This window comes from Camelina sativa, chromosome 18 (genome assembly GCF_030686135.1).
Source record: "Camelina sativa cultivar CO46 ecotype springtype chromosome 18, ASM3068613v1".
Taxonomy (NCBI): Eukaryota; Viridiplantae; Streptophyta; class Magnoliopsida; order Brassicales; family Brassicaceae; genus Camelina; species Camelina sativa.
Genome location: NC_141897.1, coordinates 5,579,417 through 5,648,032, shown reverse-complemented (window position 1 = coordinate 5,648,032; position 68,616 = coordinate 5,579,417). Strand labels below are relative to the sequence as shown.

The window sequence follows — 68,616 nt, the reverse complement described above, 5'->3', positions numbered from 1 at the left end:
CATTTGTCCCGCACATACTGCAATTCAATTATACCGCACTTTTAAATCGTTTGTCCCATACAACTTAATTCACTGTTACTATTCGGACCTTTAATTATTTACTATGGTAGTGATTGGAGTCTATAAAAAAGCGGTTATCCATTAGTGTTTTTCAAAAACAAATCAGAGTCACCAATCAAGTATTTTAAAATAAATTGGCATTTTAACAAAAAAAAACCTTCTACTTAAATCTAAATCAGCCAATCAAAAAAAAACGTAGAAGCCAGTTTCATTAAAGTCAGCATATGAAAGGAGGATAGATCACATGATACTGGTGAGCTGTCGAGTAAGGACGATCTTTATAAACCTGCATAAAAAAATTTTAAAAAAAAACTTGCGGATTTTGAGCCAGATTTCACACAAGACCGCGTTTCAATATAAAGACAGTGAGTGTGAATGGTTAGCACAGACACAATGGTTTTTCCGAACTTTTATTACCATTCAGGTCTTGCCCTCACTAAAGTGGACTAAAAAAACAAAGTTAAAATTTTGAAAAAACAATAGTAGATAGAAAAATATAAGGACCACATTTGGAAACAGTCCATGCATACAAGAGAAGTGGACGAGTCCACATAAAAGTGGTCTGCTTTTGAAAAACCACTCAAATATTTTTCTTTTCTTTTAATTTTTTACATATATATATTTTCTCTTTGTAATATTGAGAAACCAACCTGATTTTACCATCTACTCTTATTTTCTCCTACACAATCACTACAAACTTAAAAATACACGAAAAAATCTCTCAACATTTTTATTACTTGTTCAACTTGTTTAATATTAAAAAAAATCTAGCATAAATCAAGATAAACATCTATTCAAATCATGTAAAATTATCTTATATATTCACTTTTTGATTAATTGTTTTTTTGTTTCATTATAGTGATGTCTTCTATGAGAAAGAATACAAACAATGGATCTTAACATTCTACACAATCACAGGTAAATGTTTATAAAAAATATTTTTTATATAATTTTCAGAAAACATAAAGCTTGTTAGCTTATTTTATGATATATAAAGGCTTTACACTATTTAAATATAAAATTTTACCAATGAGTTGCATATGGTAAATATTTATGTATCAATAGTTTATAGTTTAGAATTCAAAAATTAACTAATGTTTCAAAAAATATTTTAATAAATATAACTAACATGGATTAAGAAATTTTCACTTTTTATCAACAATATGACATATCTAGATTCAATAATACAATAAAAAGATATGTATTTTTGGAAATTTAAATGAGTTAATTGTTATGAATTTTCATCTTTAATTAGTTTACAATTTCAGAAATTATATTATTGGTAACATAATATTAAATAGTTGATGCATATTTCTAACAATATTTTAAGTTAATGTAGCTCAAATGAAAAAAATAGAGTAAATTATTGTGAATTATTTGGAAATTTAAATGAGGTACTTATTGTGAATTTTCATCTTTAATTAGTTTACGATTTTTTAAATTAAATTATTAGAAACATAATGTTAAATAACTGATGCATATTTATAATAATATTTTTAAGTTATTGTAGCTAAAATGAAAAACTAGAGTTACAACTTTTCTAAATTATAACATATCTAATATTAAAAATCAACAAGTAGAAGTTTAGAACTAATGATATATATATATATATATATATATATATATATGTGAAAATTGTAATTGAACGTCGGTGGTCTCGTGATGAAGAAAAAACACTTCTTAACCTATAAGATGAAGCATTAGGAATGAATCAATATAGGTTTGAAGATCGTGGCCAACTGAGTAGAGCATTTATAGTTCGTAAGTTCAACAAAATCTATGGTGAAAATTTAGTGTGGGACAAGATGTTGGATCGGTTATTCGAGACATGACACAACAAAAGCTTGGGTTTTATACCGTTTGAATATCATAGGATCGCTATTAGAGGCAGAGGCACAAGAATTACTTTAATCAATGTAGCAAACATGGAATCGAGGTTTCACTATAATGTCTATTGTGAAGGATAGATGTCTTAATCAACAACATAAGCAATAGGCTATATGATCCATCTCTTGCAGGAATCTATCATAATACAAACATTGGACAAAACTTTTTATGGAAATTTGTTTTATTTATGTAAATCGTTATTGGAACAAAGTAGCTCATACTTTAGCTCAATATTGATTTTCTAATAGGGAAGCTTACATTCTAGCTTTTATATTGATTGTCTAAATCTGCCATTTTGTATTGGGCTGTATATGGGCTTCGACAAGAGTATCTTGGTCGGCAAGTATAGTTTAGGGTCTACTCAATATTGTGTCATGTATATAAACATTGTAACACACACATATTCTCTTAGTTCTACATGGTATCAGAGCAAAATCCTGAAACCTAAATCTTTTGTGTCTCAATTTTTCGATCAGTTGATCTTTCTTTTCTCTTTCGTTTATACTTGGTTTGATCAGTTGATCTCTCTCTCTCTTTTGTCTTCTTGTTTCATCAGTTGATCGGTTTTTTTTTAGTTTCTGGTTGTTTTCTTTTCTCTATACAAGTTATGGCTACACAAGGAACACAATCTCTCTCGACATCTGGCGTTCTCGCCACCCTCGGTTCGATAGAAGGCGACAACACGACGATGTCTTCGTACTCTATGTCTTCCACAGACAACCCTGGTGCTATGATCTCCGCGGTTACTTTAACCGGAGACAACTACAATGAATGGGCTTTCGAGATGCTCAATGCTCTTCGTGCGAAGAAGAAGAGTGGATTTATTGATGGTTCCTTGAAGAGACCAGGGGCTGATAGCTCCGACTTGGAATCATGGACTTCTGTGAACTCCATGGTTATTGGTTGGTTGCGTACATCGATCGCACCCCGTGTGCGTTCTACCGTTTTGTTTCATACCAGTGCTCGAGATCTTTGGGAGACCTTGAGGAAACGATTCTCAGTTGGGAATAAAGTTTGGGTGAATCACCTTCGTTCTCAGATTGCTCTTTGTCGACAAGAGGGTCAGTCCGTTATTGAATATTATGGGAAGCTTGTAGCTTTATGGGATGATTTGTATACTTACAAGCCTCTACCCGTGTGTACTTGTGATGGTTGTTCTTGTGGTGTTTATGCAACTATTGCCACAGAGAGAGAAGAAGAAAAGGTGAATCAATTTTTCATGGATCTTGATGAATCCAGGTTTGCGAATGTGATACATTCGATTGTTGATGCGGATCCTTCCCCAGCCTTGGATCAAGCTTATTCGCGTGTTATACGTGAAGAACAGAGGCTTTTGGCGGCTAAGACTCGGGAGCAGCAGCAGGACGCTGTTGGGTTCGTTTCTCTTTGTGATGTTGGTTCTGGTTCGCTTACTGGTGATCAGCGTGGGGAGTCCTCTGTTCGCGATCGTCACTTGCTCTGTTCTCACTGTGGTCGGACCGGCCATGAGAAGTCGTTTTTCTGGCAATTGGTCGGATATCCTAAGTGGTTTACGGAACGAAATGCTCGGAACAGTGGTTGAGGATCTGGTACTGGTCGAGGTCGCGGTAGAGGAGTTGGTCGCGGTCGTGGTCAAGTTGTCTCTGCTTACACAACAAGTCCCAACGTTTCCATCTCCGATTTTTCTCCTGAACAATGGAAAGCTCTTTCCTTGGTTGCTCTTAAAAAAATGAAAAGCAATCCAATTAAACTTTTTGGTAAGATCCCTGGAGATGTTATTATTGATACCGGTGCTTCCCACCACATGACGGGCAATATATCTCTTCTTACTGATCCGGTTGATACACCATCTTGTTCGGTTGGGTTTGCGGATGGTAGTATTACGTTTTCAAAGCGTAAAGGCATCTTACATCTTACAAATCGTGTATCTTTGCTAGATGTTCTTTACGTTCCAAATTTGAATTGTTCCTTGATGTCGGCGTCGCAGATTCTTAAACAAATGAAGAATTTTTTTGCACTATTTACCGACACTCTTTGTATTTTACAGGACCGTTTCACAAGGACTCTGATTGGAGCCGAGAAAGAACGTAATGGGGTCTACTATTTAACGGATGTGGCTACGGCCAATGTAACTCATGCGGCAGCTTCAGTTGATCCGACTTTGTGGCATAGGCGGTTGGGACATCCTGTGTTTTCTGTACTTTCTTCTTTACCCGCTTTGTCTGGTGTTTTGCAATCTGCTAGTCCTAGTCATTTTGACGTTTGTTTCCGGGCTAAGCAAACTAGAGATGTTTTCTATGAAAGTTCAAATAAAACAACGGAATGTTTTGAGTTAGTTCACGTTGATGTTTGGGGTCCATATCGTGTTGCATCTTCTTGTGGCGCTGTTTATTTTTTGACAATTGTTGATGATTTCTCTCGATCCGTTTGAACACATCTCCTGTTGGAAAAATCTGAAGTTAGATGTATTATGGAAAAATTTTGTGCCTACTCCGAGCGACAATTCAATAAGCAAGTCAAAACAGTGTGCAGTGATAATGGCACTGAATTTATGTGTTTGACGAAGTTCTTTGAGAGTGAAGGGATCCTTCATCAAACCTCTTGCGTTGGCACACCTCAACAAAATGGTCGGGTTGAACGTAAGCACTGTCACATTCTTAATGTGGCTCGTTCCTTGTTATTTAAAGCTGGTTTGCCGGTCTCGTTTTGGGGAGAATCTATTCTCACTACTGCTTATGTTATCAACCGCACCCCCTCTAAGTTACATAAGGGTCAGTCTCCTTATGAAGTTTTGACCAGTTCTAAACCAGATTACGATCAGATGCGGGTGTTCGGTTCCTCTTGCTATGTGCATTTACGAGCTCGTGACAAGGATAAATTTGGGCCGCGAAGTCGACATTGTGTATTTGTTGGTTATCCCTTTGGTAAGAAAGGGTGGTGTGTGTATGACCTTACGACCCATGAGTTCTTGGTCTCTCGTGATGTTTTTTTCCACGAGACGGAGTTTCCCATGTTCCACAATACCGACCATCCTTCACCTACATCAGGACATGTCGTTTATGAATATGATGATTGGGATTTACAACCGGGTTTTTTAGACAGGGGGAGTAGTTCCATCATTCTTGTTATTTCTGCTCCGGTAACGCAAGAAATTAGTGATGATTCTTCTCCCTCATTCACCAAACCTAGTATGGTTTCTCCTACGCTTCTGCATGACGTTGTATCTTCCGAAATCTGTGTCCCACAAGATACCGCAGTGACTTTTGTTCCCGATCACGCGGTCGTGCTCTCTCCAAATCAGGACACGGTTGTTCCTGATGTTTCTTCCAATGATGTTGATGCTGCTGGTTCTACTAGTGAGACTCTCTCTCTCTCTTGATGAGGAAGGTGACTTAGGAAAAGGCAAACGACAAAAGTTCCCTAATACTCGATTTACTGGCTATGTCACTTATAGTGCTTGTGTTGCCAAAGACCCCCATCATGCTAACATCGCTCCAATTACTTTCGAGTCCTCGTCTACGGGTCAAGGTAACGAGAAATATCCTCTCACTCATTACATCGCTGATGATTTATTTTCTCCTACACATCATGCGTTTCTAGCAGCTGTGACTACAGGCATAGAACCGACATGTTTGAAAGATGCTGTGAAAGATGATAGATGGAACGGTGCCATGACTCATGAGGTAGATGCCCAAGAAGAAGCTAAGACTTGGAGTATTGTTGATTTACCACCCGGGAAGACAGCTCTTGGAAATAAATGGGTGTACAAGATTAACTATAACGCTGATGGATCTATTGAGAGGTATAAAGCTCGGTGGTTGTACTTGGAAATAGACAGGTTGCCGGCAAAGATTTTGAGGAAACATTTTCTCTTGTAGTAAATATGTCTATTGTTCGTTGTTTAATGCAAATTATCTCATCCAAAGGATGGAGGTTCATCAGATGAACGTCAATAATGCGTTCCTTCACGGTGATCTTGAAGAAGAAGTTTACATGCAGTTGCCCATGGGTTTTTGTCATACGCATCCAACTAAGGTCTGTCGTCTACATAAATCTTTGTATGGTTTAAAACATGCTCCTAGGTGCTGGTTTGCCAAGCTAAGAACGGCATTCCTCAAATATGGTTTTGAAGAGTCCTATGCAGGTTATTCCTTGTTTACCTTGACACGCGGTGCTGTTGAGTTGTGTGTCCTAGTTTATGTTGATGATCTCATCGTTTGTGGTAACAACTTACCATCTTTGACAGAGTTTAAAGATTACTTGGGTCAGTGTTTTCCCATAAAGGATCTTGGGAAGCTTAAATATTTTCTCGTAGTCCGGACGGCATATTTTTATCTCAAAGGAAGTATGCACAGGATCTTGTTGCTGAATCCGGGCGCTTGGGAACGAACCAATCTAAAATTCCTATGGTGCAGAATCATCAGTTAAGCTTTGATGCGAGTCTGTTGCTTCCGGACCCTGCTCGCTATCGACGTCTTGTTGGTCGCCTTATTTACTTGAAGGTAACGCGACCTGAGCTCACATACCCTATTCACATCTTGTCTCAGTTTATGAAGACTCCACGAGAAGCTCACTCGGATGCTGCCTTGCAAGTGGTTCGTTATCTCAAAGGGTCGGCTGGCCATGGCATTTTACTCCGTTCTGATACGGAGCTGATTCTCACGGCATATTGTGTTGATGATTGGGGAACATGTCCTTTAACTTGTTGTTCTCTCAGTGCATATTTCATGTTCCTTGGTGGTTGTCCTATCTCTTGGAAAAATCAGAAACAAAAGGCAGTTTCTCGGTCTTCGGCGGAGGCTGAATATCGCTCCATGGCGAATGCTTTGAAGGAAATTGTTTGGTTGCGCGGTTTGCTTAAAGATCTTGGTTTTCCTCAATAGGTTCCGACGCGGCTGTTTTGTGATAATCAAGCGGCATTACACATTGCCGCGAATCCCGTTTTCCACGAACGCACCAAACACATAGATAGGGACTGTCATTTTGTTCGTGACGCTATACAAGACGGCGTAATTTCAACAGCGCATGTTTGTTCTGAAGATCAATTAGCTGATATTTTGACCAAAGCTCTTGGTTTTCAACAGTTCAGTCTTCTAATGTCTAAATTGGCATGGTGTCTCTCCCTGCTCCATCTTGAAGGGGAGTATTGGGCTGTATATGGGCTTCGACAAGAGTATCTTGATTGGCAAGTATAATTTAGAGTTTACTCAATATTGTGTCATGTATATAAACATTGTACGCCGTTCATGAATAACACACATATTCTCTAAGTTCTACATTTTGAAATAGAAACTATGTGCACAATGATTTTCCAAATTAATATAAATTATTTAACGAAAATATATATATATATATATATATATATATATATATATATATAAGTTTATCACAAGGTTGAGTTTCCGATCAACGAGTCATTAATTAATGTGGTCATAAAAAATTTGTTTGGTCCACAAATATAAATATATAAAATAGAAATAATTAAAAATTGTAACTTGTGTATAGGCTACACGGTATGGTATATAGCACAGAGAAAACTTATATGTAGATAAGAAATATTTATTAAAAAGGAGATTGATACTTTGCCTTAAAAACCAAAAAAAAACAAATGTGAATCGTCAACAAAAAGCCCTCATATCACACAAAATCTTATTATATAAAGTTGAGTTTTGAAAGTTAACCATTAACAAGATTTTGACATGTGTCAAGTTATCAATCTTAGATTTTGACATGTAAAAAGTTAATATTTAATAGAAAGAATTTGATTACAAAAAGCAGTACATCACCAAAATATAATTATTTTTTGTCAAAGGTCATGAGAGAACTTCGTAATGGGTGACATTCCTGGAAGTGATTGTCGGAACTGTGCGAGTGAAGACAAAAAGCAGGAAAATATCATTTGTTGATTTGTAAGGTCGGTAAACAAGTTTTTAAAACCTCCCAAACGTAACAAATCGGCCATCAAATATGGGTGGGTCCACGAGCCAGGAATAGATGTAGGGCCCACTTAGAAAGGTGGGACCATTGATTGAGAGTGGACAGGGGCTCACTAAGCAAGGCGGCAGTTAAGGCGTTATAGAGAAAGATGCTACATCATGGTGTGTCAAAGACACTTCCACAAATACATGGAGAAATTTAACATTAGTTACTATCAAAAAAAATTGTGACGTTAGAAAAACGTTTTTACTTTCATTGGTTGTCGGAGCAAGCCATTTTGAGATAGCAAAAAGACGTGAACATTTTCTCTCCACACAGTAGGAGGACAGAGCCGAGGTTCTCTCTATGGTAGAGAAGATTGGACATAAGATTTTCTACCCAAGGGAGGAAGGTCGAGGAGGTTGGACGCAAAGTTGTTTCCCCAAGGGAGAAAGTTGGAACCAAGGCTCTCTCCATGGTGGAGGAGGTTGGACGCAAGGTTCTCTCCATAGGGGATGAGGGCGGAGCCGAGGTTTTTTCCATGGCGGTCATACATTATTGTGATGATACATCATTGATTAGTATATTATATAATATATAAACATACTAAGCTAACTATTTTACTTTCACTTTGGTATAGTTACTATCACAAATACATTGGGAAATTTAACATTAGTTACTATCAAAAGATTTTGTGACGCTAGAAAAAGGTTTTTAATTTCATTTGTTGTCGGAGCAAGCTATTTTGAGAAACAAAAATATGTGAACATGTTCTCTCCACATAGGAAGAGGGCAGAGACGAGGCTCTCTCTATGGTAGAGAAGGTTGGACACAAGGTTATCTGCGCAAGAGAGGAATGTGGAGGAGGTTGGACGCAAGGTTATCTCCTCTTGAGGGAAGGGGAATCTAAAGTTCTCTCCATGGTGGAGGAGGTTGGACACAAGGTTCTCTCCATTAGGGATGAGGGCAGAGCCGAGGTTTTATCCATGGTGGTCATACATTATTGTGATGATACATCATTGATAACTATATTATGTAATATATTTTTTATTGAAAATGTTTTTTGAGTCAACAATTTAGTAATTAAAAACTATGCAGAAGTGAAAGTAAAATAGTTGGCTTAATGTGTTTATATAGACAATATCTAGGTGGTGATAAAGTATACATTTGTAACATAGAGTATATTTAGGTGTAAAAAATACACTTTTAATAGTAACATACATAAAAGATTTGTAAATATATATAAATCAGTGTATTATAACAAAAATAAAATTTATAAATAACATACAACATATTTTAATATATTTTATTAAATTTAATTTAATTTATAAAACTTTAAATCCGGACATCGAATGGGTCTAGATTTATAAAACCCACTGATGATGCTTCATCTTCTTTGTATAGGCCGGGAACGCACTACCTTGTCACATGTATAAGGACACTACCCCATACGACGTTGCTCGCACTTTCATGTGTATATTTTTTCTTCTTTTAAATAGATGTGACAGTGCAATTATTCGTTAGTGGAATATGTTTGCTGAGTTTCTTGTGTTCGAAATTAATCAAACACACGATTCTCTTGTAGAACTTGGGTTGAACTAACTTCCCCAAGACGTAAGCCCGAGATCTAACGGTGAAGTTAAGCCTCATAGGTACTGGAGCAGGAGGCGCTGGTGGTTCGATGATCACGATGGGTCCTTTCTTCCTCTTGGGTTTTGTTGGAATTGGTGCAGGAGGTGATGGTGGGACTAAGGTTGAGCCACTTCCATAGAGAGGAGTTTTGTCTCCAAGTACATTCACCACCACTGTTCTTTGGCTTTTTCTTGACTGATAAAATTTTTTAATCTACAAAAATAAACAAGAATAAAGGTCAAAATTGGAGGTAGGTAATCAAAACTTTATACTATTGTAAGACCAAACGGTAAGAACATGTTTATGTAAAATAAAGCAAGAATGAACTTAGTCCCAACCACATTAGATCATACTTTTCAATACTTTTAAACACATACCAACAAAAACATTTTTATTATACTAAAAATATGTACATTTTTAAATATTTTTATCAAAAGCCAAACCGAAATGATCCAAGCAAAATCCGATTTTTGTCGGTTATACATATTTTAAACGCACAAATAAAACTACCTAATAGTGCACACCTGATCAACCCCATGTGACAATCATCGCCACCGACAACATTGATCTAAGACAAACCAAAAACTCGACCGACCCAAAACTTTTCACAAACCAAACCAAAAACAAGTTCGGTTATACATTTTTAAAAACCAAAAAAAAAGAACAAAGAGCATCTGGTGATAGCAACAAGACCAACATTGATGAACATGTATTAAACAAACACATTTTAAAGGAGTTTTTAGATTTTGAACTTACAGTGCCAGAACCAATAGTGATCTGAGAGAAACTAAGATCAATAGGAGAAGACGTGACATGAACACCAAAGAAAGTACCAGTGTTACGGTACAACATTCTCAGCGTCGCGTTCATCGTGATCATATCAGTTCCTATACCTCCAGCATCTTGTCCAGCTTGAACCTTAAGTTGCTCGAACGTTATACTCTGCAAAATTCAATTCCACAAACTTAAACACCACTCTAGATCTGAACATATCCGATCTGATCTCGATCTACTAAGTCAACTGTAGATCTTTAACTAACCTTAACAGAGATCTTAGGTTTCTGAGGTTTAGCAGCAGCATAAAGAATCAAAGAGAAGAAAGCAAAGAGCAAAGAGAACCCAACAATGAAGGCTAAGACATAGCATCGACGAGGCAAAGCTTCTTGTTGTCTGTCTCCATCATCAAGAAGACCTTCTTCTTCAATCCTAGCAAACTGTTTTTCTCCAGCGTGACCCTTGCGTTTAGAGCCGTTGATCTTGGAGAAGCGGCTCGATGAAGAGTGAGAATGCGGTGGAGATCCCATCGGGCTGGTGAGTACAGGTGTTGAGTGGAATGATGTTGCTGTCTTCTCTCCATCGTGAGAGTCACGTGACGGAGATTGGACGAAGTAGGCTGGACGACGGGGAGATCTAGTCGGAGATGAAGCCGAGAGGCTTGTCACCTCCGAGTCGGTCTTGGCGTGCATCTTGAGATTCAAATGGAAGATGAAGAAGCAGAAGAAGATGAGAAGGCTTTGTTATGTGATGATGATGTGTGTGTATTTATATATTGAATGATTAGTAAATAATGAGTGGATTCTAGGGCCAAATTGCCCACTGGTTTGTAAATTATTGTAACACCGGGTTAGAGCATCATGGTCGTATATTATTTTGTCATAATCAAAATTTGAGTAACTTATAGCAAAATATTTGAATTAAGCAAATTTTTCACTGTAGGAGTAGTATATATATCAATTCCAAAACTCATAAGCATAGTTTTTCTATTGGCGTTAGCTAAATCAACTTCTGAGTGAGACAAGTTCATTGGTTTCCGCCAAAAGCAATGCAACTCAACAAAACTTTTACCAACCATATCTTTTAGTGCAGTCAAGATAGTGACAAAGACAAAACTATTTATTATGTGTTGTTCATCTATAATTATGATTCCTCGTAAATTTCAAATGTTTAGTTCAACATTTTCCAACATTTTTAATATATATATATATATATATATATATATATATATATATATTAATATATACAAATATAACTAAGCATACATCGTAACCTCTGATATGAAACCAGTGTGATCAGAAAAAAACAAAGAAGCAAAAATTACTTTGTAGATAAAAGAAAAACATTACACCAGGCTAGCCACCAATTGTTGTTATCTCTATCAACTAATCTGCATTTTCTTCAAGACAGTTCATCATCATCATCATCATCACATACTTGGAGGAGGTAGTTTCCAGAAGTTCCATGTGTTGAAATCCTCCTGTTTTATTAAACTTAAATAAGAATCTGCTGCAGTGTAAACATCTTTTGATGAAGTAAACAAACTAAAGCTCGACATATATCTATACCGGTTCTGAAGAGGTCGTAGCTGGGAACATTCCGTTGACAAGAGCATGAAGATTCGTGTATGATCTTGTATCAATCCTACGATTCACAGCTACTTCTCCCTGCAATTCTCACAAGCAAGGTTACAATTTGCTAAAAAGGCCAAACTTTGCGTTTGCAAACACATGAGCTCTTTTGCATTTTGGAAGAACAAATGCAAACTTACTATAACTTATGGTTTCCTTTGAAAAAACAAAAACCTAGTATAACATGCAAACACAGATGCAAACACAAACAAACAGTTGAGTCCTTGCAGCCTAAGAGCATAGTTTGTTCCACCATATGCTGCTAAATCATCTTCATATTTTTGCTAATGTATGTCCCATTTTAAGAATATGTACCTTCGGGTTAATAATGAAGATCTTCCCACGGGGGATTCCAACTTTAAGGTAGCTAATCTCATCCGTGTCTCTGTTTCCAAAACCAGCATAGAATGGGTTGTGTTCAGGAGGAAACAAGCCCCTTATTTCCTGTAAATTTTGTAAAACAGCGTTACACGTATTTGAGAGTGCATGAGAGTTCAACAGATATAGAAACCGAATAGAACAAACCTCTAGGCAAGCAATCTTGAATTCATGAGGTGCTCTTCTAATTACTGGAGAGAAAAAAAGAAGTTCAAGAGTAAGAAGGAAGTCATATAAGATCAAAAAATCATGAGCATATGTTGCAGAGGAAACGCATTACCTTCCCGAAACAACGAAGGGAAGAGACCGTCAGGAGAGATGACAACAGGCCCATCCGGCAATGCTTTTCCGTCCTGGTAATTTGCTTACTAAGATTAACAAGAGTACCGTAGATTTTTCGATTTCTAGAACAGTTGGAATGCATCGTGTTTAGTTACCTGCTTGAGATTAATTAGAAATTGTCTTGTAACTGAGGCTTGTGAAATCGCACGTGCACTTAAAAATATCAACTGATAGCCATTTTCCTGTAGAAATGTAAGGAGAGAAAATGAATCTTTGCCTTTGTACGTTGCTTGTAATCATTTTTTAAAGATAATTACAAGTAAAGCACAGATAACAGACCTTTACAGCCGAAAACAAATGTGTAACACCTGTTTGTGACCAATCTATACCAACCAAAGGCATAAACTGGCCTAAGACATCCGATCTACGACAAACAAAAGGAAAAATATCAGAGAAAATATGGAAATTTGCAAACATAATAGAAAAACTATAGGTGTCTTTACCTTGTGATGGTACCATCTACATCTGAAACAACTATGCGAGCATTCCATTTCCATAAGTAAATCCTTGCGTCTACCTGTTAATTTATAGAGTTTTGAACACCGTAAATAATCTTCTCCGTTAATATGACAAACATATCGTACTAAAGGAAAAGAATGACCTGTTGGGTACCCACAATATTGGTGGAGAACGTAAAAGTCACGGTATTCATTCCTTCTTTCAGATCTAGCGAAGCCAATTGCTCAGAAGTTGGAGTTAGTGCCCTAACCGTCTTTATCACTGGTATTGGTGACGACTTCTCTTGTTTCTCCTCAGTTACAGCTGCGTCCCCGGAAGAAGAAGCCTCAGTATCGTTTCTTGATCTTCTGAGAGAGAAAGGCCAAATCTTCCAGCTTCCACTGTCCTGAGCTAAGCCATCACCAGGTTTCTCATTCTGGTCAACAGCTATCATGCCCTTGGGTTCAAATACTTGTGCAGTCCCAAATGAAACCACTCCTAAGATAATAGGAGCTGCGGCATCCCATGGAAAATAGCAGCCACCAATCTTCACAATCAGCTTATCATTTTCCAAAATCGATGGGCCCAAAGAAGCAAACTTTTCTATATCCAGTTTCTCGGAATTGAAGGCCTGGGAAGCCGCTTCTGCTCCCATTCCTTCACTTAACAAGTGCTTGCACAGAGAGAGCTCGACTGAGAGTGGAGATGACAAAGTTAGACGTTAGCATTATAATTCATAACAATCAAACAATTTCATCAGAGTGAAAAATAAGACGGTTAACAAGTTATATTTTCTTACCTACTTGAGGATTAGCAATAACATGTTTGAACGCCTTTAAGTTTGGGCCACCCTCAGCAACTTTTTCTGCATCTAAACCCCCAGAGCTCGACTCATTTTCTCCTAAATCTAACTTTGATGTTTTAAAACATGGGTCATATGACTGGCTCACAGGCTGAGAAGCACAATCTCCCATATCATCGTTGTTGTCAAGCCGCATAATCGGTAATGATCCTACCAACCGCTCCATCTCATCTGTAGCGATATCCTTTTTTCTCTCTATGTTAATCGGCTCTGACAAGCCTTTTGAGTTCTCCACGCCATTTTCCGGACCAATTTTATTTTCCACATAACTTTCTTTCCCATCAACTTTTACAGTATCCGGCAAACTTGACCCTCCAGAACTACTCCGACCAGGTTTACATTCGTCGAGATCGCTAAAGGAAAACTGTTCATCCTCTCTCTCTGTTTGCAGGATGCTTTCTCCACTTGTTGACTGAGACTTTTTCAAATTTCCTACAGAAAAAGGCTTATCTTCCACGGTGCTTTTATTTTCATCTTGAACGGGGGAGCCAGTGCTGCTTCCTTCTTGAGAAGTGCCAATGCTCTGCAAATCCGCTTGGTCAGCTGAACCCAGTGTGACATTTTCCACAGATTCAGGAGCACCTAATAGTTCTTGCTTAGAATCCAGATCGCATCCAGTAACAGAATCCTAGTGGAGATACAATTTATACAATACATGAGCCTCATGCATTATCTTAATTAACTTCCAAAAGCTATTCTTCTAGCATTGCAAAGAAATGAGATTAATTAAAAGTAGTAGCTAACCTGTGCAAGCGTCTCGGTTCTTGGTTCGACAAAGATATCTACGTTTCCACTCCCTTCACTAGTAATAGAGAACACCATACTCGATGATTCACATAAACCATTTTCAACAACAACTGCACTTGTTGACGCATTCTCTTCACAATAATCTTCAACATTAGTGCTTTCACGAAAATTCTGCTCTTTCTCATCAAGAAACCGCAATGTAGGAGATGCAACAAGAGGAGTCTCCAATATCGAATCGCTATCAACTAAAATTTCCGAGTTACCCTCATTTATTCCATCCACAACACAAGATTTGCCACTAGTACCAGTCTCACCATTGCCTTTTCCATCCAAAGAATCAGAAGATTTACCTTTGAAAGACTTACGCGTATCGATATTAGTAGACCACTTAACCTCCAACAGATCAGCAGCGATCTCAGCTCTCTCCATGGAAGTAACACCACTATCTTGACTAACAGATCTCCCACCAAACACAAACCCCAAAATCCAGGCTTGCCAACAATCTTGGCATTACCACTACGAGGACTAGCAGAATCATAGTTACAACTCTTAGACTTCAAAGGAATCTTACGCTTATCAACAACAACATCATCACTACTCTTGGACGTCGTCTCAGCCTCATCACCAGAAGACAAAGTATAAACCTCACCACTCTCAGATTCACCAACAACATCTTCAACTTCTCTAAGGAAATAAGCTTGACCTGTATGAGCCAAATACATATTGAAACCTGAATCAACACCATTGACATCGATCTTGATCAAATTCCTCCTATTCTTCAAAACCCCTTGAAATTTCCCGAATCGGACATACCAAGGAGACGATTTGAACGTCCCATCAGGTTGTTCGACGACGATAATGTCGATCGCACCACCAAATGGATGAAACGGACCTGAAACCGTACCTACGCCACGGTAGATGTAGCTTCCGATCCTACCGACGGCATTCATTCGACAAACCCAGATCGAGAAGTCAACGGAATACACGATCTTGAACACAAATTTGGAAACTTTTATGATACGGATCGATCAATCATGCTGTAAAAATCAAAACTTTGAACAGAGAAGAGAAGAGAAGAAAGAGAATGGGTTTCTTTTTTTTTAAGGAAGAAGCAAAAAAGGTATATTCTTCTGTAAGAAAGATGGAGAGGAGAGACAGACCAACAACAACAAGATTGATCATTCATTCATTAATTCTTGCCGCCGGACATTATTTGTTTCGGTGGGGTTCCTTTCGTAGTGATCCAATTCGACACCCTTCTTCTTCTTCCTAAGTCAATTTTATTATTAAGAAACAAAACATTGTTGACCCAAAAGAAAAATACAGTTGTTATTACAATAGTTAATGTTGAGATTATGTGACAATGTATTTAGCCAAAATTTGATATATTTAAATTAGTACAATCTATAAACATTGGATTTTGGGGGGAGTTTTGATTTTGAATCATCTAAAATGAGTATCCAAATTTTTTATTAAGTTGAGTAAAAAGATTTAAGACATGCTTTTTTTATTAATTTTTTTTTATGCTAAATTTATCAGGTTCTAGTAGCATTTGATTTTGATACATAAGTTGAGAAGCTGTAAGACTATTTTATTCTAATAGGTTAGATAGAAAGAGGAGATCTATGCATGCATTCCAAATTTCCAATAGCTTTTGCTATTTTTTTCTTCTAGCGAAATTTAGCATATTTAGAACCAAGGTTCTCTTAACTAGTTGACAATTTTGTGTTGGTTTCGGCTGTCACATTCTGACAGTTGGATCGTCAATCGTTAGACTTAACTTAAAAACATACTATCCAAGTTACTTTGTAATCTTAATCTAATTTATGTAATGAACACAGCAAAAAAATGCATCAAATAGTACATCACGAACAGAAAATAACATCAATTTAATTTAGCAATGGACCAAAGGTAATAAAATGAGTAATTAATTTGTATCTCCATGGGCTTTGACTTGACATGATCAACTAGCCATGGGTTTTAACTCAATATTGGCTAGTATAAGTGTCTTTGAGCTTCCACAGAAATCTCCAGCCATTCTTGTTGATTCAAAACTATCTTTTAGCCAACTTGACATTAGTGATGGTTAATGTAAATCTGAAAGGTTGATTACAGCCTACAAATATATTGCTATGCTTTGAAGTCGAATGTATGTTCTTCCTAGTCGGAGCAATTGGTAATTTGGATTTGAACATACTTTGGATTACGGTTTACCTTAGTCATTGGGAGTCTTTTGTATTTTATATTACACTAGGTTCGGACCCGCACGTACGTGCGAAGTTATTTTTTGCATGATTTAAAAAAAAAATATAATTGTCAAGTGATCAAACCCGTCTAATATGTCTGATTGCAACGTTTAAATTTTTTTGACCCGAAAAAAACCCAATTTCCCGTAATTCACATTAGTAAATAGTATGTCCGCATATGTTCTGCTTGAATTCTTTGGTCATTAGATCCTAATATATCTCAGCTATTGGTATAATATTATTACTTGTTTTCATTTTTATTGGACTGTATTTTATAAATTTTAAGATTCTGTAAAAACACTATAACTACATATATATATATATAATGTTTAACTACATAGTTATCCAAATTAAAGTATATATTCATTTCATTTCAGTTGGTGATCATATGTTCTTTTGGGCAAATATAGTTATTGTTTTTAGCAAAAGAATAAGTATTGAGCCAGTTTCAAATGATTTTCGATTTTTTCACCATTAGAGCTTTATAAAATTATTAGAAAGGTAACATATATATATTTTTTACATCTCATAATATAGTTATATTATTATATTACAATACATAGTGAAATTAATTTGATTTTGAAAATATGTAGGGGGTAATATTTATCAATTTTTAAATAATATTTACCAATTTTAGAATTTATAGGAGCAAAATATTGTGGATATAAATAAATTGAATAGCACTGGCTGTTGAAAAAAAAAAAAATATATATATATATAGCAGTGACAATTTTATATAATTTTATAGAATACTAAAAGTGAATAATAAATTGGCTACGGAGCTCTCTGGCGACGACACGTCAGCTTTTTCTCGATAATGCTTCTCTTTTAATATATAGGAGATTATCTAGGTGGGCTCAACCCATTGAAAATATCAATCGGTGGCCATCCAAACTTGTCATAATTACATAGAACATATAATAGAAAAGCACTGATAAGTGAAAATTGATGAGCATGATTTTGTACCCAGCTCAGATATGGTAACCAAAATAGGTATGGACATGTGTGTTTTTGTTCTGTTTTTAAACGCAATATTACATTTACTTTCATCCATTATCAACAAGAATTAGAGAATAGAGATAAGTTATGTTCATTGTAATTGTCAAGTTTCAAAGATACGAACTATTTTTGTTTCTCGAAATCAAAATGATATTCGTGAGATTTAAGAAAAAAAAGGCATAATACACAAAATTAACAGATTATATCGAACATAATGATATGTTAATTGTAGAAAAATAACGTGTTTTACAGAAAATCATGTTTACTGAGAAAATTGAATTAAGTAGCGTGTAATATATAAAAATAATTTATTTTACAGAAAATTGTATTTACAAAAAAATAAAAAATCCGTAATTGTGGAGAAAAAATCATATTTAAGACTGCCGAGAAAGGTTGGTGAACTTATTTGAAAGAGAAAAAAAACCCTTTGCATCACTAAACATCAATTACTCCATTGATAATTCATTCATAGTACATGCATTATTTATATAAATTATAATATAAATATAAATTTAATACAAATTTGGAGAATATAATTGCTTGAGAGCTCACTTAGCCTTTAGTCATTATAAATATGCATAAAATATAAAAATTTATTTTTTGTTACACTTTATAACCAACAAAAAAACTATAATTCAATAACTAACTATTCTAACCATTAAAAAGTGATATACTCTATAAAATTATATACTATATACTATTTTACCCTTATCATAACCACTATTCTTACCTCTATGCTACCACCACCACCATCCCCACCCCCTATCACCACCATCCCCACCCCCTACCACTACCATCCTCTACTCTTTACCACCATGATCTAGTGTCAAATAAAACCTAATGTGCACTCAACCACGATCTAGTGGTGTCATCGTAACACTTCAGGGTCGAATTCACAGAGACCAAACGATACACTATGAAATTATTTAGACCGAGTATAGCTAAAGCAAAGAGAAAGTTTGTGTTTCAAGTACCGATTAAAAACAGAAAATAAATAAGGGTTTTGAAATCAAAGAAAGATATTGGGCGTAGGGAATCAGTTGGGAGATATAATCACAAATTTAGTTGATAGATTGGGAAAGCATTAGACACCGTTCTTAAACTCAAAACACAATTATAAAGCTAACCTACTTCCGCAACGATAACTAACTATGCAAAGAAATAACTAGAACCTAAACTTCCGTTTGGATCTAGCTGAACAAGCAAGCATTAAAGCTCAAGTTTGATTCGTTCACAAGGTGCCTCAACTTCAACTTGCGTTGGCTAAGGTCCACCTTGCTCACCTATGTTTCTTTCAAGTAATTCAACAACACTTTCAGTGCCACGATGAATTGAACCTAAGATCTTAATCTAGGTGATCAGTCTAGCTTAAGCAATAAGAACAACAATAGATGAAGAACAATAAGATCAATCCCCAAATCTAAGAAACCTAAGTTTAGAGAATCATAAACCCCCTTTTGAAACCCAAAACCCAATAGTGAAACTACTCAAACATAGAAATAAAAGTACATCAAATCAAAGATGAAGAAACCATAATTGAATTGCAAAGAGAAATAAAAGGGTTCAATGTTCTTCTCCAAAGGGTTAGAAAGGATAAGAGATCTTCTCCCCAAAGCTTACAAGTACTCAAAAGCTGCGTATAATAAAAGGTGTCTTTCTAGAGGTCGTGCCTCATGCTTAAATAGTAAAATAAAACCCTAAAAATCGGTTTAAAACGAAAAATGAAAAGTTGCTTCAGGTACGGGATCGGTCGATCCAAAATGTGGATCAACCGATCTAGGATGCTTTTTCTGTGTTTGCTCCATCTGCTTGCTAGTCCGATCAGTCTTCACCAAAATGGTTCTAGATGCTTGTTTTCATTCCCAAAACACTCAGATTCCTTCAAAAGCAACCTAGAACCTGTACAAACTCATAAAATACTTTAAAAGCACACTTTTGACTCAATAAAAGACTCAAAACAAACCTAAAAACTATGGTTAAAACCTATAAAATACAGACACATCACACCACTTGATATGATTGTGGCCAGCAAGGAGACAGAAGCTGCAGAGAAACCGGAGATCGTGGGAAGGATCACTCGTTCAAGAGCTAAGGAGATGGCCAAGGAAGCTCATGAACTCATAGCTGACAGGTCATTCAATCTACCGAGGATCCAAGTCTTCAACATATCCACCCTGAAGACTTCACCCGGTAATGATAACTAGATAACTTACGTGTGAAGTTTGTACTCTTTTTCTCATAGCTGAGTTTTGTCCCAATGGATTTTTTCGGTATGGTTTTTAATGAGGCAAATGGATCACTACGTCGAGTTATCTAGAAGTCATTACCAATGGGGGATAATATATAAGTCACCATGACTTTTGTACTAATACAAGTGACTTCTTTACTACTACAGATCACTTAGACGCTTCGTTGTTTTCTTATTTCCTTTACACGCCTTGTTGTTTTATTTTGAACTTCCTGTCGTTTGGAGTGTCGAGCCTTAGGGTTGATTATAAAACCCAAAAGTGACGCCTCCTTGTTTGGTAGCGAAGAAGTTTTATGTAACAAGTATTGTTGAATCTTTCTTCTCTCAATCCGAACTCGTGAATGCGTTCATGATTCCGAGTTTCTAAACACTTTGTGATTAAGAAACTCTTCACTTTATTTTCGAATTTATATAACCATCTAACACTTCTCACCATCGAATCATTGCTTTTCTCTCTCAAACATCACATGCCGTCACTCGCAATCCACTTGTGCATCATCACCATCAATTCACGTCGCCACTTACCTGTCATCAGCCTCCATCAGAGTTTCATCCTAGGGAGTTTGTATTATGTGGTATCAAAGCCAACTATGTGCCAAAGACTGAGCGATTCTAAACCCTAATCTCGTTTTGTGTTGTTTTGATTTTGTTCATTTGTTTAATTCTTTGTTGTGTTAGTCTCTGCTGTTTTAGCTTTCGTTGTGAGTCTTGTTTAGTTTTAGGATTTGTTTTTTGTTGTTCGTTTGTGTCTAGATTATGAGTCTTAGAGTTTATTTTATTCTTTCACTCAAGGAACGTTTTACTTCGAGTTTTCTTCTTTATTTTGCAGGTACAATGGAGCTTTCTCCAGAAGCTATGGAAGCTTTGAACCAAGCCATGGCGAAGCAAATAACAGAAGCAAACAAGACAATGTTTACTCAGTTCCAGCAACAGATGGAGCAGCTCAGTAACAAGTTTGAGAAGCAGATCAAAGATATAGCTCAAGCAACTAGCGCTTCAGATCAGAGTTCTTCAGAACCGCCTAGTCCTAATGAGGCTCTCCGCTTAGCTAAAGGAAAGGCACACGTGGGAGCTTCTTCCAAACATACACGGATCAGAACAGCTAAGTCACCTACTGGGGGAAGAGAGACTTGTTTCAATCAGAGAAGGAACACTCAAAGCACAGAAAGAGAGCATCGAAGAACTGGTAGAGATCCTACACGCCCACGACGAGCTGAACAAGTAGCTGGGCATCGAATATACTTTGATACAGATAGAGAGTATTCAGAAGAAGAGGAAGCCTCAGATCATAGCCAAGAGACAATGAGGAGAAACAGAAACAGAGGTCACGGTAGGGATTATGATCTTTTGAGGCAGCAGATAAATCATCTCAAGATTCAGTATCCTTCGTTCCATGGTACCAATGATCCAGAGACTTATCTAGACTGGGAAAGGAAGATGGAGTCGAACTTTCAAGTTCAAGGTACCTATGAGTTGAACAAGGTGAAGATAACCATATCTGAATTCAATGGCTATGCTTTGTTGTGGTGGGAGCAGTTGGGACTCACTAGACATCGACAGAGAGAGCCTGCTATCACTACATGGGAACAGTTAGTCACGCAGATGAGAAAGAAGTTTGTGCCTACACACTACCAGAGAGAGATTCTTAACAAGCCGAGGGGTCTCACTCAAGGCACTAAGTCTGTAAGAGACTACTATCAGGAGCTGGAAACGCTTATGATCAGGGCTGATCTGAGAGAAAGTGAAGACATGGTTATGTCTAGGTTTCTTGGAGGTTTGAACAGAGAGATTCAAGAAAAGATAGAGCTGCAGAGCTATGAAGATGTGCAAGAAATGGTACATAAGGCAGAGCTAATTGAATCACAGATCAAGAGAAAGGGAGTGAGGTCAACGTTTACGCCAAACATTCCCAAGCCAAGAGAGTTCAGTAAACCCGCCTTCACCAAGGACAGCAAACCCGCGACAGCCACAGTCAAAGAGGAAGTTAAGATCGATTTCAAGCCCAAAAGTAGCACCTCTACAAGTCATATCAGGTGTTTCAAATGCCAAGGGATGGGGCATTATTCCAGAGATTGTCCTAACAAGAAGATGTTTCTTCTTCAAGAAGGATGAGAGATTTTGCCTGTAGACAGTTCAAAGAGTGAACCAGAGTCTGATTTAGGTGAAGAAGGTGAACCAGCAGTCATGGGAGAGATGTTAGTAGCACGCAGAGCTTTAAGTGTTCAGACTCATCCAGATGATCGAGGGCAGCGTGAGAATCTCTTCCACACCCGGTGTATGGTTCAAGACAAGGTTTGCACCTTGATCATTGATGGTGGTAGTTGTACTAATGTTGCTAGTGAAGAGATGGTACAAAAGCTTAATCTCAAGACCACTTCACATCCAAGACCTTATCAGCTACAGTGGTTGAACAACAAATGAGCTTTAACAGTTTCGTAGCAAGTGGTAGTGAAACTCACAATTGGGAAGTATGAAGATGAGCTGCTTTGTGATGTGATTCCGATGAAGTCCAGTCATATTCTTTTAGGAAGACCATGGCAGTTTGACAGAAAAGTGTTTCATGATGGCTACACCAACAGGCAGTCATTTGAGTTCAAAGGACGCAAGGTCACTCTTCTACCACTTACACCCAGCGAGATCTACAAGGATCAGCTTCACATGAACCGCAAGGATACAGAGAAAGTGTCTCACAGCCTGTACATCAATCACAGCGAGTTCAATAAGCTATTTGACCCAGAGATGACCACATTCATGTTTGTCTGCAAAGATACATTCGCTAGTACCAAGCCAACAGAAGAGCTTCCACGCGAGATGATAGAGATTATAGAGGAGTATAAGGATGTATTTCCAGAAGAGATACCTCCAGGCTTGCCTCCAATACGTGGGATAGGGCATCAGATCGATTTGGTACCAGGTTCAGCTCTACCGAACAGGCCAGCTTACAGAACCAATCCTGTAGAGACTAAAGAGCTGCAGAAACAAGTAGAAGAGTTGATGAACAAGGGACACATCAAAGAGAGCCTCAGTCCATGCGCAATACCAGTCTTGCTCGTACCAAAGAAAGATGGTTCATGGAGGATGTGTGTTGACTGCAGAGCTATTAACAATATCACAGTGAAGTACAGACATCCGATCCCGAGATTAGATGACATGCTGGACGAGCTATGTGGGTCAACAGTCTTCTCAAAGATCGATTTGAAGAGTGGGTATCATCAGAACAGAATGAAGGAAGGAGATGAATGGAAAACAGCCTTCAAGACCAAGCAAGGGCTCTACGAATGGCTAGTCATGCCGTTTGGTCTCACCAATGCTCCTAGTACCTTCATGCGTTTAATGAATCATGCTCTCAGACCTTTCATTGGCGTCTTCGTGGTTGTGTACATCGACGACATCCTCATCTACAACAAAGAAGGAGTTAGAGTGGACGATGAGAAGTTAAAGGCTATTAAGGAGTGGCCAACACCCAAAAACGTGGCAGAAGTCAGGAGCTTTCATGGATTAGCAGGATTCTACAGGCGATTTGTTCAAGACTTCAGTACTATTGCAGCGCCACTTACAGAAGTTATCAAGAAGGATGTAGGATTCAGATGGGAAGAAGCACAAGAGAAGGCGTTTTCAGCCTTAAAAGAGAAGCTTATCACTACCCCTATTCTCTTACTTCCTGATTTTATGAAAACTTTTGAGATTGAATGTGATGCCTCCGGAGTGGGTATAGGTGCTGTTTTGATGCAGGATAGGAAGCCAATAGCTTACTTCAGTGAGAAGCTAGGAGGATCGACGCTAAACTATCCTACATATGACAAGGAGCTGTACGCCTTGGTTCGGGCTCTTCAAACGTGGCAGCATTACCTGTGGCCAAAGGAGTTCGTTATTCATACTGATCATGAGTCCTTGAAGCATCTCAAAGGACAACAGAAGCTCAACAAGAGACATGCCAGATGGATGGAGTTCATAGAGACTTTTCCCTACACGGTTAAATACAGGAAAGGTAAGGATAATGTAGTCGCAGATGCATTATCCATGAGGTACACTCTCGTTTCTACCTTGTCTTCTAAGCTTGAAGGTTTTGATAAAATAGTAGAATTTTATGAGACTGACATCGATTTTGCTGAGAACTATGGCAAATGCCATAAGTTTGCTTTTGAAAACTACTATAGGCAGGATGGATATCTATTTTATAAGGATCGATTGTGCATACCAAGAGGATCCATAAGGGAACTGTTGATTAGAGAAGCTCACGGAGGTGGACTAGCTGGACATTTCGGAGTGTCAAAGACTCTACTTGGACTGCAAGAACACTTCTATTGGCCTCAAATGAAGAAAGACGTTGAGAAAGTCTGTTCTAGGTGCCATATCTGCAAAATGGCCAAGGGTAAAGTACAGCCCAACGGCTTGTACACTCCTCTCCCTATCCCTTCTCAACCTTGGACTCATATTTCTATGGATTTTGTTCTTGGCTTACCTCGAACCAGAAATGGTAGAGATTCGATTTTCGTTGTGGTTGACAGGTTTAGCAAAATGGCTCACTTCATTGCCAGTCACAAGACGGATGATGTTGTTATTGTAGCTAACTTGTTTTTCAGAGAAGTAGTACGTCTGCATGGAATACCTCAAGTAATCGTTTCAGACCGAGATACTAAGTTTCTAGGACACTTCTGGAGAACGCTATGGGCTAAACTCGGAACCAAGCTATCATTCTCAACCACATGTCATCCGCAAACAGATGAGCAAACCGAAGTGATGAACATGACGCTATCTACACTCCTCAGGACCTTAGTGAAAAGCAATCTCAAGTCATGGGAAGAATGTTTACCACACGTAGAGTTCGCATATAATCACGCTAAGCATTCTGCTACTCTATTCTTTCTTTTTGAAAGTGTTTATGGTTTTAATCCACAATCACCTCTAGACTTGATTCCTTTACCTTTAAGTGTGAAGTGTAGCTTTGATGGCAAAGAAAAGGCTGAACAGGTCAGGAGGATACATGCTAAAGCTAAGGAGAACATAGTGAAAAGAACCAAACAGTACGACAAAAATGCGAACAAGGGCAGAAAAGAGATCGTTTTCGAAGAAGGAGACTTGGTGTGGATTCATGTACGCAAGGATAGGTTCCCAGAAGAGAGGAAAAGCAAGCTTCTACCACGAGCTGATGGTCCATTTGAAGTCATTAAGAAGATCAACGACAACGCCTACCAGATTGATCTTCAAGATCCCGATTTGAGGACAAATCCTTTTGAAGAGGCAGAGGATGATATGATCGTGGCCAGCAAGGAGACAGAAGCTGCAGAGAAACCGGAGATCGTGGGAAGGATCACTCGTTCAAGAGCTAAGGAGATGGCCAAGGAAGCTCATGCACTCATAGCTGACGGGTCATTCAATCTACCGAGGATCCAAGTCTTCAACATATCCACCCTGAAGACTTCACCCGGTAATGATAACTAGATAACTTGGGTGTGAAGTTTGTACTCTTTTTCCCATAGCTGAGTTTTGTCCCAATGGGTTTTCTTGGTATGGTTTTTAATGAGGCAAATGGATCACTACGTCGAGTTATCTAGAAGTCATTACCAATGGGGGATAATGTATAAGTCACCATGACTTCTGTACTAATACAAGTGATTTTTGTACTACTACAGATCACCTAGACGCTTCGTTGTTTTCTTATTTCCTTTACACGCCTTGTTGTTTTATTTTGAACTTCCTGTTGTTTGGAGTGTCGAGCCTTAGGGTTGATTATAAAACCCAAAAGTGATGCCTCCTTGTTTGGTAGCGAAGAAGTTTTATGTAACAAGTATTATTGAATCTTTCTTCTCTCAATCCGAACTCGTGAATGCGTTCATGATTCCGAGTTTCTAAACACTTTGTGATTAAGAAACTCTTCACTTTATTTTCGAATTCATATAACCATCTAACACTTCTCACCATCGAATCATTGCTTTTCTCTCTCGAACATCACCTGTCGTCACTCGCAATCCACTTGTGCATCATCACCATCAATTCATGTCGCCACTTACCTGTCATCAGCCTCCATCAGAATTTCATCCTAAGGAGTTCGTATTACCACTTCCAGTGGCCACCACCTCTGATCACCTCCTTCGATCACCTCGTTTGACCACCCCCCTCTTATCGCCGGTTTTCGACCACCTTCTCCAGCCATCCCTTCCAGCTATCACTACTCTCCACTACCACCATTACTCTTAAAACACCAAAACAGTAATTTTGCATATCCTTTATCCTATTCTTCTAATTTAATTAAATATACTACTATATTCTTAATTATATTATTGATTTTGGTTAGACAGTGAATTGACCCATATGTTTTTATGGTGAACAACCATAAAAGGAGAAAAAGGAGAGGGAGAGAGGGCGCGTGTGTGTTTCATGCCCGTGGGTTATTGGCCGTTCATCTCTCTTTCTATTTTCCAATGCTCAGGTCAGGTCACATCGCAAGCTGATGATTGTTTCTCTTTTTGTTTCTTTTGTTTCCTTCTATTATCTCTTTTGAAGCTTCGTCTTTGCATTTGTCGGATTTAAGGTATGTTCTGTCCGAAAAAATTCATGCTCTCATTGACTTAATGAATCTATTTGAACAAGCAAATGCGATAAACACGAATTGAGCTTTGACCATGTATAAACAGGAACAACAACAAAATTGTCTGATACAGTTACAATAATGTTGGGTGATGATAAAGATTCAGACGACCTTAATGTATTTCTAAACGCCATTGGTGAAACTGGAGATGATGATGAAGCTCCAACGAGAATCTCCACCTCTTTCAATGACATCGACTTCTTGACCTTTGACGATGAAGATTCACATCACAACCCATTTCAAGATTGTGAATCAAGTCCAATCAACGAGCCTCCTCCTCCTAAGATTTATGTCGCCCCTAGGGTGATGATAAGTCATCAAGATTCGTTTTCTGAAGATTCAAGAACCGATGTCATCGAAGATGCTAGGATATTGCCTGCTTCGCCTCGTTTGCGAGTTCCTGCTTCTCCTCGAGCTTTTGTGTATCCGAGATCTGTTGAATCGCCTCGTTTCGGTTCTCCCGTTGGTGTTATCGACACAGCTTCGCCTTTTGATTCGGTTAAGGACGCAGTTTCTAAGTTTGGTGGGATCACAGATTGGAAAGCTCATAAGATTCAGACAATAGAGGTTTTTATATTTGAGCTTTTTTTTTGTTCTTGTTTATATGAGAGATCTTGATTTTGATAGTTTCTTGATTTGTGTTTCAGAGACGGAAGATGGTTGATGAAGAGCTTGAGAAGATACAAGAAGCTATGCCTGAGTGCAAGAGAGAAGTTGAGTTAGCTGAAGAGGCAAAACACAATGCGTTGAACGAGTTAGAGAACACAAAGGGACTCATTGAGGAGCTTAAACTCGAGTTAGAGAAAGCGGAAAAGGAAGAGCAACAAGCGAAACAGGATTCGGAGCTCGCGCAGATGCGTGTTGAGGAGATGGAGCAAGGTGTGGCCAATGAGGCAAGTGTTGCTGTCAAAGCGCAGCTCGATGTGGCTAAAGCGAGGCAAGTCTCGGTTACTTGTGAGCTACGATCCGTAAGAGAAGAGATTGAAATGGTTAGTAATGAATATGAAGAAATGTTGAAGGAAAAAGATTTAGCTAGGGAGAAAGCTGATATTGCTGTTATGGAAGCTAAAGAGATTGAGAGGACGATGGATGGTTTGAGTATAGAACTGATTGCAACCAAGGAGTTGTTGGAATCAGCACACACGGCTCATCTTGAAGCTGAAGAGATGAGATTTGGTGCAGCAATGGCTCGTGACCAAGATGTTTACAATTGGGAAAAGGAACTGAAGATGGTGGAAGATGATATCGAGAGGCTTAATCAAGAGGTTCGAGCGGCAGATGATGTGAAAGCTAAGCTTGAGACTGCTTCTGTTCTTCAGCATGATCTCAAGACTGAATTAGCGTCTTTCACAGAAAACTCAAGCGGTAATCTGTTGATGGAAAAGGAGAGTAGTAATAATGACATTCATGCTGCGGTTGATTCTGCAAGAAGGGAGCTCGAAGAAGTCAAATCCAACATTGAGAAAGCAGCTTCCGAGGTGAAAACATTGAAGATAATCGCTGGATCATTACAGTCTGAGCTTGAAAGAGAGAGACAGGATCTAGCAGAAACTAAGCAGAGAGCAAGTGCAGGTCTGGCTAGGAAAAACGATGAAGATGTAAGAGAGGAGTTGGTGGAAACAGCGACGAAGTTGGAGCTGGCGACAAAAGAGGCAGAGGATGCAAAGTCATATGCTACAGCTGCGAGAGATGAGCTTACAATGGCGAAAGAATTGTCTGAACAAGCAAAAAGAGGAATGTCTACGCTAGAGAGTCGGTTAACCGAGGCGAAAAAGGAAATGGAAGCTGCTAGAGCTTCAGAGAAATTGGCCTTGGCTGCTATAAAAGCTCTGCAAGAGACTGAATCTTCTCAGAGATTCGAGGAGATTAATGAATCACCAAGAAGCATTATAATTTCCGTAGAGGAATACTATGAGCTAAGCAAGCAGGCACATAAGTCAGAGGAGGAGGCAAACACAAAGCTATCAGAGATTGTCTCCCAAATAGAGGTGGCTAAAGAGGAAGAGTCAAGAATCTTGGAGAAACTAGAGGAAGTGAATAGAGAAATGAGCGTAACAAAAAAAGAGCTTAAAGAGGCTATGGGAAAAGCCGACAAGGCTAGAGATGAGAAGTTGGGTATGGAGCAAGAGTTGAGAAAATGGAGGTCGGATAATGGGAAGAGGAGGACAGACGAAGGCCGGGAGCCTGAGAAAAGCCCGACGAGGTCAAGCACCGAGAATGGATTCGGACAGTCAAAATCATTTGCATTTGGTGAACAAGGAAGCAGCAGCAACTACACTGGAGCAGGTACTAATAATAACAATAATCTGACCCCCGAAACAAAGAAGAAGAAGAAGCTATCTTTGTTTCCAAAGGTTTTCATGTTCTTGTCAAGAAAGAAGTCTCACAGTCACAAGTAAAAAATGTTGCATACCTTTTTCGTTTTCTTCAAAATATTTGGTTTGTTCTTTTCTTCTTACACCAACAAAACAATACAGACTCCATCAGATGAGTCGGGCATAACATTTATGTATGTTTTTGTTGTATCCACTTAATAGAAAATAAAGGTATTGATTGATACACACTTGCCAACAAAGTATAGAAGATCTTCAAAGAGAAAGATTCATATTATTAAAACTCAATACCAATTTTATGTTCCAAAGATAAAGAGAATACAAAGATACTTGAAAGAACTTTATTTCTGACTAGTGCTTTACCATAGCTTTTAAAAATTCCACCTCTCTAATAAAAAAGCCAACCCCTTTGAAGACATAAATTGAGCTTTGAGTTTAGGGGTTGCTGCAATACCACTTCTTTTTGGTGTTCACAACTTTGAAGGCTTTGGGAAGATGTCAGGTGTGAATTTCTGTGCAGCACTGAGACTACCCTTGATCTTCATCGCACCCCTGAATCAGCATATTCAACATTTCACAGGATTCAGAGATCATCTTCTTGAACCAAATCAAATTCACACAAAAGCTTGTAACGGTGGATTTCATTTGGACAGAAGATAAAACTTCTAAACAAAACTTGTAATGACATATTTTGAGGATTCAGTGATCAACTAACTGAACCAAATTTTAGTTACACAAGAGCAAATGAGATATAGAGGAATGAGATGAACAAACCTAATGAAAGCAATCTGAGGATTCATCTTCCCAGTAGCAACTTTGACAAAATCATCATCCTTGAAGGAAAACGTAGCATCCACTTTCCCTCCTTCATATTTCCCTAATTTTCAAAGATCCAACCACAAACGCAAAAGTCCCAAAATCAATTACTTGTCACTTTTTGACTAAAACCAAAATCTCAGATTCTCCTCATTTCAACTCCCAATTGCCACAATCAACAAGAAAAAGCTAACCTTTATTAGTGTAAAAAACATATTTCAAGATTCTCTTTTTCGAATTCCCAATTAATCAAATACTCAGATTCTCTTATTTGAATTATCCCAATTTTGCAATAATCTCAACAAAGAGCTAACCTTTGGGTGTAAAACTCAAATCTTTATGTACCCAATTACTCATAATCAACAAGAAAAGAGCTAACCTTTGGTGACTTCACCTTGCTTCAGATCGACGATGTAAGTAACCTCTTCAAACCCTAATTTCTGAAATTTCCAAATCTTTCACAATCAGCACAAAAGCAAAACAGAGGAAGAACGATGAAAGAGGTCTCTGAACAAAAAAGGACCAACCTTTGGAGCGATGTTGATCTGATAAACGAGTCCAATCTTCTCGGTGACCTCTTTACCGGCGTCGGAGGAGAGATGTTCCTTCATCATGTCCATGATTGCGTCGGATTTGAGTTGGGTTTTCGCCATTTTTGTTGAAGGCAGTGGAGTGAAATCGGAGAAGAAGAAGGTGAAAAGGTGGGATTTTTAAGGATGGAGTTTGGTAGTGAGAGACAAAAGGAGATGACGTGATCGATAAGTATGGAAAGATTGAGATTTTTTTGGTTAGAGGATGGCACGCTTCCCTATTCGCTTGTTCTCGCACCTCACTCTGTATTTGTATATATATATATATATTTTTTTCTATTTTGGGAGATTTAGCAGAGTAAATTGTTTTGACCAAAAATAAACAGAGTACGTAGTAAATTCCTACCAAAAAATAAACAGAGTAGTAAATGGTTTTATTTTTTGTTCATAACAAAGTAATATTTTCTGAAATCAAAATAATTATCAAATAAAGCATAAAAATCAGATATTCACAATGTTAAATTTTTTGCTATATTATATATCATCATGCAATTAAGCACATGTTTTTTTATATACAAAATTAGTTTTTCTCACTTCTCCTTCCTCCACCTCATCCCTTCTTATTTTCAATTTTAATTGATTAATCCACATCATTAAAATACACAAAATCTTAAATTAGTGCATCAGTTAATTCACTCATTTTTTTAATATGTTAATTATTAAAAAACAATAGTTTAAATTAAAATATAAAATAAAAACGAAATGAAAAAATACAACAAAAAAAGGTCCAAGTAAAATATAAACAGAGATTACATAAATATAAAATTAGATATTTCTATCATAATATATAATAATGGTGTACACATTTGTAAAAAAACAAAAAAGAGAAGAAAAATAAAGCTATTATATATTTAATAAACCAACAATTACTTTCAAGAGTTACAGTTATTAGGATAAAGAAAATAAGAGTTTTTTCTCAAAAACAAACACAATAATTTAAAGGTTTTTAAATCAAGAGGTTATTCAATTCTTGATGTTAAATTAGATTAAAAGTTGGTATATATTATTATTTTCAATTATAGTTTAATATAAAAAATAGTATATTAAAACTTGAGACTATGTTGCTAGTGCTAAATTATATATTCATGTTACCGATTAAAGCCAAGATGCATATTTATTATTTCGAATTCTAAATAATATAAATTGTATCCGAGTAAGGGTTTGGCACTAAGAGCAAGATTAATGGGGGTTCATATATTGAGGAACACTGTTTAATTTTTTTATGAATTAATTGTGTAGTGTTTTAAATTATAAAAACCTTTGATCTCTTAATTAAATTGTATCCTTCAATGGTAGCATATAATTATGGGTCTCTTACCTTGAAAATATTGTTCAAGGTAAACCTCTGTCCATGAACTCCACAGCCTCATCAAGAAGACTAGAACGACCCAATATATCAACCATACATAGTGTTCAATCCTAGGCTCTAACCCATCCACATTCACCATTTCACTAAAATACTTCCTTCATTCTTCTATTAACCTACCCTGGCTACAAGCAGTCAAGAGATTGATGTAAGCAACATCACTAGGCTGAACTCCAGCCCGCCTCATTTTACAAAAAAAAACTCAATATCATCACCTGCGTGTCCATGTATAGCAAACCCGTTTATCATGGCACTCCAAGTAATCACATTCTCTCGAGGTAATCTCTCAAACACCTTAACCGCTTTCTCAATCCCACATTTCGAGTACATATCAATCAAAGCAGAGCCAAGCACATCATGAAACCCATCTCTTTTCTTCATCTCACAGAAAACCACAACAACTTTACAATCACCAAGTCTCATGTAACCATCAATCATAACATTCCATAACACAACCTCACCATCTCTCTTTCTTCTATCAACCATCACCACCATGAATACAAGCCTACAGATAGATCACCTTGGGAAGCCTGTCCACATTTTACAATTTTACAAAACTTCAGAATAAAATCGCAGAAACACACAATTCTCAACACTTTTTGGCCCTCAATCATTTAAAAAACACACAAACCTGAGCCATCATCCAAACTGTAAAATGAAGCTTGTCCTGTCCCTGATACTTAGCATTTTCCATCAAAGTTGGTAGTACGTTAGTCAAACCACCTTATTGAGCTGCCAAATCTGTGAGAATACAATCAAACGCCCACAACACAAAGTGTCCAAGAGCCTCAATTGGACGGAACCTATTAACACACCAAGAAAAACAAATCTCAGATTCATTAAAACCTAAACCTATACTTGGATTCAAAAAACCTCAAACATTGTCAATTATATAACACTCACATCGATCAGCTTAGACAAAGGAATCTATCCTATCCTACAACAGGAAGCTGATTAAGACCTGTAACTTGTGCCAGCTTTACTAAAAAAAAAACAATTGTTAATCAGAAAACAAGTGCAGAACAGAATTGAGTCCTATGGAAATGTGAGAACTAAGAAACAACAATTCACACACACACACACACAATACAATCTCTAGTGATAGCTAAAGATCCATATAGGTTAAGACACATCTACAATTCTCAAAACACCAAAATAAAAAACTTACCCAGATTCCAAATTGCGATCCAAAATCAAAGAACCCTAATCATAAAACACAAATCGGGATTACAATCTATTTTATTGAGAAACTTACCCACTGATTCCAATTGATTCAATATCTTCCGATTGAGCGGACCCCAAATTCAAACCGCCTTGCTTCATGTCACCGAGATGATTCAAGCATCACGATGGGACACGGCGAGTCATTCATTCCCCAAACACGGCGAGTCATTCATTCGCCTCCGTTCTGCATCTCCTCCGACAGCAATCTCCTCTTCCTCCAGAAGCTTCGATTCCAAATTCTCACCGTTGTCGTTTCGGGTCTTCGATCGCGAGAGAAAGAGAGAGAGAGGAAGCAAATGAAATTCAATCGCAAACAAAATTTTTTTTCCCCTTTTCTATTATTTTTTCTGACCAACAGCACGTTGACACGTTTTGTCCCTTAGATCAGAATTGGGATACTATATTAGAGACTCCCTTAAAATTTTTCTACTCTTCTGATTAATTTTTTTGACAACAAAACACTAAGGGGAGGTATTGATTTAGGATTTAGAAAGAATTTTAATGAATTTATGTTCTTGCTGATTGTTAGAATCATAGAAAATTGAAAGTAAAAAATGAAGGATTCTAAGAGATTGTTTAGGAAGTTTTTTAAAATCTTGATGATTTGTTTTTTTTTAATCTTGTAAAATCTTTCTATTTGATTAAAGAGTTTTCGTGACTTTTGTTATGAAGGAAATAATGATATAAAATCCTAAACCAATAACACAAAATTTGAATTCATTAACAATACAAGTTTCTTTTGTTTTACTTGAATAACATAAAACTTTTAATGACTTTATAAAACTCTTAATCCAATAAGACTAGATTTATCAAGATTTTAGATAACTTTTTACAAATCCACAACCAATAACACCAAATTTTAAAGAGTTTTTAAAAGTCTTGATTGAATAACAACATATTTTACCTAACTTTTAAAGTCATTAAAATTCTTTCGAAATCCTAAACCAATACCTCCCCCTAAAGACATCTCCACTCGAGCAACTCTCATAAGTTGCTCAAATATTAATTAATCATATCATTAATAATAAACTAATTAAAGTAACCCACTTAGAACTTAAATAAAATCATCCTTTGTTCAATCATTTAAATAATATTTTTTTAACTTTTGTTTATTAACGATCAAATTTTAATAATTTAAAATAATAAAACAATTATTTATATTACATGAGATAGAAAACAATAAAATTTTACAAAATTTGGATTATTAAACCTATTTTACAAAATTTGGAATATTAAACATATGTTACAAAATTGGGAATAAGATTTATTGTTGGGTTGTGATCGAGAAGGAAACTGAAAAGCACTATCAAATATGATCCTAACACCAGAAACAAGAGCAAGTCGAATGTTACACTCGCCACCTACAGATACAAACATCAAATTGTGGTTCAACGAAAAGAAAACCTACGAGGAAATTGCATTTGAGTAAAGCCTTTGATCATATGTTATTTGATTTGGATTTTGTGAGTTTCTCACATAATGAGAGAGGCCCTCTTTGATCACAAGACCAAAGCTAATCTTATTTAATATTAAAAGTACCTGGTATATGTTAAGGCTAGCCTTTGTTGAGTCGTTAAAGGTGAAACTTCCGTCTAAAGATTCATGTTGAACACTCACTTCAGCTGTATAATCCTCAAGTTCCTGCCAAGAGGTATCACACGTAGTTAACACCAGAAATCATATACAACTGCCAGATAGAATGTGGTCAATAGAAGCCATGACATAACATGGTGAGAAATAGATGATATACCTTCTTCAGAGCCATGATTAATGGATCGTTCTTTGAGAGAAACGGTGCCACCCGAGGGGTTTGTGACAAAAGATCCAACCATGATCTCACATAGAAGGGATTTACAGCCAAACAATTGTCATCAGCAAAAATCTTAATGTCTTTTCCTTGGTGACCATAGATATGCTTCTGCAGGAGTCAATAAATATTTAAGTCAATTATCAGGATAAATAACAAGAATACAAATTGCAACGATTTCATGTACTTGTTTGACATTTTCTCGTCCAACCAAATAAACGACAGAACAAGAAGTAAGCACTTAAGTTGAGTGGTTGGTTTACTGCAAGGCTTTCAGCCACCAACTTCAACTTGACACCCTTAATGATAGCATCTTCATTCACCAATTGCCTGCAGAAAGAGCATCATCATATTTAGTCTGAAGGATAATGAAAATTCTTGATGGATAGAACAAAAAAAGTATACACCGAGATAGGTCGTTAGAATGCATAAACCAGATGATTTGTTTTGCAAGTGCTACCTTGTGTCAGACAGACTTACAGTATTTTCCAGTAACTCAGGTGGAGTTGAAAGTTCAGATAAAGTGGCCGCAGTTACTCTGAGTCTTGAAAACTGTTCATGCTTCCAAGCAACCTACATAATTCAGCAGCACAATTCAATCAGAAAGGGTCTATTGTGATGAACAGAAAAATCAATTGACGGACGGAGAACATAGCATAGTCAAACATCTCAAATAACCCTATGATTTCAACACAGTTCTAACAATCAATTGGACTCCTATGATTTCTGGGATCAAGACGAAAAAGAGCGTGCAAAACTAAGAACTAATCCCGACATTTGCATCAATTCAAAACGTGGAATATCGAATCACTAATGAATTAGAGATATTAATCTTCTTGTGCTTCAGAGCAACTTGAAAACCTACTGATTTTCCGGTTTCGATCTTAATGGCCTTCTAGTCGCCGTTTGGGTTGAGAGAAGAGAGAGAGAGTCGGGGAAAAACGAAAGGAGGAAATGGGGAAATAAAAAAAAAAATTAGCTTTTATATATACTCATTATCCAATCCCATTACACCACGTAACGTTCGTTGCTCATGGGTTACTCAAATTCCTTCCCAAAAGGATCGATTCTCAGCTTATTGATTGGACCGAAATATAGATTTTTTATTCAAATTTTGGGACCCAATTGGAAGAGAACTGAGGAGAGTCACTCGCAGTGGAGATGGTCTAAGAACTCTTCTATGAACCCCGGACGGAGAAAGTCTAAAGACTTCAAGGAAGCTAGAATAAACATGCACCACACACAATCAGAAACTTGTAGGGAGTTTTGTGTGTATTTTTCCAACTTTTTAATGGTTGCTTCCGTATGCAAGTCAAATGCGTTAATTTTTTAATGGTTCTCCTGTATACAAATCAAAATACAGATTCCACGACTCGTTTTGAGCCCAAACTATCCGATTTAACCGAAAAAAACAAACATAGCCATAGAAACCCAAAACACTTGGTAAAAAACCATAGGTGATGTTTTGTATTTGTTTCGGGTTTTTGTGGGTACATTCGATTTTGGAATTTTACCCAAACCGAACCGTGAACTGTTCGGTTCCTATGTAGTACCCAAACCGAACTAAATTCCAATTTCGGTTTGGTTCTTCAGTTCATGTTAATATGCCAAGCCTAAATTGTGGAACACAAAAAACTTTATATATAGAGAGGTAAACAACCACTAAACCATCAAAAACTAATTTGAGGTCGTTCTAAGGTTTTACAGTACAAAATGAATTCACTCACACATGAGCAAATATATATTTTATAGTTAGGGATATGATGATGAAGACACTTGTAACTAAAAGATAGTAAATTTGACTTATATGTTATGCAAGTATATACATTACAAAATTCTCCTCATAAAAGCTTCACGATCTGACTTCTCAAGAAACAGACTTCAAATTTATGTCATGTTCCAGGAGTTTATTGAGTGGAACAACCTATGCCAAAGGAACAATTCGGATCAATAACTCATCGCATTCAGAGACATGATCAAAACTCTAGTAATGGAGGGAGAAGTTACCTGATCGGTACTGGATGAGCCTCCGCTCATCACTGTCTTCATCTTCTTCGAGCTTCCATTTTTGCCTTTTGTTCCTTCATTGACAAAGTTCTGATCCGATACCTCTGCTTTAAAACATCACAAGAAAAAAAAATTAGAATAGAAACAAAATATCTAAACAGAGAAATAAAACCCAGTCGAATAAAATTAATACCTTCTCCAACGCTGATTTGGTCGTGGTCACGCAAATGAGAGCAAATCTGTTTGAGACTTGAGGCTGAACCAGAGCTGCATATGACCATTACTGTCTTCCCATTTGAGCTAACCACTTGACTTTCGAGCTCGGAACTACCTTCACCCGTAACCTGAATTTGTGTCTTTACTAAAGGTTTATAATGCTTGATCCATGGACTCCTAAGAAACTCATGAGAACCACCACCGAGTCGTCCGTTACTCCGATGTTCAGGTTGTTTCACATTAATCTTCTGCCAGAAACCATCATGAAGAACCTTGAACTAAACATATATAGACAAGATCAACAAATTCAATGAAAAGTGACATTACAACTTGAGCTATAATTAAGAAAAAACAATGTCTCATACCTGTTCTTGAGACGGTTTCCTACCGCTGGTACCGGATACATTGTCCTTCTTCCCGAGAGCACCAAGGGAACTATATAACTGATCTACGAATGAAGTTTCCATAGATTTAAGATATAAACTATGCTTCTCATTAGTCCATTCGGTATCCATATACTCTTTCCCCGCAGAGTACTGCAACAAAGTTTACACAAAATGATAATTCTGTCACAAATTTGTCATCACACAAGTAAAACATCTGATCTAAAAGACTAAAACCATCTAATTATCTCTATGATGAAGCATGAACATCAAAAGCACGTAACAACTTCGTTCTCCAATGCCAAATTCATCAACAAGAATGTGTAAATCGAACAATTTCAAAACATATGTTCCACAATAATCAACAGAAACCAAACTAATTCCATTAAAACCGCTGTAAAATTCAGATCTGAACAACGAAAACGACGGCGATTCAGATTCCGGCGAAGAAAAACAGACATGCAATCATAATAATGAAAAGGAAACAAAAAAAAAGGTGAGATATAATATGATGTATACCATGGACGAAGTAGTCTCTCCCTCCACGGAAGAAGCATCGTCGGAAGAATCGTCAGAGTCGTCGGAGAAACGACGGCTACTATAGCGTCCTCTGTAATCACCAACCATTGGCTTATCTTTGTGGAGAGAGAGAGAGAGAAGGAGAGGAAGAAAATGAAAAAAAAAAATATATCAGAGAGAAAGAGAAGATGAAGAAGGTGAAAAAAATATCAAAAGAACGATACAGTTGTAGACGCTTTTACACGTGGGTAAAGTAGCCACGTCATCACCGGTCAATTTGGCGGAATGAAGCTTTTTTTTTTTTCGTTTAGATATTTCAAACACGTAAAAAAAAATATCGCAGATATTTTCTGCCAACTGCAAAATATCTTCGCACCGTCCTATTCTCTTTGATTATTATTCCCTTTTTATTTTTTTTTGTTGTTGCTTTTGGTTTAACATCTCTGACTTTTTTTTCATGTTTTTAAATCATTATTTTATCCAATGGGAAGATGGCAGCTCATTCTTAGATATTTATGCATATGTTTTTATATTAAGCATTTCTTTATAGATGAGATTCACTTTTCTATTTTCTATTAGAATAATTGTATCACATGCTATATGAGATTTAACTATGATTACGAAAATAGCAATAACTTGACTTATTCATGTCCCTTTTGGACATTTTAGTTTTTAATGAATGTTTTAATTCACTAGATAAAAAGATTTTCATGATTTCTTAATATATCTGCGACTTATTCATTATATAAGATTTTCATGATTTATTAATATATCATTTTTGTTTTTTTATAAATTTTGGGTTTAATATTTATTTGAATATATAATATACCTATTTAGGCATTTAAAAAATATTTGTATTAAAAGATTATAATTACCTATACACATGTAAAAATACTCACACTTACACAATATTTTAATATATAAATAATTCTTTTAGATTAATCTTTCAGGTAGTATTCATAAAAATATGCTTAGTATTCTCTATTTCTAAGAGAGGCTTCAGTCTTCCAGTTTCGGTGGGCTATTCAACTAGATAACCGATTTCCAAAAGATGTGGCTAATGTTGTAACGCCTCTTTTGCATCAATCAGGACCACCAAGGTTTCCCCCTTTTAATGTAGTAGTTCCAGAGGTCCTTGCAGAGATGCAAAAGTACTTGCTTTAGGGGATCCAGATTTGTTTGGTCGGAGAGAACACATGCTGCGGTGTACTTTGGACTCCATTGCTTCTGACACCCGCGCCGAAAAATCATTGTTACGGTTAGAAGCGCCGCCGCAGCTTTCACAGAGTTTGATGCAGGGATGGTGGTTCTCCAAAAACCACCCAAGCATCAATGAGTGTAACTAGCTGGAACTACCAAGGAATGGGGAGCACCTCAGCAGTTTGACGTTTTAGAGAAATGCGTCGTAATCATTTTCCAGATTTTTTGCTCCTCCTGGAAACTAAAAATTCCAGAGAAATGCGTCGTGATCATTTTCCAGACTTTTTGTTCCTCCTGGAAACTTAAAATTCCAGAGAGCACGTTTTGGGAGTTAATGATTTGTTCGGCTATGATCATGTTCATACAGTTGATCATCATGGCTTAAGTGGAGGTCTGGCTCTAATCTGGAAGGATGTATATCACGTGGATGTGTTAGTCTTAGATTCGAGGATGATTGACACTAGAGTTACCCAAGGATCATTGACATTCTATATCACATTTGTCTATGGTGATCATGTCCGTCATATGAGATCAGAGGTACGGTAACGTCTTACTAGAATTGGTAGTCAAAGAGAGGATGCATGGCTATTGACGGGTGATATCAACTAAATCATGGACAACTCGGAGAAGTTGGAAGGGCCCGAGAAAGAATAGACAGTTCATTATATATGTTTAGACCAATGGCGAGGAATTGCCGCATCGAGAGGTTCCAAGCTTTGGGAACCGTCTTTCTTGGTGGACGGCGTGATAATGTGTGGGTTCAGTGCTGTTTGGATATAAGCTTTGCCAAAAGTGAATTGTTTACCTTGTTTCCTAGAGTAAACACAGAACATTTGGAGTTCATTGAGTCTGATCATAGAACAATTATTGCAAGACTGACTGGTGATCACATAAGGTATGTAGGGAGGTTTGTTTTTGATAAACGATGCATACATAAACCAGAAACATCAAAGATAATTAAACGACACTGGAGAGGGTTCAGAGTAGGCTAGAAAGTGTATGTGACGGAGGGTCTAGTGAGATGTAGGAGAGCACTGTCTCGATGGAAAAGGCAAACCTTCTAACTCAAAGGTAGCAATTCAAATGATACATCGTGACTTGGATGAAAAATCAACCAAGAGATTTCCAAATTTCCAGAAGTTGAAGCAATTAATGTGGGATTTTTAACAGCGTTCAGAAAGGAAGAATTGTACTGGAAGCAAAAAATGCGGAGAAGCTTGGCTACATGCAGGTGATAAGAACATTGCATTTTTTCATGGTTGTATGAAGTACAAAAGATTGAAACTCCACTCTCTGCTTGATAAGAATGGTAATGAGCAATTCGCGAAGGGCTCTAAAGGGAATATTGCGGCTCACTATTTCTCATATCTTTTTTCAGTCCTCTGTCCCAACCAATTTTATTGAATTGCCAGAGGGAATGGATATCCGGGGTTACTGAGACGATGAACCTAAAACTGACAGCCCCAATATCTGGTTATGAGGTTAAGCAAGCTGCTTTCAATATTAAAGGAGACAATGCTCCAGGGGCTGATGGGTGGACTGGAGCTTTTTTCAAGCGGTACTGAGATACTATTGGTCCGGAGATTACTACAGAGATTCAGGCTTTATTTGTGTCGGGAAGCCTTCCCCAAAACTGGAATCATACTCAAATTTGTTTGATCCCAAAGAAGCCTAATGCGAACCGGATGACATAAATGAGGCCAATAGCTTGTGCTCTGTCTTGTATAAGATGGTCTCTAAAGTCTTGCTCTCAAGGCTGAAGCAGTGCTTACCGTCATTGATCTCAGAAACGTAGGGTGCTTTTGTGGCTGGCCAGTTGATTTCTGACAACATTCTCATCGCCCATGAGATTGTTCACGCTCTTAAAACTAACCCACAATTTAATAAAAATTTTATTGCGACTAAGACAGATATGTCTAAAGCATATATATGAAAGAGTGGAGTGGAACTTCTTAGAATGCCTATTTGTTAAGATGGGTTTTCATAGTCAACGGATTCAATGGATTATGGCATGTATTAGAACGGTGACTTATTCCGTTCTAATAAATGGGAGTGAGTATGGTTTTTCCAAACCTAACCGTGGTATTAGTCAAGGGGATCCATTTTAACATTTCCTCTTCATCTTAGGTGCAAAGGCGTTGGTACATCTATTAGAGAGAAGGAGACTACAGAACCGTATTACATGATTACAGTTCAATGCTACTGCCCAACGGTACAACACCTTTTGTTAGCTGACGATAGCTTGTTAATTTGTTGAGAAGCAAGTGAAGAATGCGAGGAAGTTCTAGGATGTCTAGATTTATATGGGAGGGCCTCTGGTTCAGCGAATCAATTTTACTAAATCTGCAGTAATGTTAGGGGAAAAAAACGGAGGAGACAGTCAAGGATTTAGTAAAGCAAACACTCAATATATCAGAGGAAGGTGGAGCAGGGTCATATCTAGGCTTGTGGAAGTGTTTCAATGGTTCAAAACAAGCTCTGTTTGCATTTATTGGGGATATACTAAAGATTCGGTTGCAAGGTTGGTATACAAAATCATTATCACTGGAAGGTAAGGAGATCCTGCTGAAATCCATAACGATGGGTTGGTATGCGATGTCATGTTTTAGATTGAGTAAAAAACTATGCCAGAAAATCACGAGTGTTATGCGTGAGTATTAGTGGAATAGTTGTCAAGGTAAGAGGAAGATTGTGTGGGTGGCATGAAGTAAACTGTGCAAATCCAAGTTGGAAGGAGGGTTAGGCTTTAAAGGTCTTGCTGACTTTAACCAAGCGTTGCTTGCTAAGCAGGCTTGGCGCATACTCATTGGTAGCTTGGTTTTATAAAAGCAGATACTTTAGCAAGAGTTCTATTCTTAAGTATGGTATTGGTTCTAGACCATCATATTCTTGGAGAAGCTTGTAACACAGTCGAGATCTATTAAGAGGTGGTTTGATGAAGCTAATTGGGAATGGCTGTGATACCATTGTTTGGAAGGAAAATTGGCTGTTTGATAAGCACTCTCAAGCTCTATACAAGATGCAAACATTCTTTGAGGTGAACCTGAAGGTGGTAGACCTGATAAATCCAATCAGCTGGCAATAGAATAGTGAGAAGGCCAAGAGTTGTTTCACCCGAAGATGCTAAACAGATCCTTTTGAAGAAGGTTGTGGTTGGATGTTTGGATAGGTTCATTTGGCCTTATGCCAAATCTGGTTCTTACTCGGTCAAAAGTGGGGTACTGGCTGGCACACTCTTTACCATCTCTCTACGAGCCACAGACAGATGAAGATAAGAGAACTACAGAACTTAAGCCAAACTATGGAATTTGAAAACAGTAATAAAAATCAAATCCTTTTTACGGCATATGTTGTCAGGCGCTTTAGCAGTATCGGCTCGTTTAGTATCAAGAGGGTTATAGGTGGATGTTTGATGTCCAATTTGTGGATATGGTGAGGAGTACATATGCCATACTCTGTTTGGGTGCCCAGTTGCACGACAGACCTTTGCTCTGGCCAATATACCGGTGCCCGTGACTGGATTTTCATAGACTAGGGTGGAGTTCAACTGGGAACATTTGTTGGATTTGGTTCAGACAACAGACATTACAGAAGAGATTCGTCTGGTTATTTCGTGGTTGTTGTGGGGAATATGGAAGTACAAGAACAACTTTGTTTTTCAAGGTAAAGGAGGGGATTTACAGGAGCTTTCGAGGAAAGCACAACTAGAGTCAGCTCAATAGCATGAAGTACAAATTATGAACTTGCTCGACAATGCTAACTCACAAAAACAGAGGTTGATGTTGGAGAATAAGTTGCGTCCACCGGTTGAGGGTATTGTTAAGTGTAACATTGCGAGTTTGTGGGTAAATAAAGGATCGATGGTTGGTGGTGCATGGATTCCTCGTGACTTCCAGGGGGAAGTGCTCTTCCACGCCAGAGATGCATTCTCACAAATCAAATTCTCTAATGGCATCTTCACTCAAAACAGTTTTGTGGTCGATTCAAGCTTTAGTGGTTCTTCATATACCAAGAGTAGAGATTGCTTTAGATAATGCAGCAGTGGTGGCAGTTATTAACAAGCCTCTGGAATGATCCCGATTTCACTATGTACTGCTGGAGATACATAATCAGTTGGATGGCTTTAATTCTTGGGAGTGTCACCAAGTAGCTGCCCCGACAAACAAGGTAGCGACTGCTATTGCGAAGAGCGTCACGAGGGATGGTAGATTTCAGTCATTTGGCTGGCGACTACCATCTTGGCTTCATGATCAAGTGCAGGCTGAGAAATTAAAGTTTTCTTTTTGTTATTACATTTCTTTTGTTTTCATTGTTTGAACTCTTTAAGCTATCTGATGACAAAAAAAAAATCTTCTGGATGAAAGTAATTTACTCTAACAGGCAAGAATACATATTAGATAATTTCTTAAATATATGAATTAATTTTATAAATATTCAAACACTTACAATTGAACCAAATATACAGACTACAGTTAAGATATTGATTACTTAACCCTAATTTTTAACTACAAATTATTGTATGAATGTTTTTTTTTACATGTACGATAGATTAATTTGAACTATATTGACAAAAAAAATATATGTAAGATATAGATGAAATCATTAAAAATACTGATATATGTATTATAGATCATTAAAAGAGGTTTTATTTAATGAGCTCTTATTTAATTTACATCTATGTGCAAAGATAGGTAAACGTTCTATTTGACAAGTCTAAGGTGTTTTTTTTTTTTTTTTGTCATCTGGTTTTATATTAGAAACTGAACAGATATTACATCTGTTGAATACAAAAAGGTGAAGACATTGAAATCACCTAAGACTAAGCCCAAACAAAGGAAGCATAAGCTGGCAAGTTACACACTTCCAGAGACCTAAGCCGGCAAGTTACACACTTCCGGGAACACAATATAGAAAGACTAACAACCTAGAAACACAAGTCACTAAGGAAAAAACGAAAACCAAAATACTAAAACGGCCCTACTAAACCAGAAAGAAACTCACTAAGCCTTCTCATAGAACCTGTAAGAGCCGGAGAGTACCGATAAGACAAGAAGTGCTATAAACCATGATAGCACACCGTTGACAAACCATCATCAGCACCGACAGGAACGAAAGCAAGATCGAACGACATCAGAGAAACATAAGCCACAACCATCAGTCACACAAAAGCAGTTGAGAGAAAGCGAGCCAAACTTAGGACAAAGAAGAATTCCTTGAGATTCGACCTGAGACAAGCCAAAGAAGCCTAACAACTTTTACACGCGGACCCTCGTCGACCCAGCTATAACCATCTACAGAATCAAAACTGGTGACCTCCTCGCAAGAGAACAGCTGAAACACGATTCCACTACTAAGCCTAGAGATCAAAGAGCTAGTAGATGGCTAGCAACAAAATACCATCCGGATGACAAGCAGAAGGAACGAAACCTAGCATATACGCAAACACTGACTAGCCAGGAGACCTAATAGAGCAAAAGAACTAAGGATTGGGTACAAACCAACAAAGAAGGTGAATTTGAGAGAAGACACAAACCACTAACTTCTCTTGCAACCTGAAACCATCGGTTGAAGCCTCACAGATACCAACAACACAAACAAAACCCAAGGAAGAGAGACGATTGAAATACAATACCCTACCAGAAGAAGCGAAACGAGCCCGCCACTGCAAAGCCACCAACTTCGAGTGTCACCTCCCAAACTAAACCACAACCTAGACGAACCCGCTAAGAGAAACGGGACACATCTCTGACCACAAAAGCAACTCACAACCAATGACTTCCCTCCTTCAATCTGCTTCCTCTTCACACATGATCTAAATCTAAGCCGTCGACACAGAAGCTCAACCCTGCGGATCTGCTGGAACGTAACCGATACCAAACAAAGAACTGGAAAAAGACTTCTCCAAACAACACGGAGAAGCCACAATTTAATCAACCGTCTAAAACGAACCAAACTTCTTCCAATGTAAATGAACATCAAAGGAGAACACCACGAAAAAGGACAACCAGATCCACAACTACCAGCCAAGCTTACCACGCCACGGGAGCAGAGATAAAAACAAAGACTAAGCAGCAAAGCAGAGAGAACTAAAACCCATCAAGAGATATCGGTCACCGACGAAAGAGAGAACAAAAAGAGCCTCCAAAATCCGATCCGATTCGACAAGAAGAGCCTCCAAACAACACCACCACAAACTAGAAAAGAGAGAACAAGGACGAAATCTAACAAAGAGGGGGGGGGGGGGTTAGAACCGGTGCTAAGGAAGCCACCACATTCCAGCCCCAGATCTGCAAATTTTCTTCCGGCGGCTGAGTTGAGAGAGAGAAGGGAGCACTAGGGTTTCGAAAAAGGGCTAAGATGTTCATATAATTCTATTTAAATTGAACTTGCAAACTAATGTAATAAAATATCATGTAAATTATTTATTTTAAATTAAAAAAGAAAAGAATGAAACATTATAGAACAATACTTCACTTGTCAACAAAATAAAATTTTCTTCTAATATATGATATAATTTGATGTTAACTTTTTAACATTAAATGATGAAATAAAAATAAAGAAAAAAGTAAAAGAAAAATGTGTTATTAATTTAGCTTATATTTGAAAAAAAAGGAAATATATCTATTATTAATTTATTATATTATCTTTTCCCAATATTTTCCTCTTAAATCTCATCATTTTAACTTAAAAAATTCACAAAAATTGTTTAATAAAGCTTAATTTTAAAATATATTAGATGTTAAAATATTTATAAATCTCCTATAAACTGCTGTATGTAGTCAGTTTTAGTCATCAAATAAAACAAAAAGTCGAGAGAGATTTCTCACATTTGTTCATGAGATGATATAACACAGTAGACTTTAAAATTCAAAATGCTTTCTTCTGATGAGTTTTTTTTTTTTTTTTTTTATATATATATAGAAAAGATCTACAATAATGGTTCAAGATTAACAAATTTAAGAAGAATTGAGGTTGCAGATACACATGACCTTTTTGTGACTAAAGTAACATTTGAAATCCTAAGAGAAGATCTTAAAATTTGCAGATGCGCAGTGCTTCCAAATTCCCTTAGTATCGTACAGAATCTATCATTAACGTAGATAAGATTACTTCTTCTTGATTCTCTCATTATGCTCTTGAATTGTAGTGACCGTCTCCAATACTTTGGCATAGACAGCAGTTTCATTAAGGGTGTGTGTGTCACTGAAATTGCCTTTTTATGATTCACCAAGGGACCTCCGAGAGTTGGAGTACCCCGCACTGTCTTATCTTCCAATCCCTATGGTCGACCTTGAACTCAAAGACAAGCTCGGTGGAAGTCACATCCATTTCGACATGATATATGTACAGATGCTCTGTTAAAATGGGAGATACTGACATCCTGCTCTTTTTACACTTAACATAAACGTGAGAGCAAGTCTCATCGTCACCTTCATTAACCAGCAAAATGCAAGCTTTAAATCTCATGGATGTAGGAAGAGGCTTCTCATTTAACTCGATTTTCAAAGAACCTCCAGTAGCAGCTCGGTGAGTGAAGTATGCAGGCACTTCTCTGCCGGATTTTGAAATGAGCAATCTGTGGGAGTGATACCAGCTTTCTGCATCTCTTGATGACGAAAGATATAAGACGAGAGAAATTCTGGATCCATGGAGGAAGCTCTTGTATTTCTTTGTCAGTCACGTGCAGCACTGTGATGATGTCAAAAACATGAGGATATTCCTGGAGTCCTTCACTGTATGGCATACACAACCCAGTGAGGCGAGACCAAGATTCGATTGATGAAGGGACTTCTTCTATTGCAGTTCCTCTGAGATCGAGAAGGCCAAGGTTTGTGGAGATCTCAGGAAAACTTTTCAACAGCAAGCAATCAGTGAGATCAAGTGTATGGAGAGTATAACATCCTCAAACTCTATGTATGGACCATTTGAATTGCAGTCCATTAACGGCCCAATTTGGAAAAAAAATATTAAAACGACAAGGGTTTGGTCGTTGGAGTGAGACCATATGTATGTATAAGCGTAATCATCTCCCTCTTCGTTTAGAAAAGAGTAAAACCTAACCTAAGCCGCCCAGAGAGAAAAGAAGGAAATAGAGTGAGGGAGAGGGAGGAGAACTCTCGTGAGGCAAAGGCACTGTCATCATAATCGATCCATCAGTGGCCGGTGTTCACCGAAGTCGGGATACGTTGTTCACCGGAGGAGAGAGGAGCTTTTACCATCACTTGTTTGTTAGGTAAGGAATCCTAATTCAACTATTTTGTCTCCTTCTGAAGGTTTTAGTTATGATCTATTGGGTGTTTAGAATAAATCTGGGTTTTATTGTGAAGAGGAAGAAGAGTACAACAGTTCAAGTGGAGGTTTTGGAGGCTGATCGCCCGTCGAACCAGAAGGATTTGGATAGCGTTTTCAACGTCTACAGATAGATCTTGCTGCAAGGAATCCATAGCAATTGACGGTTTGTCAAACGGAGGTATATTCCATTCGCTATTAGTCTCGCAAATTGATGAAAAATCACTGGATTTGTTTCAGAAAAATTACCAAGTATTTCAGATAAATTCCAGATTCAAGTTGGGGTTTTTGGAGGAGATTTCCAGTCACACCCGAGTAGTTTGGACAGTATTGACGGTGGTTCTTAACAGAAGTAGTGTCAGGGAAGCCGCCTGAATCGACAAAGTGGCCGGAAAAGGTAAACCCTAACTGCCACGACGATTGCTTGTTGTGCAAGAATTGACTGTGTCTGTCAGAAACAGAAACCCTAATCTAGATTTTGAATGTGTTTCTTCTGCTGCAAGTTTCTGGAGTGCAGTCGCCGTTCCTAGTCGCAATTTCAGGTTACTAGTCGCAGTTCTCAATCAAATTAAGGGAAAGGTGAGGGCGGGAATTGCATAAATACATTGGGTACTTTCTAAGCATATTTTCATGAATTGCTTGTATAGGCTTGGAAACTATGTGATTGGTTATGTCTATTATTTGGTATTGTGTGTTATGATGTGATGACTAGATTTATGATAATAGAAGTGTGATGACATGGTACAATGAAATGATGCATGATAGAATGAGATGATATACATAAATGATATTGATATACGATGATTGATGATATGAGATTATGTGTTGGGACACAAACATGAGATTTGTTTTGTGTCTCGAGATGGACAAACCTGAGAATGGTTTTGTGCCTGGTGATTGGAGGAACATGAGATTTGTTTCGTGCCGTGTGATTGGACGAGCCTGAGATTGGTTTTGTGCCATGCTAAGCTGATGAGATTTCGGTTTAGCATTGTTGTTGATGAATGCACGTAAATGATTGATATGAGAAACATGGTTTAGATATTATTGATTTGTACTAGGTTGAGATTATGTGAATCCGCTACGCTTGCTAGATGTATATCAAGAATGTGGAGTCTTATTCTATGCTATGCAATTATTGTTGAATGTGAGTAGATTGTCGTCATTGTAGTCTAGTGGGCAGTGTTGACCCCCTCACTGAGTAATTAATTACTCACCCCTCCTTTCTATTTATTTTTCTCAGGTTAGTTGTGTTCGTTATTTGAATTTTAGAGATTACGGTTTTGAGCCAAACCAAGAAGTCCACACATTGACCGGACCGTATGGCGGGTCTGGGTGTTACAGAGAGATTCCAAATTGATGTTATTCGGAAGAAACTCTAGCTTAGATCATCCTCGTAATTTCAAAATCTTCAACTTCTGAAAATTTCCAATAGAAGAGGGAAGCTTTACCAGACTTGATAAACTGCTAAGATCCAATTCTTCTAGATTGCTGAGATTACCAAAGGAAGGAAGCTTCTCCACACTTGAGCAATGGCTAAGATCCAGTTTTTTAAGATTATTGAGATTACCGACAAAGGGAGGTAGCTTAACCAGACTTGAGCATCTACCGAGATCTAACTCTTGGAGATTAGTGGAACTTCCAATGAAAGAAGGGAGACTGATCAGACTTGAGCAATTACTAATATTTAATTTCTGAAGATTTTTGGTATACCCACTAGTAGAGGGGAGCTTCACCAGGCTGGAGCAATCTTTGAGATTTAATTCCTTAAGATTGGTGGCAGTTGATAGATCAGGAAGCTCCTTTAAGTTTTTAGACACACACACATCCATTTGAGATTTGGAAGCCGCTGTCCACAGACAAATAATAAGAATAAGAACCTGTTATGTATTACACTTAAATTTAAAAAAAGGAGTTACAATTGTAGTTAACTAATTAAACTATATTACGGGAAAACAAATATTTCATTCAAATTAATTTAAACTAGATTTTCACCCGCGGTACACCGAGACTAAATTATAAATTAATGTATTTAATATAATATTTTTAATTTATTTAATTTTCAAATTTCCAATTAATTAAATTTTATCTAATTAATTTATAATTTTGTTTAGAATATTTTTTTTTTCTTCTTACATTTTATACGGTTTGTAACCTAATTACATTAGATTTGTTTTTAGATAGAATATAAATTTTAAAACACTTAGTTTTGTTTTCTATAATTAAACATAACTATATGCCTATATAGTATGTTCGTCTATATTTTTATGTGTATACAATTTTTTTTTTTTGGAATATTAAGAATGTGTTGTAGTATGTGTAATATTTTGTAGTTCATATACTAAATAATTTATAAGTTAATTTTCCAAACTATGACTACAAATCTATAATATATGAAATAAACTAATAGTTTTAGTGTTGGTTCTATGTCCAAACCAGCCATGCTAGGCGGATCACGCAACATGTTCAAAGATTTTTAATCCGCAAAAACTCATCATACGAAACCCGTGAAAGTAAAATATAGTATGTGAGGCTAAAAGTCACTTTTATCAAATCAGTTTTTCAAATTTTTAAAGAATAATATCTCTTCTCTCACCTCCTTATAAAATAAATAAATAAATAAAATCTGTATACATTTACAATAATGTTTGTTACTTTTTAAAACAATTAGTTTCTATAAAAAACACAAATATAAGTAGAATTAATTAATTTATTAAATTAATTATTTAATGTCAATGGTATGCCTGTAAATAAGTGCCAACTTGAAGATTTATTCTATGAAAGTCTCCAAAAATGTATATATAGATTTTAAGTGAAGTAAATAGAAAATACTTACCTTAATTCCTTCCCACAGTTTCTCAAGTTCGCTGTTATACAACCGTAATTCGACCAGGAACTCTGAGTTAAAAATAGGAGGCAAACATGTCATCGGGAAATAGGTCCACTCTAGTAATCGAAGTTTTTGAGACATATACTTTAAATCACATGGTAGATGTAATGTATCATGATCCCCTAGGAATCTTAAGAATTGGAGATTAGTCATTCCTTGAAAGGCTCTCTCACTTATATGGAAATTTACTTTGACATTATTATTCCTGTAAAAGTTGAAATCAATGCCTATGACACTTCTACTAGCCTGAAAAAATAACAAAAATAATATGAGATGGTTCATTATCAAGTAAAATCGATATGTTGGGAGATATGACAAAACTTACTTCTACATCATCAGTGAGTATTTCACAAATGTCTCTCTCATCAACCAAATATAGGCGCTGTCCAGGCTCACGAATAGACTGTTTACGGACTATATCTCTACCTAGTTGGACTAGCAGCTTATGCATAGTTATCATTCCATACTCTATAGAGATAAGAGATTTCTCTACTAATACGTTAAGCCCGTGCCTCACATCCAAGAATATCTCTGCAAGATACTCTTCCACTTTCTCAATCACTCTATAATTAGAAATGCAAGCTATATGAAGAAATAAATATTTATTTTCCTCATCTAAGGCATCATAATTGTACTTCAAAATGCTTTGAATATCGGCGTCAAGGCTAGTCCTTAACCTTGGTAGTTCCTTCGCCCACTCCTGCTTAGACATTCCTCGAAAATAAGAGCCCATAACCCTTAAACCCAAAGGGAGTTCACCAGCAAGTTCTGTAACTTCCCAAGCAAGTTGTTTAAAACCATCTTTAGGTAACTTTTGACCAAAAGCATACGTGCACAAGATTTTAAGAGCCTTGTAAGGTTGTGGAAAATCCACTTTGTAAATATGATTAATCCCATGTGTCCTAAAAAGCTTTCGATCTTGACTTGTGATGATAATCCGACTCCCAGGACCAAACCACCGAGTTTCTTTCGCCATGGCATCAAGTTGCATCGACTGGTCCACACCATCAAGAACAACAAGAACTTTCTTGTCTTTTAGCCTGTCTTCAACAACTCCCAAATGAGATATCTTCATATCATTCTGGTTGGTTATTTGAGACATAAACTGCTGTTGTAACTGCAACTTTGCATTGTAGTCATCGGAACAAGGTCTTGTATATTTTGCTTCGATAGATTCCATAAAGACACTCAGTTGAAAACCGTTGGAGAGATTGTTGTACACAACTCTAGCAATGGTGATCTTCCCAATCCCGGAAGGACCCTAAAGCCCAATCATCCTCACTTCATCTGAATCTAGGCATAACAATGGTTCCATCTTCTCCAAATGAGCTCTCATACCAACCAACCCGTCGAAATCACTTGATGATACTGAATTATTCAACTTGTTGGAAATATCAATAGATATATTTTTTATCATAGCCGCTTCATTATCCCTAACGATATTAGAAGATAGATATCACAACATCGATTAAACAATTATTGAGAAATCACGCATTCAAAAAAAAAAAAATCTATGAAAAGCTATAAATAATATACAGTTTGTTAGAAATAATTTAAATGGAAATAGAAAACAACGAACCAGTTGTTTGAATGGTAACCGGCGATTGTGGCTACTTCTGCCAAAGCTTGTCTCCATCTCCCAATGTCCTGTTTTGTTTTACCGACACAAGTTTTTTTGAAGATCTTCCCAAAATCTCCATTTAGTTTTTTTACATCAGAGGGATCCACTTTATAGAAAATAACCATCACCGTTTGACCAAGTTCTTCCCTGCACTTCATAATCTCTGCCAATTCGTCAAGACACCAACTCGAAGAAGCGTAGTTTCTCGAGAGTAAGATAATTGCGATCTTGGATTCTCGAATCGCCCGAATGAGTTCAGGACCGATGGACTCTCCTCTCTTGATCTCATTATCAATAAATGGTGTGATTCCCATTCTTTGAAACTCCATTTGAATGTGGCTAAGAAAGTCTCTACGGACATCTTCCCCTCGAAAGCTTGGAAAGACATGGTGCGTCCAGATGCGATTCAAAGGAGATGGAGGAGATGAAGGAGATAGAGAAGGTGAAGGAGATGGAGGTGGTGATGACGTTTCTTTATCATCTTATTGATGGAGTCTGAGTTTTTTAGAAAGCGTGAACAAGCCTATTGTTGCAGCAACAACAGTGGTAAGGAAAAAAGAAGAAGAATCCATTAGCAAGTATGGCTGGAGAGATGATGAATATCACAGATCCTTAAAGAGAGCTATGTGCAAAGGAGACTATTTATATACACTACAAAAGAACGTTGACCCATTGACTCAAAATATGTTTTTTTTTTTTTTTTGTTAAGTTTCTCTATTGACCTTGACCTCATTGACTGAAGAGTCTTCGCAACTACCCACTAGTAGAGAGGAAGCTTCCTTCAAAGATTTCTCTTTAGAAAAAAGAAGTAGAAAAGTAATTTCTCTAACATTTACATTCAAAGACATTATTTTTTGGAATAAGGTATGAAATTCGATTTAATGATGCAAATAGGCAACGGGAAATTCACAAGAAATGTCGTGGAAGTAGTAGTGACTAAAATCCAAAATCTAAACTTTATACAAAAGGTGTGACAAAACTGGAAATGGTATATTTTCGTTTTCGTTTTGGAAATTTGTTTTCCTTTAATCCATAATCCAATTCAAGAGTTTAGAAAGAAAAAAAATTTAGGAAATATTGTTTTTGAGGTTTTAGCCAATTTTCAATGAAAATAATCAATAGTTTAGGTTTCTCATAAGAAAATACTCTTTTTCTGTACATAATTAGTTTTCATAATTCCGATTTATATTTCTCTGTGATCATCGTATTTTTGGTTTATACTTCTTTGTGATCATCATATTGTAGATTTATATTTTAAGGCAATCTTGATTCAGTAGATTAATTATTACCCTGAAATATAGCATAGTAATTTACTAAAGTTGTATAAATATCATCAGTTTGAAAAAAAAGGGGTATAAATATCATCATTGCATAATAACCTCTATTAATTAAATCTAAATATTGCATGTTATTAACAAAAATATAAGATTATATCTAAGTTTTTATTTATAATTGTAAATCATCTATCATTTCTTTAAATTTTTTCTTTTAATAAAGATATATGAAAAAAGATTTATAGAAAATGAAAAATAATAATTAAAAATTATCTTGTCTAGATATTTATTATATTTTCTAAGTTAACTTTTAACTACTTATATAGAGTGAAAAGATTATATAAATTATTTTCTCCTATAATAGTCCTTTTTATTTGTAAAATGTTTCTTTTGTCAGATCATTTATTTAATTTATGTCCTGATTTTCTTATCTCATATGGATCATGTGCTTACTTAGCATAGATATTTTGATTTACGTTTTAGTTAAATTACTTACTTAGATTTCCTATAAATGCATATTACTCTTTTAGTTAACTGAAACTTTTGAGAAAGAAAAATAAATATTTTATCTTGATGATTTCTCTCATCCTCTGATTAAAAATTACTCATTTGGTTTTGTTTTGTAATAAAACGATACATTCCAGGCCAAAAGATCTACGTCACAGAAGTCGCCTCAGACAGTGAAGAAGATGACAACAAATAAGATAGACGTCGCCTCTCTTTTGGAGACAGGGGGAGTAAGTAATAAGTGAGTAATATATGATAGTGAAATATATGGTTGTGAGATAGTTGAATAAATGGAGGGTTGTAAAATAAAGTAGAGAGTTGAATAAATGGAGGGTTGTAAAATAAAGCTTAGGGAATATTACATAGAATATTCCTTTGATTTTGACAACAAAAGCTCTTACATTTCAACGCCAACTGTCTAGAAAAAAGCTTGGATTTGTCATTTGTGTCAGGTGAAATGGATAGTTACTGGAGATTAAAAAGCTTGGTGAATGATTTTCCGGTTAGCCGACAAGGATCGATATACTCATGGACAGTAGATGAGTTTCAGACCAGCTTAGGGAAAAAATGTGGGTCAATGAACATGGATGAGTTGGTTAAGAATATATCTAGTGCTGAAGAAACACAAGAGGGGTTGAAGAGACAAGGCTCAATATCTCTGCCTCGAACACTTAGCCAAAAACCTGTTGATGAAGTTTGGAAATATATCACACAAGAAGACAACACCAAGAACAATGGAGTAACTAAGGTTCCTGATCATCTTCAGAGACAACAAACCTTAGGGGACATCACTCTTGAAGAGTTTTTAACTCGTTCTGGAGCAAAAGTAAATAATATGAACACAGGTTTGGGTGTTCAGTTCCAGCCGAAAGCAATGGTTTCTGATTTTACGAACAATATAGTTCCAAGGTGTCATGATTCTAATATGCATCAAAATGTGAATGGGTCTATGTCAACGTATCAACCGCAACAATGTATCATGTGTAAGCCGAATGGTTATTCATATGTAGGACAACAAATCCGAATCTCGAATGGTGTCACAGGCTTTATCGACCAAACTGTGCAAGCTGAGAAGAGAAGCTTGGTCCCAAGAGTTACGACAAATCCTAGTGGAGCCATAGCATGTTCTTCGGTTAACCCATATCCAATATTAAATAAGATGCAAAATAACGATGGTACGTCTTCATTACTGTCACCATCTCTGAACATTTATAGTGGTAGTACTAGTACTACAAGGGGTAGGAAGATTGATAATACCGTCGCGGCAGATAATAAAATCACTGACAAAAAACTGAAAAGAAAGATAAAGAACCGAGAATCAGCAGCGAGATCACGGGCTCGGAAGCAGGTAAACAAAATCTTTATCTATACAGTTTAATTGATTTAGTGTAACGTACCAAACTTCTCCATTTGCCATGTTAGGCTAAAACTATGGAGCTTGAACTTGAACTTGGAAATTTAAAGAAGAAATACCAAGAGCTACTAAAAGAACAAGTAGATATGCGGAAAATGCAAACCGAACCGGTAATTTATTTCTCCAACTGGTACATCAATTGAAAGATTTGCCACATCTAACTTCAAAACTTTTTTCTAAAACTTTGTGAAGGGAATGATTCAACTTCAAGGAAGACCAGAGAGAAAGTTGAGGAGAACGAACTCGGACATTATGTGAATCAAGAAGACTGGAGCTGGAGGATAATAAGTTTATTTAGTTCATCATGCTTTGTTTTTGCCTTTCACAAAAAAAAAAAAAAAAGAAGTTGTTTTTGCATATATATGAATGCTGGGTATAATTTTAACTATTGCCTAGTGATGTTAAAACGGACTGGCCCTGCCCTTTAAGACCCTGTCCATTAAGACTCTGCCCATTAAATAATATACCCGTTTAGATCCATTTAATATTATACCCGTTTAGACCCTGCTCATTTATTATTGATATTGTTACTGAAGCCCGTTTAAGATTTTTTACCTATTTTGTGTTTGGGTTTTGTTGTCTAATTAAAGCCCACAAGAAGCAAATCTTTACAACACAAGTCTTTACCAAACACAAACACAACACAAGTCTTTACACATTTCCGTTTCAAGTTCATTGGATCTTTAGTCTTTTGACTATTCTTCAATTTCCGTTTCTTCCTCATTCATCCCCAATGTTCTGCAAAACCCTGCAAACACAAACACAAAACACAATAGTGTCAAAGGTTCTGAAAGACTAGAAAAACAAATATAACATCTGTCGAAATGAGAAATTAAAATGCTAATTTTGGCATAACATCTGTCGAAATGAAAATTAACAAGTAAACTTACAATTACTCTTATTAGCATTATCATTATCACACAAAACGTATTCATGAAAAACTCAAACAAAACTCAAACATCATAGTCCCTCAAACACTTACACGAAAGGATGATGTGTTACCTGATCTTTAGTGAGATAATGGTTGCAAACTCAAGCAAATATGAAACACCAAGGAGGCGCACTTAACATCACACTCAAAGAAAGAAACACAATAGTATATACTACATTGAACATTGGCTGAAAATTCAAATTCAAACCAGAAACACAACAATTACAAACCTGATGAATAACTTCGAACTTCTCCAAAGCAACAAAGCAACAAAGGGTTGAAACACACACTCAAAGCAACAAAGCAACAAAGGGTTGAAACACACACTCAAAGCAACAAAGAGGTAACGATACTGAGAATACTGAGAATCAAACATTCTCTAGTCCACTAAACAAACAACAAAGCAACAAAGGGTTGAAACAAATCACAAATACTGAGAATCAACACAACAAAGGGTATACCCATCAATCAATAATCATAAATTGTAAAACCCACGAAGCAAATATGAATCATACAAGTATACAACACAGAACAAGACCAACACCAAATAATCAATTGAACTGAAGGATTAGAGAGAGACCTTGTGAATCCTCTAATGGTGGCGTGACGATGGCGTGATGGTGGAGAAAAAGGTTGTGTATGCTCGGAGCCTCCGAGTCGGAGCGTGACGGTGGCGAAAAGATTCGTCGGGATCAGAGAGCAAAAGATGACGGAGGTGGGTTTCTGCTTCGCGATTGTGAGTTGTGACATTAGCCCTAACCTCCTACCACTAAACGACTAAACGTTGTCGTTTACATCAAAAATTCAAAAAAAAAAAAACTATCGGGCTACCCATTTAAATTAAATAAGACCCGTTAATAAAAGGGCTTAAACGGGTGCACCCAATTAAAATTATTGGTTTTCTAAACGGATTCGGATCTAAAAACACTGTACAGAGCCCTATAAGACCCGCGGGGCTTAAGCCCATTTTAACATCACTACTATTGCCCAAACAATAAACAAATAAGCTATTTTCTTAGTCAGTTTGACCGTGCTTGATTATTTATTTTATTGGACCAGATAAGTAGTTCATGAGGTTTGAAATACAGATCCTTATCTTGTTTGATGCAGGATTTTATTCACAATATAAGCTACAAAAATGTATGTTAAAGTTTATGGACACATTAACCAGAGAAGTAGTTCCTGAGGTTTGAAAAACAAATCCTTAATTGTTGGGCTACGCAACTGGTAGATGTCATTTGCAGCAACCACCACAACATTTTAACACTCCAAGAATTGATTGTAACAACATGAAAATAGTTCTGATCGATTTCTCAATTAAATCTTGGGACTTTTCGTTTGCTCTCAGTTCTCAAATCATCCGTCTATTGTTACATCAATCCCATCTTCCCATTCCAGATTCACAACCTCATCCACTTGTACATCATGTTAATATCAACAGCGACGGCACACAAACCATTGTCAGCCAGAACCTGCTTCATATGGATCACTCGATATTGATCACGTACTACAAACATGGAAAATAACATAGCATAATAACCCTTTCAGATCAAATACGCCAGAACAAAGACAGCTTTGGCCTAGTCTAAACCTGTGATGAGCAGATATGTCAGGTAAGGCCGCCAGCCCTTATTTTCTTTTCTAATTTCCAAGTCCTCACCATAAACGATCAATAACGGTTTAAACGATCAAATAAAATTAAAATTAAAATAAATGTGCCACGGTGAAATGTGGAACCAGACATGCAAAGAAACTTTGTTTGTACCACCAGGGAAAGATGATATAGATAAGTTAGTGGCGGCAATGTAATCTCTAGCACGGATAACCCGATGCACATCCTCTGCCCTTCCATGAGATCATTTTCCGGTGATCTCTGCCTCTGAATGATCTCACAAGAAGCTTACCGTCTACAGGCTTGCACAAACCGACATCAACCACAGTTGTCGCTGTTCCTCTTTTAGAATCTGGAGATGGGTCGTCCACGTAGTAGTCGAACAACATTGCTAAGCATCTGATTTGATGAGATAGGAGATAGTTTTCTTGATCTGAAGGAATAATCTTCAACATATGAAGGTTCACCTGATACCGCCACAAAAACGTTACAGAGATGTTATAGTTGGTGTCATAGAGTAAAGATTAGTATATGTTTACTGGGCGTAACACTTACTTCTGCTTCCATTGCTCGAAGTTCATTATAATGGTCACTTTCATTTGTCCCATTGTCATTTTCTGACGAAGAAGAAGCATGGAGAGACAGAGAAAACAAAGGAGGTCGAAGAGGATACTCCATGCTAATATAGACCTGCCAATACAACTCAATTTTAACACTTAAGAATGAAAAAGATAAAGGGAAGACAGCGTTTTTAGAAGTTACCGTTGCTTCTAACTTCCACAACTTTCCGCCATCTGTTTTCCTGGAGAGCACAAGCGCAAACTCTCTCGCACCATAATCCACCCATGAATTATCAGGGCACAATGCTTCCACATGCGCCTCAGTTCTCCCGGCTGGCTCATCTACTTCACTATCATCGTCCAAAACAAGATCCAAATCATCTTCGTATATCTTGAAACTTGGTGACTTTCCTTTGCTAATTGGAGAATCTAGGTTCTTTGTCATCAAGGCCAACTGCCTTGACCGTGCTTGATTAGATACTTTCAATGGGGTATGATTGGAACTGGTTAACGAAGCAGCCGCTGTGACCAAAGAGGGAAGTTCTCCATCTTCCCGTATAGTTTCAAGATCTTCCTTTCCAGAAATAGATCTTCCCTCTACATCGATTTCCATAGGTTCTGGAACTTGTTCCACACTGTTCAGAGTCAGAGAGCATGACTTACTAGCCGAAGGCCGTATATGTAACCAGGAATCCAAAGCACAGAGAACCTTATGGAGTGCCCACGGAGCATCTTCGCAGTTGACCACTGGTAACTCATGTTTCATGAGCAAATCAAGCTGTTCCCTGTTGCCAGTAGAAGTTTCCAAAGTATTCAGCAAAAACAAACATATCAACAGAAATGATTACCTATGGAAGCTCTTATCACAAAGTCGACAATGCTGCAGGAAGATTAATTTGTTGACTGCCAAGTTATTGACAAAACAAAACTATTAACTGTACGAAGGATATGCTGATAGAACTTTGGATTGTGTTTCTTAAAATAAACTATTAAAACCAAACTATTAAACCTACAAATTTTCTGTAGTTCTTTGCATTGTGTTCTTTAACTAAGACGGAAAACATACAGAGTGGTGAACTCACGCAAGAGCCAGATGCGCTTTCTTCCGCGAGCGTATTCTTTGCAGAACTGTTTGCACCCTATGCTGCTGGCGATACAATGAGAGATTAGGCACAAACGCATCACTTTTAGCTGAGTCAGTGTTATGAGCTTCTTCGCCTAGTAAAACTGGTGACACTTCTGGTAAAATATCAATTCCCGCCAAATGTTGTACCCATTTGTAAGGCCTTGAAGTTCTGTTCTCATCAAATGCCTGACCATCACCAAGGATGAGCTTGGTCGACTGTATGGAAGACCGGCCATACGAGGAGAATTGAGTATGCTTTTTAAAAGTAAAGTTGTCAAAACCACATGTAGAAAACTGAAACACAAAAACGAAAAGTTACCTGATGAGGAGGCTCAAGTCCAGCATCATCTGGAAATAAGTTACAAAAGATGTTTTTCTCTGGTCCATCCTGAGAGCCTTCAGCATCAACACATACTACGTTCAACTTCAGCAGGTACTCAAACTTGAGAATGACAAGTTTGAAGGATTTTGCATCAGGCATCTCATCATCATATATGTGAAGGAAAATCTTGAGAGGGTGGACTTGATATAATCCTGTCTTGTCAGAACCTTCTTTGCTAGTAAGTTTCTTGGGTCGTTTTCTTCTCCTTTGTCCATCATCATCGTCATCAGGTCCATCGTCCTCCAACCTAGAACTCTCTGGATTATTCAATACACCTGAAGATCAATACCAAATTAATACTCCTTTCGTTTCAGTATTAGAGACCAAAGTAAGTATTAAAAACAATACCTGAGTCCTTTTTCGATTGTTGTCTAGCATAAGCTTGAGCATCCTTAAGGCTCCCAACTACCTCCAAATCAATGCTCTCTTCAAAAGCTTCCTTTTGTGCCAAGAGCTGTGAGTATAGAACATAAAGCGGAGGAGGAAGCAGCTCAGCTAAATTATGCTGCTTCAGTTTCTTTGTGTGCTGTATACCCAACTGGTTCTGTACTGGAAGTGATGCTTTCTTCAGAGACTTGAGGTGTAAAGGAAGACTTGACAAAAATTTCTTACGCTCTGCAATGGTTTCTAGTAAACTCTTCTTCTTTTGCTCCAATCTCGCTCGTTGCTTACACAATTCTTTCCTCTGAATCAAAATACATATAAAGGTGATGAACGGTACATGTTTCCGAAAAGTGATTCCCCTATATTCTTTCGCCGTATTATTGATAAACCAGCTTTTAGCATTTTACGATTAGTTTGCAAGAACTCTTTCTGCTGGATCATTCGACTACTCCAATATTCCAATATACCAATAAAGTCCTAAAAACACTCAAATCATTTCTACCAAACGTAAACATTCAATGGAGATGAACTTGAATAAATGTCAGATATGATGATTGAGTCCTACCTGATGAAGCTCAAAATTGAGTCTCTTAGGCATCAAAACATGTGAACTATCACTTGATTGCGATTGGTCCTTGATAGCTTCAGGAGCATCTCGAAAGAACTCTTGTTCAGGAACAAGATCAATGTCAGGATACTTAGATTTGAAATCCCTACAAGCCTTAATAGCTTTAACGTAATGGCTCTTCTCGTACATAAGATTATGCAATTGCAATGTCGTGAAATCAACAGGTGCTTTAGCTCGTTCCGTCTCCGCTTTCACTTTATCTTCCTCAGTCAGAATCGCACGATTCGCCTGCGAAATGAGAAGGAACGAAACCCTAAGTTTGGTATAGAAAAGGAAAAAAAAAAGAGAGGCGGAGGAAGAACCCTAGAGATTGTTAGAGAAACCTGACGAAGATTAACGAAGTTGAGGAACATTTGTGTGAGGAGTTCTCGAATCTCAGATTTGTGATTTCCTTCTTTTTTCATGGAGAGCATCGTCGCGACGATTTCTTCTACGGAGGCTTTGCTCTCTCGAAGTAACTCGAGTGGAGATTTACCTGGCTCTCGCGGTGGTTGTGTAGTCTCCGTCGTCGTCGTTACTTCCGGCGTCGGGATTTCGTCGGCGGTGACCATTCCTTCTTCTATTTCGCCGTCCTCCATTGTCGATTTCTCCCCAGTCAGGCTCCCTTACTTCTGGCAGGATTTATGATTTTTTTTCTAAACTATTTTAATTACAAACAAAAATGTACTTCCATGGTTAAATTTAGGAGAAATTTGAACGTATAACCAAAAAAAATCTTTAAATTCATTTTATAACTATTTTAACCATCAAACTATTATACACGCTGTATATTTTCTATATTAATCACTAAATTATCCCTCCCACCACCACCACTTATCATCATCATCTCCTACCACCACCAACCACCGGCCACCATCCACCACCACCTCCGACCACCGTACACTACCAACTCCAGCCACCTCCAGCCACCTTCAGCCACCGGCCACCGGCCACCGTCCAACCACCTCTGACCACTGTCCAACCATCTCCGGCCACTACCTCCGACCACCTCTGACCACCATCCTCTACCACCTCTGACTACTTTCCTCCACCATCATCACAACCTTTTTGGTAATTTTTCCTACCCTTTATGTTATTTATTTAATTTTTGAATTATTATGCTATATTCTTAACTATATACTAGAATTTGGCTAGTTGGCAAATTGAGTTTTGTGAAGTAGTAATTACTTATGTTATAATTATTTTTCGTAAACAATCATTGGGTCCGAATGGTTACTCCTGTCGGGGCGGATAAATCCGTCTGCGAATTAAACTGTTCTGTTTTTGGTGTGAACAATAAACTATTGGAGTCCAACTCTATTTATATGCTAAAACGGTTTATAGTTAGTTTTCTACAGTTTTTTCTCTGTTTTCTTTATACAACATTACTATAGCCTACGCTTGATGAATGATAAATAAAAAGCGGTCTACTCCGCAGACGGATTTTTGTTTCAACCGCTGCACCTGCAACCATTAACACCCATTATATACTAACTTTGTAATTTTTAGTTGATATCAATAAAATTGTTTTGTAAAAATTGTTTGTTTTACAAAACAAAAATATACAAACGATAAAAATAAAAATAAAAAAATCTACTTTGTGATAACAAAATAACATAAGAGTGTAACACAAATCCGTAAATTTTCAACAAATAAAAATACTAATATCTTTAGAAGCGATAAAAAATTGTAGCAGAAAACTTAATAGACAAATTTTATATCATTTTGTGATTAGTAAAAATTAAAATGGTAAATCACATAACGCAGTAAAAAACATATTACATGTTAAGAAGTGTTCTAAAATTTCTTATTGTTTGATCTTTTAAAAAAATGAATTTTCTTTTGGTAAGATAGGTAGATAACCTGACTGGATTTATAACAAAAATATAGTCTTTGTCATATTTTGTGTGTAAATATCAGTGGGATAAAACTAAATTATCCTTGTTTTAAGTGTTTTGATAAAAAGAGTATATACACTAAATGACTATGGACTCAAACAGAATTAACAAACTAACCTTCGTCTATAATACTTTTGTGATAGGGGTAGCAAAATTATAAGGTTTTGTATTATTCTACTTCTTTCTTTTTCGATTTCAATCTCTCTTAAAATCTTGGTCGTCGTGTTTTTTTTTAACACATGACATCTCGTTTTGTAACACGTTATTTTCTCAAAACTACATGTGATAGCAAAAGATCTTTTTTTTTAATGTTATATATTATATATATATATATATTAATATTTTTGAAGTACATATTTTACCCTTTTACTTATACTTAATCCCATAAATCTCTCTATCTAATCCAAACATAAATATATGATTCTCCTTTCACTTTTATTTGATCTTATATTTAAATTATTTTGAATTGTTATATAAAACATTTACTTAATAAAAATTTTGATTTTTTCTGTATATGATGTAATTCAATTTTTTTAAATGGATATATATTACTCAATCGATGAATAAAAAAAAACATGTATACAATGTTTCACATCGTTTGAATAAATAGGACAATTTTTCAGAGTTATACTATAGAAGAAAACAAAATAATTCCAATAAAATGAGCAGGGGAGCTTTGATTTACCAAACATTCAAATTTATAAAATTTATTTAGTTTACTTTAGTTCTTTATTTTTAAATAATTTAAACTTTTACAAAGTTAAAATATCATTAAATCGATACTATACGGGTAAACATTATTTCTTTATTTTGTTAACACTATCAATATTAGACTAATAGACATATAATTAAATTAATTAAATTTATATGATGTATAAAAATCAAATTGCTTTGCGGTATGATGCGATTTAAATCATAAAATTAACTATCAAAATACAATTATACAATCTTAAACACTAAACAAAGCAAACAAATACAACTTAAAATTTTAACTTTTTGTCAAAGTGTACAATCTAGTATTTTTTAAAATACTTCTCATTAGATATACTATCTTCATTTATGAAAAGTTGAACACAACAATATATAACATAAAAAAAAAAAAAAAAATTGGAATTGACTTTGTCAAAATTTAGTCAAGATGCGAGTCAGGTAAGTGAAGAAGAGGCAAGTCCCCCAAAAGAGTAACATTGATGTATTCATTAGGGAAGTGAGCAGGTAATCCTGGAATCAACAATGCAACAACCCTGAAACACCTCAATAACCATCCTTCTCTGAACTCTCCACCTATCCAATATGGTATGATGAGACTTCGTATCAACTCCCACATTGCATTCATTATCTTTGGTATAGCCCATAAAATATTAAAGTAGTTTTTGTTTGGCTCCTCTTGCTCTACCTGAATATAACATCAAACAACAAAAGATTATCATCAGTAGCGGAAGTGAATAAATGGTATTATGAGGGAAATGGACAATAAGTCTCATATTTCCCAAATGTATTTGATTATATCATTTAGCTTGTGTTCCCTTTTGTTTCCATCTAAGACTAGAAGTACATTCTCATATGAGAGGGAACTTCATTACGGAACAAAACATGTCAAGAATTATGCAATGCCCTAATCATATAGATGAGTACAAAAAAATATAGATAATAGATAGTAGTAATATGCAACCAACCTTTCCTTTATAGCAACTGTCATAATAAAGGCATGGCCCAAAGTGCTTGAACATGAGTGTCTTGTCATCGAAAGGCAACCTAGGAACCATGTCGTTGCAATATACATATCTTTCGTACTTGACGTCAAACTTCTTCAACGAATTTTTCATGAACGTTCCAAACTCCTCATCACCTACACGTGGCTGCCCAAATGTGTAAACTCCTTCAAGCCTTTCTAGTATTTTCTCCTCATCATGCATCACCAACACGGCCGTGAATAGGATCGCTAGGGCTCCACCTAGACTATGTCCGGTCAATATAAATTTAGATGTTGGGTTTTGGTCGAGAATTTCTTTTAAATGACGCCTAACAGTGTAGTATGCATATAAACTTGTTTCTTTTTGGGTTTGGTCAAGATTTACTTCTTTAGGCCATCCTTCTTTTTGAAGTCCTAAAGCTTTCATGAATCCGCCATGGATCTTTCCCACATTTTTAACTTCGTACCTATATTTTGGAAATCAATATTAGTTCTATCAGGGGAACCAAACGCTGAACTTCCATTATTTATATTAATTGAATAAAGACAGAATTAATTAATGAAGATTTTTGTATGAAGAGAAATCAAAACAAACATTCCGGCCAGGATCTTAGATCTATGTATCAAGATAAAAAAAATTACCAGGAGAGATCCAAGTCTGTACACCAATCATCTCCATCGAAAGGATCAGTACCTCTGAAACTAACGATGATTAGGTTTGGAACTGTGCTTGTGTCTTTTATAACAATCACCTCGGTTGATCTTTGTTTCTGGTAACCTAAAATATCCAAGAAATACATATATTATTTAATACATTTTTGTTTTTGAATTTGTTAAAAAGAGAAAACTCGATGAAATACTCCTATGAAATATTTTAGAAAAAATTATAAATTAAAGATTTATAGATAAAGTGATGATATATCATGGTTTTTATGGTTTTTAACCATGATATTAGGAGTCTTTTATAGTCTTTTGATTTGTTTTATAGGATGTTTTAGAGTCTTAACGGGGTTTCTAGGATTTTGGCATGAAAGGAGCAAAATGAAGCAATTACAAGGGATTTTGGAGCAATTCAGCTAAGGAAGAAAACTTGGAGCCGAGGAAGGATGAGAGTGTCGATCGACACTGCCTTAGCATCGATCGACACCGTGTTTTGTCTACGAGAGAAGCCAAGTTTTGGAAGTTTTACAAATCTGCCCCAAAGTTTTCCATATTTGCAACATAAGTCCATAACGTGTTTTTGGACATATAAATAGTATTTTTAGGTTTTACAAATCCTGAAGTTTTATTCTAACAAGTTTTATTTTCTGCAACCTTGTGAGATTTTGAGAGCTTTTGGGAGAGAGATCTGAACTGCTTTGAGAGAAGAATTCTTAAACTCCTTCTTTACTCTTTTAATCTCAATTGCTTATTATTCAGAATTATGTTTTGTTCTTCATCTCGGTAAATTAATAACCTCTATAAATTAATAAATTTCTCCGGTCCCAAGTTGGGACTAGTGTAATTTTGGATATTATTCGATAAAATAATAAATTAATAACTTTTTTAAAAATCCCATGTAAAAATATGGTCCCATCAATATCATAAATTAATAATCAAATAAACTAATATATATATCTAAGAATATTTAGTGAAATATGAATATATTGTTGTTTGTTTGTTTTTGAATTTGCTTTCTTTGGGCCAATTAAATTAACTATTCATAAATCTTAATATACAAAGTGGGAAGTAGGCTTACCATTCCAACAGCTGTAGAATCCTAATAAGTCCATCTGTGCCACAACATATGTAGTTAAAAAGAGGGATTATAAGTCCAATACACAATTTTATCTGTTTCTCTTATTTTCTTAATCAAATGAAATCATGCATGATCATGCTTATGATTATAAGATAAAGTTAAATAATTAGATGAAAAAAATATACAGCTAATGACAGTACTATGCATCAGTTGTCGTATATTTAGATATAAAACTCTAGGCAAAGAAAAAGTTCTCTTCAAATTTACAAGGAAAACAAAATAAAACCACAGAAAAATAGAATAAGAAAAGAAAACAATCATGAGTGTTATTATCTATAAAATGATAGATATATCGTATCGTTATTGTGTCTTTGTCCAAATTCAAGTCTCTGTAATGTTATATTGTTTGACAACTAAAAAAAACAATTTAGTATCAAAGAGAACAAAAAAAACAAAGAAAGCATTTCAAAACAATAAAATATCATTTAGTTTAATAGGAAATGGCCTTACACCATTTTTATCTCCATTTTTTGCACCAGTCACATCACAAACCATATATATTCGACAAGATCAATTCAAAGTCAATTATTAATGATAGAATGTGAATCTGCATGAGTACATCAAAACTACTATTGTTTAATATGAAACCTATATAATTTTATTATAGCGAGAGTTGTGAAAGAAAAGAAATATCGTTAATATAAAAGGAAAGAGTTAAATAATAAAACCTTCCAATGGTTGTGAAGAACGGAGCTGACGAAGTTTCTATTCTCGTAAGACAGCTTAGAAGCCATAATTGACAACATTGCTTTGTATCTTTTACTTCCTCTCTCTACCTTCTGGTCTAACTCTAATCGCCGGTCTAGGATTCCGATTAGTGATGCAAATGTCGCTGATGTTTTCTCCGGCCAAATAATCTTTCCTGAAATATAAATATTTATGATAAACTCAAACCGCAGATAATTTGCAAAAAGAAAAAGAAAAAAAAATGGTAATCATGATATTGGTGTCACCAGTTGTGTTTAATTGTAGGTCGCGTCATCTCCCAGACGTTGTTTCAACACTGGATTAGTTAAAAGATTATGATAAACCAGAAAACCCCTTTGGAGAACATTAGCGTGACACATAATGACATAATTTTTTCTGAAGTATAATTCATAGCATAACCATCAATTATTTGTCTATTATATATATTCTCATAGTTCCCGTTGAAACGAAATGAAGAAAATAATTATAATGTTTTTGACGTAGAAGTTTAAGTTTAGCGTAATTAATCCAACGTATACGTATACCCACTAACCTTCTAAACAAAAGGGCAAAAAAAAAAACTGTTTTAAGAAAATCTGACCTTTGGAAAGATTTGAGAGTATCATGAAGAAACCACCATTAGAAGAAAGAAGGTTGAGCCAATAAGCAAAAGAAAACCCCAAAAATATAGAGGTTTCTTCAGGAGAATCATGAGTTTTTGAACAACGATGGATACAAAGATGATCCACCGTCGCCTGAATCTTGAAAGATCATCCTCAACCCTCTCTTCCGAAGAATCAATGAACTTTCTGTTCCCGATATCCGAGGAGAAGAGAAGATGTATGAGATCCGACACGGTGGCTTCTCTCGGATCCAACACAAAGTAGTTTTTGGTTGTACACATTTTGTTATGTGTTTTTGGGGTTGTGGTTTATTTGTCAACGTTAATTTATCTTCAAAAACGTGGAAGAGTTGTTTTGCAAGCTAAGTCACGTTAGCTTGCTGTACTTAATTATAATGTTAAGATTATTATATATAGTAAATATTTAATTGTACCACGAGCATTTGTTTTGGATTTGTTTAATTATATATTAATATTACGATTAGGATGGTCATATGAAGAAGGTTGGTGTATATCCACAATTCAACGTTATTCACATGGGTTGTGTGTATGACCTACTGGTCGGCTGGAGAAGAATATGATTTGACAAAATTCTTACAAGAATTAAAAACTATGATTGTCTAAATAATAATTAATTAACGTGACATTTTAAGATTTTTCTTTACAATACTTTGTTTTAATGAGAATCACGTAAAATCCATCAATTTTAAGCGGATTTTGGATTAAGATTTTTCTATTTCCACAGTAATAAAACACTTAAACTTCAATCCAACTTAATAACTAGAACTAGACAATTATTATTTCTTTAAATTTTTTTGTGTGACATTATTTTTGTTACGAAATTAGTAGATTGTAAAAACTTCGTTTAAGACCATTATGAACTTGAGGTCAATGTTCCCATGTTATAAATATAATCCGGTATAAATTGAGGTCATGAATGTTTTGTGGTTTTTATTTAGTAATGGTTTTTTATTTTAGTTTTTACAAAATTAATTTGTATGTTTATTTTTGGTCTTTCAAAGTTATGTCAAGCTTTGAGTTCGTTTATAAGGTTTGCAGTTTGCTTTCGCAACTCTTTAATTAAGAATTCTATTTCAATTTACTTGGTTTAGTTTTTCTTTTTTATATCCAT

At 36.4% G+C, this 68,616-nt stretch overlaps 7 protein-coding genes, 2 long non-coding RNA genes and 3 pseudogenes across 23 annotated transcripts; 3 read left to right on the top strand and 9 right to left on the bottom strand.

Annotated features, from left to right (window-relative positions):
* Window positions 1–9,004: 9,004 nt before the first annotated feature.
* Window positions 9,005–11,121, bottom strand: LOC104760674 (uncharacterized). Its single transcript, XM_010483635.3, has 3 exons — window positions 10,515–11,121; window positions 10,231–10,416; window positions 9,005–9,687 (listed from the first exon to the last, which is right to left on the bottom strand). Exons 1-3 carry the CDS (start codon window positions 10,938–10,940, stop codon window positions 9,334–9,336), a joined length of 966 nt encoding a protein of 321 aa, XP_010481937.2. The 5' UTR covers window positions 10,941–11,121; the 3' UTR covers window positions 9,005–9,333.
* A 245-nt stretch (window positions 11,122–11,366) lies between these two features.
* Window positions 11,367–15,957, bottom strand: LOC104760673 (phosphatidate phosphatase PAH2). 2 transcript variants are annotated; one of them, XM_010483634.3, is made up of 11 exons: window positions 14,644–15,957; window positions 13,837–14,527; window positions 13,216–13,730; window positions 13,043–13,116; window positions 12,879–12,963; window positions 12,695–12,781; window positions 12,538–12,610; window positions 12,405–12,448; window positions 12,195–12,323; window positions 11,817–11,915; window positions 11,367–11,728 (listed from the first exon to the last, which is right to left on the bottom strand). In XM_010483634.3, exons 1-11 carry the CDS (start codon window positions 15,073–15,075, stop codon window positions 11,678–11,680), a joined length of 2,280 nt encoding a protein of 759 aa, XP_010481936.2. In that variant the 5' UTR covers window positions 15,076–15,957; the 3' UTR covers window positions 11,367–11,677. The 2 variants fall into 2 exon arrangements, with proteins under 2 accessions (XP_010481936.2, XP_010481935.2); XM_010483633.3 differs by having other exon boundaries at window positions 13,201–13,730; window positions 14,644–15,949.
* Window positions 15,958–26,422: 10,465 nt separating this feature from the next.
* LOC104760672 (protein WEAK CHLOROPLAST MOVEMENT UNDER BLUE LIGHT-like 3) lies at window positions 26,423–29,285 on the top strand. Of its 2 annotated transcripts, none has more exons than XM_010483630.3 (3): window positions 26,423–26,569; window positions 26,775–27,295; window positions 27,376–29,285. In XM_010483630.3, exons 1-3 carry the CDS (start codon window positions 26,518–26,520, stop codon window positions 29,125–29,127), a joined length of 2,325 nt encoding a protein of 774 aa, XP_010481932.1. In that variant the 5' UTR covers window positions 26,423–26,517; the 3' UTR covers window positions 29,128–29,285. The 2 variants fall into 2 exon arrangements, with proteins under 2 accessions (XP_010481932.1, XP_010481934.1); XM_010483632.2 differs by having other exon boundaries at window positions 26,437–26,671.
* A 26-nt stretch (window positions 29,286–29,311) lies between these two features.
* On the bottom strand, window positions 29,312–33,317 carry LOC104760671 (sterol carrier protein 2-like). Of its 2 annotated transcripts, XM_087499202.1 has the most exons (8): window positions 33,089–33,317; window positions 32,465–32,636; window positions 32,049–32,363; window positions 31,786–31,958; window positions 30,405–30,809; window positions 30,257–30,317; window positions 29,836–29,938; window positions 29,312–29,613 (listed from the first exon to the last, which is right to left on the bottom strand). In XM_087499202.1, the coding sequence occupies exons 5-8, from the start codon at window positions 30,528–30,530 to the stop codon at window positions 29,532–29,534; spliced, it is 372 nt and encodes a 123-aa protein (XP_087355328.1). In that variant the 5' UTR covers window positions 30,531–30,809; window positions 31,786–31,958; window positions 32,049–32,363; window positions 32,465–32,636; window positions 33,089–33,317; the 3' UTR covers window positions 29,312–29,531. The 2 variants fall into 2 exon arrangements, with proteins under 2 accessions (XP_087355328.1, XP_010481931.1); XM_010483629.3 differs by lacking the exons at window positions 32,049–32,363; window positions 32,465–32,636; window positions 33,089–33,317 and having other exon boundaries at window positions 31,786–32,011.
* Window positions 33,318–34,139: 822 nt separating this feature from the next.
* On the bottom strand, window positions 34,140–36,091 carry LOC104760668 (uncharacterized). Of its 3 annotated transcripts, none has more exons than XR_762982.3 (6): window positions 35,730–36,091; window positions 35,345–35,437; window positions 35,128–35,194; window positions 34,808–34,975; window positions 34,597–34,698; window positions 34,140–34,418 (listed from the first exon to the last, which is right to left on the bottom strand). It is a non-coding gene; the product is annotated as an uncharacterized LOC104760668 (long non-coding RNA). The 3 variants fall into 3 exon arrangements; XR_015588854.1 differs by having other exon boundaries at window positions 35,325–35,437; window positions 35,730–35,855; XR_762981.3 differs by having other exon boundaries at window positions 35,052–35,194; window positions 35,730–35,855.
* A 391-nt stretch (window positions 36,092–36,482) lies between these two features.
* On the bottom strand, window positions 36,483–38,998 carry LOC104760667 (cold-regulated protein 27). Of its 4 annotated transcripts, none has more exons than XM_010483626.3 (5): window positions 37,990–38,998; window positions 37,453–37,623; window positions 37,065–37,365; window positions 36,872–36,978; window positions 36,483–36,788 (listed from the first exon to the last, which is right to left on the bottom strand). In XM_010483626.3, the coding sequence occupies exons 1-5, from the start codon at window positions 38,095–38,097 to the stop codon at window positions 36,732–36,734; spliced, it is 744 nt and encodes a 247-aa protein (XP_010481928.2). In that variant the 5' UTR covers window positions 38,098–38,998; the 3' UTR covers window positions 36,483–36,731. The 4 variants fall into 4 exon arrangements, with proteins under 4 accessions (XP_010481928.2, XP_019096112.2, XP_010481930.2 ...); XM_019240567.2 differs by having other exon boundaries at window positions 36,872–36,975; window positions 37,065–37,335; window positions 37,990–38,298; XM_010483628.3 differs by having other exon boundaries at window positions 37,065–37,335; window positions 37,990–38,289.
* A 7,181-nt stretch (window positions 38,999–46,179) lies between these two features.
* LOC147921565 (putative disease resistance protein RPP1) lies at window positions 46,180–47,408 on the bottom strand (annotated as a pseudogene).
* A 530-nt stretch (window positions 47,409–47,938) lies between these two features.
* LOC147921564 (uncharacterized) lies at window positions 47,939–49,418 on the top strand. Its single transcript, XR_015589234.1, has 2 exons — window positions 47,939–48,057; window positions 48,722–49,418. It is a non-coding gene; the product is annotated as an uncharacterized LOC147921564 (long non-coding RNA).
* LOC104760666 (disease resistance protein TAO1-like) lies at window positions 48,739–52,613 on the bottom strand (annotated as a pseudogene). Its single transcript, XR_015589233.1, has 4 exons — window positions 51,948–52,613; window positions 50,694–51,801; window positions 50,315–50,614; window positions 48,739–49,327 (listed from the first exon to the last, which is right to left on the bottom strand). The product of XR_015589233.1 is annotated as a disease resistance protein TAO1-like (transcript).
* A 1,198-nt stretch (window positions 52,614–53,811) lies between these two features.
* Window positions 53,812–55,589, top strand: LOC104763173 (ABSCISIC ACID-INSENSITIVE 5-like protein 8). Its single transcript, XM_010486580.3, has 3 exons — window positions 53,812–55,118; window positions 55,193–55,294; window positions 55,377–55,589. Exons 1-3 carry the CDS (start codon window positions 54,228–54,230, stop codon window positions 55,440–55,442), a joined length of 1,059 nt encoding a protein of 352 aa, XP_010484882.2. The 5' UTR covers window positions 53,812–54,227; the 3' UTR covers window positions 55,443–55,589.
* Window positions 55,590–57,722: 2,133 nt separating this feature from the next.
* On the bottom strand, window positions 57,723–61,847 carry LOC104760665 (THO complex subunit 5B). 5 transcript variants are annotated; one of them, XR_015588850.1, is made up of 8 exons: window positions 61,131–61,504; window positions 60,745–61,035; window positions 60,144–60,480; window positions 59,733–60,070; window positions 59,301–59,629; window positions 58,490–59,190; window positions 58,283–58,417; window positions 57,723–58,194 (listed from the first exon to the last, which is right to left on the bottom strand). XR_015588850.1 is itself a non-coding variant. In XM_010483624.2 (8 exons), exons 1-8 carry the CDS (start codon window positions 61,383–61,385, stop codon window positions 57,928–57,930), a joined length of 2,466 nt encoding a protein of 821 aa, XP_010481926.1. In that variant the 5' UTR covers window positions 61,386–61,847; the 3' UTR covers window positions 57,723–57,927. The 5 variants fall into 5 exon arrangements, 2 of the variants coding, with proteins under 2 accessions (XP_010481926.1, XP_010481927.1); XR_015588849.1 differs by having other exon boundaries at window positions 58,490–59,072; window positions 59,354–59,629; XR_015588851.1 differs by having other exon boundaries at window positions 58,490–59,072; window positions 59,354–59,629; window positions 59,733–60,052.
* A 1,736-nt stretch (window positions 61,848–63,583) lies between these two features.
* LOC104760664 (triacylglycerol lipase OBL1-like) lies at window positions 63,584–67,891 on the bottom strand (annotated as a pseudogene). The gene is made up of 6 exons (XR_015588848.1): window positions 67,464–67,891; window positions 66,844–67,037; window positions 66,116–66,149; window positions 65,020–65,155; window positions 64,361–64,844; window positions 63,584–64,080 (listed from the first exon to the last, which is right to left on the bottom strand). The product of XR_015588848.1 is annotated as a triacylglycerol lipase OBL1-like (transcript).
* Between the last annotated feature and the right edge of the window lie 725 nt (window positions 67,892–68,616).

Coding starts and splice junctions, on each gene's coding strand:
- LOC104760674 (XM_010483635.3), bottom strand. CDS start 10,940: ATGCACGCCAAGACCGACTCGGAGGTGACAAGCCTCTCGGCTTCATCT. Junction 10,417..10,514: donor AACCTAAGATCTCTGTTAAG/GTTAGTTAAAGA, acceptor TGAATTTTGCAG/AGTATAACGTTCGAGCAACT. Junction 9,688..10,230: donor TCACTATTGGTTCTGGCACT/GTAAGTTCAAAA, acceptor TTATTTTTGTAG/ATTAAAAAATTTTATCAGTC.
- LOC104760673 (XM_010483633.3), bottom strand. CDS start 15,075: ATGGAGAGAGCTGAGATCGCTGCTGATCTGTTGGAGGTTAAGTGGTCT. Junction 13,731..13,836: donor TATTGCTAATCCTCAAGTAG/GTAAGAAAATAT, acceptor CTCCACTCTCAG/TCGAGCTCTCTCTGTGCAAG. Junction 12,324..12,404: donor TCAAGATTGCTTGCCTAGAG/GTTTGTTCTATT, acceptor CAAAATTTACAG/GAAATAAGGGGCTTGTTTCC.
- LOC104760672 (XM_010483630.3), top strand. CDS start 26,518: ATGCCCGTGGGTTATTGGCCGTTCATCTCTCTTTCTATTTTCCAATGC. Junction 26,570..26,774: donor TTCTATTTTCCAATGCTCAG/GTCAGGTCACAT, acceptor ATGTATAAACAG/GAACAACAACAAAATTGTCT. Junction 27,296..27,375: donor ATAAGATTCAGACAATAGAG/GTTTTTATATTT, acceptor TTTGTGTTTCAG/AGACGGAAGATGGTTGATGA.
- LOC104760671 (XM_087499202.1), bottom strand. CDS start 30,530: ATGGCGAAAACCCAACTCAAATCCGACGCAATCATGGACATGATGAAG. Junction 30,318..30,404: donor AGATCAACATCGCTCCAAAG/GTTGGTCCTTTT, acceptor TGGAAATTTCAG/AAATTAGGGTTTGAAGAGGT. Junction 29,614..29,835: donor CCTCAGATTGCTTTCATTAG/GTTTGTTCATCT, acceptor ATGCTGATTCAG/GGGTGCGATGAAGATCAAGG.
- LOC104760667 (XM_010483626.3), bottom strand. CDS start 38,097: ATGGTTGGTGATTACAGAGGACGCTATAGTAGCCGTCGTTTCTCCGAC. Junction 37,366..37,452: donor GGAAACCGTCTCAAGAACAG/GTATGAGACATT, acceptor ATATATGTTTAG/TTCAAGGTTCTTCATGATGG. Junction 36,789..36,871: donor GCTCATCCAGTACCGATCAG/GTAACTTCTCCC, acceptor CCTTTGGCATAG/GTTGTTCCACTCAATAAACT.
- LOC104763173 (XM_010486580.3), top strand. CDS start 54,228: ATGGATAGTTACTGGAGATTAAAAAGCTTGGTGAATGATTTTCCGGTT. Junction 55,119..55,192: donor GATCACGGGCTCGGAAGCAG/GTAAACAAAATC, acceptor TTGCCATGTTAG/GCTAAAACTATGGAGCTTGA. Junction 55,295..55,376: donor GGAAAATGCAAACCGAACCG/GTAATTTATTTC, acceptor AACTTTGTGAAG/GGAATGATTCAACTTCAAGG.
- LOC104760665 (XM_010483624.2), bottom strand. CDS start 61,385: ATGGAGGACGGCGAAATAGAAGAAGGAATGGTCACCGCCGACGAAATC. Junction 60,481..60,744: donor TCAATTTTGAGCTTCATCAG/GTAGGACTCAAT, acceptor ATTTTGATTCAG/AGGAAAGAATTGTGTAAGCA. Junction 58,418..58,489: donor TGTGGAAGTTAGAAGCAACG/GTAACTTCTAAA, acceptor TTGTATTGGCAG/GTCTATATTAGCATGGAGTA.